Source organism: Hyla sarda, chromosome 5, assembly GCF_029499605.1.
Source record: "Hyla sarda isolate aHylSar1 chromosome 5, aHylSar1.hap1, whole genome shotgun sequence".
NCBI classification, from domain to species: Eukaryota; Metazoa; Chordata; class Amphibia; order Anura; family Hylidae; genus Hyla; species Hyla sarda.
Genome location: NC_079193.1, coordinates 11,179,418 through 11,251,506, shown reverse-complemented (window position 1 = coordinate 11,251,506; position 72,089 = coordinate 11,179,418). Strand labels below are relative to the sequence as shown.

Here is a 72,089-nt window from a genome sequence, read left to right as displayed (position 1 = left end):
CCACTGCAGTTTTTGAGCCAAAGCCGAAGTGCATTCAAAAGGAATAGGACATAAAGGAAGGACTCACACTTCTCCTCCCTTATGGATCCACTTCTGACTTTGGCTCGAATACTGCAGTGGCAGATGTCCAAAAACTGCCAGAAAAAAAAACCAAGTGGAAACTTAGCCTAAAGATCTGTCTGCCTCCTCCACAGGATGCACACTGTCCCCGAAAGGTAAATCAAGGCTTCCCTCTCATCTTATCCCTTAGTGCAGTGCTCTTCAAACTGCGGTCCTCCAGCTGTTGCAAAACTTCAACTCCCAGCATGCCTGAACACTAAAGGTCTGTCTGCCTCCTCCACAGGATGCACACTGTCCCCGAAAGGTAAATCAAGGCTTCCCTCTCATCTTATCCCTTAGTTCAGTGCTCTTCAAACTGCGGACCTCCAGCTGTTGCAAAACTTCAATTCCCAGCATGCCTGAACACAAAAGGTCTGTCTGCCTCCTCCACAGGATGCACACTGTCCCCTAAAGGTAAATCAAGGCTTCCCTCTCATCTTATCCCTTAGTGCAGTGCTCTTCAAACTGCGGACCTCCAGCTGTTGCAAAACTTCAACTCCCAGTATGCCCGAACACTAAAGGTCTGTCTGCCCCCTCCACAGGATGTACACTATCCCCGAAAGGTAAATCAAGGCTTCCCTCTCATTTTATCCCTTAATGCAGTGGTCTTCAAACTGCAGACCTCCAGCTGTTGCAAAACTTCAATTCCCAGCATGCCCGGACAGCCAACGGCTGTCCGGGCATGCTGGGAGTTGAAGTTTTGCAACATCTGGAGGGCCACAGTTTAAGACCACTGCTCTATAGAGATAATATGATCTCAGTGGGTGACAGGTAGGATAGATGCGGTATGATTAGTCAGGTTCAGACGCTCACTATGCGGAGTAATGGGCACTATGTATCACCGCCGGCTGGCGAGGCTGGACCATGGACTGGCACTTGTAACCCGAGCGCCTACTGTAGTGCTCACCACTCCCCAGAGCGGCTCTACCATCTAAGAATAGACGGCAGCTGAACATAGCAGAAGCCTGAGCGAGAGACATATACATAGACGAGACAGTCACCGGAGCAGAGAGATCTCCACCCAGGAAAGAGACGACAACGTTACCCCGAGCGGAGAACAGACGGATTAAAGATGGTGGCGAGGGGGGGGGGGGGGTTATCAAACCTATTGGTGCTCATAGGGGAAACTGCAACATAGCAAACCTTTTGTTAAATCAACTGGTGCCAGAAAGTTAAACAGATTTATAAATTGCTTCTATTAAAAAATCCCAATCCTTCCAGTACTTATTAGCTGCTGTATACTCCAGAGGAAGTTCTTTTCTTTTTGAATTTTTTTTTTCTGTCTGACCACAGTGCTCTCTGCTGACACCTCTGTCCATGTCAGGAACTCCCCGGAGTAGCAGCAAATCCCCATAGCAAACCTCTCCTGCTCTGGACAGTTCCTGACATGGACAGAGGTGTCAGCAGAGAGCACTGTGGTCAGACAGAAAAAGAAATATAAAAAGAAAAAAGAACTTCCTCTGTATGATACAGCAGCTGAGACGTATTGGAAAGATTAAGATTTTTTTTAATAGCAGTAATTTACAAATCTGTTTAACTTTCTGGAGCGAGTTGATAAAAAAAAAAAAAAGAAAAAGTCAAGAAAATGTTTTCCACCGGAGTACCCCTTTAAAAATGACACAGAGAAGCAAACTAAACTAAACTATAGGAGGCAGTATTATAGTAGTTATATTCTTGTATATAGGAGCAGTATTATAGTAGTTATATTCTTGTATATAGGAGGCAGTATTATAGTAGTTATATTCTTGTATATAGGAGCAGTATTATAGTAGTTATATTCTTGTATATAGGAGGCAGTATTATAGTAGTTATATTCCTGTATATAGGAGCAGTATTATAGTAGTTATATTCTTGTATATAGGAGCAGTATTATAGTAGTTATATTATTGTATATAGGAGGCAGTATTATAGTAGTTATATTCTTGTATATAGGAGCAGTATTATAGTAGTTATATTCTTGTATATAGGAGGCAGTATTATAGTAGTTATATTCTTGTATATAGGAGTAGTATTATAGTAGTTATATTCTTGTATACAGGGAGCAGTATTATAGTAGTTATATTCTTGTACATAGGAGCAGTATTATAGTAGTTATATTCTTGTATATAGGAGCAGTATTATAGTAGTTATATTCTTGTATATAGGAGCAGTATTATAGTAGTTATATTCTTGTATATAGGAGCAGTATTATAGTAGTTATATTCTTGTATATAGGAGCAGTATTATAGTAGTTATATTCTTGTATATAGGAGCAGTATTATAGTAGTTATATTCTTGTATATAGGAGCAGTATTATAGTAGTTATTGTTACGCCGAGCGCTCCGGGTCCCCGCTCCTCCCCGGAGCGCTCGCAACATCCTCGCTACGGCAGCGCCCCGGTCAGATCCACTGACCGGGTGCGCTGCGATACCGCCTCCAGCCGGGATGCGATTCGCGATGCGGGTGGCGCCCGCTCGCGATGCGCACCCCGGCTTCCGTACCTGACTCGCTCTCCCTCGGTCCTGTCCCGGCGCGCGCGGCCCCGCTCCCTAGGGCGCGCGCGCGCCGGGTCTCTGCGATTTAAAGGGCCACTGCGCCACTGATTGGCGCAGTGGTTCCAATTAGTGTCTTCACCTGTGCACTCCCTATGTACACCTCACTTCCCCTTCACTCCCTCGCCGGATCTTGTTGCCATTGTGCCAGTGAAAGCGTTTCCCTTGTGTGTTCCTAGCCTGTGTTCCAGACCTCCTGCCGTTGCCCCTGACTACGATCCTTGCCGCCTGCCCCCGACCTTCTGCTACGTCCGACCTTGCTTTTGTCTACTCCCTTGTACCGCGCCTATCTTCAGCAGTCAGAGAGGTTGAGCCGTTGCTAGTGGATACGACCTAGTTACTACCGCCGCAGCAAGACCATCCCGCTTTGCGGCGGGCTCTGGTGAACACCAGTAGTGACTTAGAACCGGTCCACTAGCACGGTCCACGCCAATCCCTCTCTGGCACAGAGGATCCACCTCCTGCCAGCCGGCATCGTGACAGTAGATCCGGCCATGGATCCCGCTGAAGTACCTCTGCCAGTTGTCGCCGACCTCACCACGGTGGTCCCCCAGCAGTCACAACAGATAGCGCAACAAGGCCACCAGCTGTCTCAACTGACCGTGATGCTACAGCAGCTACTACCACAGCTTCAGCAATCATCTCCTCCGCCAGCTCTTGCACCTCCTCCGCAGCGAGTGGCCGCTTCAGGCCTACGATTATCCTTGCCGGATAAATTTGATGGGGACTCGAAATTTTGCCGTGGCTTTCTTTCACAATGTTCCCTGCACTTGGAGATGATGTCAGACCAGTTTCCTACTGAAAGGTCTAAGGTGGCTTTCGTAGTCAGCCTTCTGTCTGGAAAAGCTCTGTCATGGGCCACACCGCTCTGGGACCGCAATGACCCCGTCACTGCCTCTGTACACTCCTTCTTCTCGGAAATTCGAAGTGTCTTTGAGGAACCTGCCCGAGCCTCTTCTGCTGAGACTGCCCTGCTGAACCTGGTCCAGGGTAATTCTTCCGTTGGCGAGTACGCCATACAATTCCGTACTCGTGCTTCTGAACTATCCTGGAATAATGAGGCCCTCTGCGCGACCTTTAAAAAAGGCCTATCCAGCAACATTAAAGATGTTCTGGCCGCACGAGAAATTCCTGCTAATCTACATGAACTCATTCATCTTGCCACTCGCATTGACATGCGTTTTTCCGAAAGGCGTCAGGAGCTCCGCCAGGATATGGACTTTGTTCGCACGAGGCGTTTTTTCTCCCCGGCTCCTCTCTCCTCTGGTCCCCTGCAATCCGTTCCTGTGCCTCCCGCCGTGGAGGCTATGCAAGTTGACCGGTCTCGCCTGACACCTCAAGAGAGGACACGACGCCGCATGGAGAATCTTTGCCTGTACTGTGCCGGTACCGAACACTTCCTGAAGGATTGTCCTATCCGTCCTCCCCGCCTGGAAAGACGTACGCTGACTCCGCACAAAAGTGAGACAGTCCTTGATGTCAACTCTGCTTCTCCACGCCTTACTGTGCCTGTGCGGATATCTGCCTCTACCTTCTCCTTCTCTACTATGGCCTTCTTGGATTCCGGATCTGCAGGAAACTTTATTTTGGCCTCTCTCATCAACAGGTTCAACATCCCGGTAACCAGTCTCGCCAGACCCCTCTACATCAATTGTGTTAACAATGAAAGATTGGACTGTACCATACGTTACCGCACGGAGCCCCTCCTAATGTGCATCGGACCTCATCATGAAAAAATTGAGTTTTTGGTCCTCCCCAATTGCACTTCCGAAATTCTCCTTGGACTACCGTGGCTTCAACGCCATTCCCCAACCCTGGATTGGTCCACAGGGGAGATCAAGAGCTGGGGCACCTCTTGTTTCAAGGACTGCCTTAAACCGGTTCCCAGTACTCCCTGCCGTGACCCTGTGGTTCCCCCTGTAACCGGTCTCCCTAAGGCCTATATGGACTATGCTGACGTATTTTGCAAGAAACAAGCTGAGACTCTACCTCCTCACAGGCCTTATGACTGTCCTATTGACCTCCTCCCGGGCACTACTCCACCCCGGGGCAGAATTTATCCTCTGTCCGCCCCAGAGACTCTTGCTATGTCTGAGTACATCCAGGAAAATTTAAAAAAGGGGTTTATCCGCAAATCCTCCTCTCCTGCCGGAGCTGGATTTTTCTTTGTGTCCAAAAAAGATGGCTCCCTATGTCCTTGCATTGACTACCGCGGACTTAATAAAATCACGGTAAAGAACCGCTACCCTCTACCTCTTATCTCTGAACTCTTTGATCGCCTCCAAGGTGCCCACATCTTTACCAAACTGGACTTAAGAGGTGCTTATAATCTCATCCGCATCAGAGAGGGGGATGAATGGAAAACGGCATTTAACACTAGAGATGGACACTTTGAGTATCTGGTCATGCCCTTTGGCCTGTGCAACGCCCCTGCCGTCTTCCAAGACTTTGTTAATGAAATTTTTCGTGATCTCTTATATTCCTGTGTTGTTGTGTATCTGGACGATATTCTGATTTTTTCTGCCAACCTAGAAGAACACCGCCAGCATGTCCGCATGGTTCTTCAGAGACTTCGAGACAATCAACTTTATGCCAAAATGGAGAAATGTCTGTTTGAATGTCAATCTCTTCCTTTCCTAGGATACTTGGTCTCTGGCCAGGGACTACAAATGGACCCAGACAAACTCTCTGCCGTCTTAGATTGGCCACGCCCCTCTGGACTCCGTGCTATCCAACGTTTTTTGGGGTTCGCCAATTATTACAGACAATTTATTCCACATTTTTCCACCATTGTGGCTCCTATCGTGGCTTTAACCAAGAAGAATGGCAATCCTAAGTCATGGCCTCCTCAAGCGGAAGACGCCTTTAAACAGCTCAAGTCTGCCTTTTCTTCTGCTCCCGTGCTCTCCAGACCTGACCCATCTAAACCCTTCCTATTGGAGGTTGATGCCTCCTCAGTAGGAGCTGGAGCGGTTCTTCTACAAAAAAATTCTTCTGGGCATGCTGTTACTTGTGGTTTTTTTTCTAGGACCTTCTCTCCGGCGGAGAGGAACTATTCCATCGGGGATCAAGAGCTACTGGCCATTAAATTAGCACTTGAGGAATGGAGGCATCTGCTGGAGGGATCAAAATTTCCAGTTATTATTTACACCGATCACAAGAATCTCTCCTATCTCCAGTCTGCCCAACGGCTGAACCCTCGCCAGGCCAGGTGGTCTCTGTTCTTTGCCCGGTTTAATTTTGAAATTCACTTTCGCCCTGCCCATAAGAATATTAGGGCCGATGCTCTCTCTCGTTCCTCGGATGCCTCGGAAGTAGAGCTCTCTCCGCAACACATCATTCCTCCTGACTGCCTGATCTCCACTTCTCCAGCCTCCATCAGGCAAACTCCTCCAGGGAAGACCTTCGTCTCTCCACGCCAACGCCTCGGAATCCTCAAATGGGGTCACTCCTCCCATCTCGCAGGCCATGCGGGCATCAAGAAATCCTTGCAACTCATCTCTCGTTTCTATTGGTGGCCGACTATCGAAACGGATGTTGTGGATTTTGTGCGGGCCTGCACTGTCTGTGCCCGGGATAAGACTCCTCGCCAGAAGCCTGCTGGTCTTCTTCATCCTCTGCCTGTCCCCGAACAGCCTTGGTCTCTGATTGGTATGGACTTTATTACAGACTTACCCCCATCCCGTGGCAACACTGTTGTTTGGGTGGTCGTTGATCGATTTTCCAAGATGGCACATTTTATTCCTCTTCCTGGTCTTCCTTCAGCGCCTCAGTTGGCAAAACAATTTTTTGTACACATTTTTCGTCTTCACGGGTTGCCCACGCAGATCGTCTCGGATAGAGGCGTCCAATTCGTGTCAAAATTCTGGAGGGCTCTCTGTAAACAACTCAAGATTAAATTAAACTTTTCTTCTGCTTATCATCCTCAATCCAATGGGCAAGTAGAAAGAATTAACCAGGTCCTGGGTGATTATTTACGGCATTTTGTTTCCTCCCGCCAGGATGACTGGGCAGATCTTCTTCCATGGGCCGAATTCTCGTACAACTTCAGAGTCTCTGAATCTTCTTCCAAATCCCCATTTTTCGTGGTGTACGGCCGTCACCCTCTTCCCCCCCTCCCTACTCCCTTGCCCTCTGGTCTGCCCGCTGTGGATGAAATAACTCGTGATCTTTCCACCATATGGAAAGAGACCCAAAATTCTCTCTTACAGGCTTCATCACGCATGAAGAAGTTTGCTGATAAGAAAAGAAGAGCTCCTCCCATTTTTTCTCCCGGAGACAAGGTATGGCTCTCCGCTAAATATGTCCGCTTCCGTGTTCCCAGCTACAAATTGGGACCACGCTATCTTGGTCCTTTCAAAATCTTGTGCCAAATTAATCCTGTCTCTAACAAACTTCTTCTTCCTCCTTCTCTTCGTATCCCTAATGCCTTTCATGTCTCTCTTCTTAAACCACTCATCATCAACCGTTTCTCTCCCAAACTTATTTCTCCTACTCCTGTCTCCGGTTCTTCAGATATCTTCTCCGTAAAGGAGATACTGGCCTCCAAAAAGGTCAGAGGAAAAACTTTCTTTTTAGTGGACTGGGAGGGCTGTGGTCCTGAAGAGAGATCCTGGGAACCTGAGGACAATATCCTGGATAAAAGTCTGGTCCTCAGGTTCTCAGGCTCTAAGAAGAGGGGGAGACCCAAGGGGGGGGGGTACTGTTACGCCGAGCGCTCCGGGTCCCCGCTCCTTCCCGGAGCGCTCGCAACATCCTCGCTACGGCAGCGCCCCGGTCAGATCCACTGACCGGGTGCGCTGCGATACCGCCTCCAGCCGGGATGCGATTCGCGATGCGGGTGGCGCCCGCTCGCAATGCGCACCCCGGCTTCCGTACCTGACTCGCTCTCCCTCGGTCCTGTCCCGGCGCGCGCGGCCCCGCTCCCTAGGGCGCGCGCGCGCCGGGTCTCTGCGATTTAAAGGGCCACTGCGCCACTGATTGGCGCAGTGGTTCCAATTAGTGTCTTCACCTGTGCACTCCCTATGTATACCTCACTTCCCCTGCACTCCCTCGCCGGATCTTGTTGCCATTGTGCCAGTGAAAGCGTTTCCTTGTGTGTTCCTAGCCTGTGTTCCAGACCTCCTGCCGTTGCCCCTGACTACGATCCTTGCTGCCTGCCCCGACCTTCTGCTACGTCCGACCTTGCTTCTGTCTACTCCCTTGTACCGCGCCTATCTTCAGCAGTCAGAGAGGTTGAGCCGTTGCTAGTGGATACGACCTGGTTACTACCGCCGCAGCAAGACCATCCCGCTTTGCGGCGGGCTCTGGTGAAAACCAGTAGTGACTTAGAACCGGTCCACTAGCACGGTCCACGCCAATCCCTCTCTGGCACAGAGGATCCACCTCCTGCCAGCCGGCATCGTGACAGTTATATTCTTGTATATAGGAGCAGTATTATAGTAGTTATATTCTTGTTTATAGGAGCAGTAGTATAGTAGTTATATTCTTGTATATAGGAGCAGTATTATAGTAGTTATATACTTGTATATAGGAGCAGTATTATAGTAGTTATATTCTTGTATATAGGAGCAGTATTATAGTAGTTATATTCTTGTATATAGGAGCAGTATTATAGTAGTTATATTCTTGTATATAGGAGCAGTATTATAGTAGTTATATTCTTGTATATAGGAGCAGTATTATAGTAGTTATATTCTTGTATATAGGAGCAGTATTATAGTATAGTAGTTATATTCTTGTATATAGGAGCAGTATTATAGTAGTTATATTCTTGTATATAGGAGGTAGTATTATAGTAGTTAAATTCTTGTATATAGGAGGCAGTATTATAGTAGTCATATTCTTGTATATAGGGACAGTATTATAGTAGTTATATTCATGTATATAGGAGAAGTATTATAGCAGTTATATTCTTGTATATAGGAGCAGTATTATAGTAGTTATATTCTTGTATATAGGAGCAGTATTATAGTAGTTATATTCTTGTATATAGGAGCAGTATTATAGTAGTTATATTCTTATATATAGGAGCTGTCACGATGCCGGCTGGCAGGTAGTGGATCCTCTGTGCCAGAGAGGGATTGGCGTGGACCGTGCTAGTGGATCGGTTCTAAGTCACTACTGGTTTTCACCAGAGCCCGCCGCAAAGCGGGATGGTCTTGCTGCGGCGGTAGTGATCAGGTCGTATCCACTAGCAACGGCTCAACCTCTCTGACTGCTGAAGATAGGCGCGGTACAAGGGAGTAGACAGAAGCAAGGTCGGACGTAGCAGAAGGTCGGGGCAGGCAGCAAGGATCGTAGTCGGGGGCAACGGCAGGAGGTCTGGAACACAGGCTAGGAACACACAAGGAAACGCTTTCACTGGCACAATGGCAACAAGATCCGGCGAGGGAGTGAAGGGGAAGTGAGGTATAAATAGGGAGTGCACAGGTGAACACACTAATTGGAACCACTGCGCCAATCAGCGGCGCAGTGGCCCTTTAAATCGCAGAGACCCGGCGCGCGCGCGCCCTAGGGAGCGGGGCCGCGCGCGCCGGGACAGGACAGACGGAGAGCGAGTCAGGTACGGGAGCCGGGATGCGCATCGCGAGCGGGCGCCACCCGCATCGCGAATCGCATCCCGGCTGGAGACGGTATCGCAGCGCACCGGGTCAGTGGAGCTGCCCGGAGCGCTGCGGTAGCGAGAGAGAAGCGAGCGCTCCGGGGAGGAGCGGGGACCCGGAGCGCTCGGCGTAACAGTACCCCCCCCCTTGGGTCTCCCCCTCTTCTTAGAGCCTGAGAACCTGAGGAGCAGACTTTTGTCTAGGATGTTGTCCTCAGGTTCCCAGGATCTCTCTTCAGGTCCACAGCCCTCCCAATCCACCAAAAAGAACCTTTTTCCTCTGACCGTCTTGGAGGCCAGTATCTCTTTCACTGAGAAGACGTCAGAAGAACCGGAGACAGGAGTGGGAGAAACTAACTTGGGAGAGAAACGGTTGATGATGAGTGGTTTAAGAAGAGAGACATGAAAGGCATTAGGAATACGGAGAGAAGGAGGAAGAAGAAGTTTGTAAGAGACAGGATTAATTTGGCACAAGACTTTGAAAGGACCAAGATAGCGTGGACCCAGTTTGTAACTGGGGACACGAAAGCGGACATATTTAGCGGAGAGCCATACCTTGTCTCCAGGAGCAAAAATGGGGGGAGCTCTTCTTTTCTTATCGGCAAACTTTTTCATGCGAGATGAAGCCTGTAAAAGAGAATTTTGGGTCTCTTTCCATATGGTGGAAAGATCACGAGTCACTTCATCTACAGCGGGCAAACCAGAGGGCAAGGGAGTAGGGAGGGGGGGAAGAGGGTGACGGCCGTACACCACGAAAAATGGGGATTTGGAGGAAGATTCAGAGACTCTAAAGTTATACGAGAATTCGGCCCATGGTAGAAGATCTGCCCAATCATCCTGGCGGGAGGAAACAAAATGTCGTAAATAATCACTCAAGACCTGGTTAATTCTCTCTACTTGTCCATTGGATTGAGGATGATATGCAGAAGAAAAGTTTAATTTAATCTTGAGTTGTTTACAGAGAGCCCTCCAGAATTTTGACACGAATTGGACGCCTCTATCCGAGACTATCTGTGTGGGCAACCCGTGAAGACGAAAAATGTGTACAAAAAATTGTTTAGCCAACTGAGGCGCTGAAGGAAGACCAGGAAGAGGGATGAAATGTGCCATTTTGGAGAATCGATCAACGACCACCCAAACAACAGTGTTGCCACGGGATGGGGGTAGGTCTGTAATAAAATCCATACCAATCAGAGACCAAGGCTGTTCGGGGACAGGCAGAGGATGAAGAAAACCAGCGGGCTTCTGGCGAGGAGTCTTATCCCGGGCACAGACAGTGCAGGCTCGCACAAAGTCCACGACATCCGTCTCCAGAGTCGGCCACCAATAGAAGCGAGAGATGAGTTGTACAGATTTCTTGATGCCTGCATGACCTGCGAGATGGGAGGAGTGACCCCATTTGAGGATTCCGAGGCGTTGGCGTGGAGAGACGAAGGTCTTTCCTGGAGGAGTTTGCCTGATGGAGGCTGGAGAAGTGGAAATCAGGCAGTCAGGAGGAATGATGTGTTGCGGAGAGAGTTCAACTTCCGAGGCATCCGAGGAACGAGAGAGAGCATCGGCCCTAATGTTCTTATCGGCAGGCCGAAAGTGAATTTCAAAATTAAATCGGGCAAAGAACAGAGACCACCTGGCCTGGCGAGGATTCAGCCGTTGGGCAGACTGGAGATAGGAGAGGTTCTTGTGATCGGTGTAAATAATAACTGGAAATTTTGATCCCTCCAGCAGATGCCTCCATTCCTCAAGTGCTAATTTAATGGCTAGAAGCTCTCGATCCCCGATGGAGTAGTTCCTCTCCGCCGGAGAGAAGGTCCTAGAAAAAAAACCACAAGTAACAGCATGCCCGGAAGAATTTTTTTGTAGAAGGACCGCTCCAGCTCCTACAGAGGAGGCATCAACCTCCAATAGGAAGGGTTTAGATGGGTCAGGTCTGGAGAGCACGGGAGCTGAAGAAAAGGCAGACTTGAGCCGTTTAAAGGCGTCTTCCGCTTGAGGAGGCCAAGACTTGGGATTGGCATTTTTTTTTGTTAAAGCCACGATAGGGGCCACAACGGTAGAAAAATGTGGAATAAATTGCCTGTAGTAATTGGCGAACCCCAAAAAACGTTGGATAGCACGGAGTCCGGAGGGGCGTGGCCAATCTAAGACGGCAGAGAGTTTGTCTGGATCCATTTGTAGTCCCTGGCCAGAGACCAAGTATCCTAGGAAAGGAAGAGATTGGCATTCAAACAGACATTTCTCTATCTTGGCATAAAGTTGATTGTCACGAAGTCTTTGAAGAACCATACGGACATGCTGGCGGTGTTCTTCTAGATTGGCAGAAAAAATCAGGATATCGTCCAGATATACAACAACACAGGAGTATAAGAGATCACGAAAAATTTCATTAACAAAGTCTTGGAAGACGGCAGGGGCGTTGCACAGGCCAAAGGGCATGACCAGATACTCAAAGTGTCCATCTCTAGTGTTAAATGCCGTTTTCCATTCATCCCCCTCTCTGATGCGGATGAGATTATAAGCACCTCTTAAGTCCAGTTTGGTAAAGATGTGGGCACCTTGGAGGCGATCAAAGAGTTCAGAGATGAGGGGTAGGGGGTAGCGGTTCTTTACCGTGATTTTATTAAGACCGCGGTAGTCAATGCAAGGACGTAGAGAGCCATCTTTTTTGGACACAAAGAAAAATCCGGCTCCGGCAGGAGAGGAGGATTTACGGATAAAGCCCTTTTTTAAATTTTCCTGGATGTACTCAGACATAGCAAGAGTCTCTGGGGCGGACAGAGGATAAATTCTGCCCCGGGGTGGAGTAGTGCCCGGGAGGAGGTCAATAGGACAATCATAAGGCCTGTGAGGAGGTAGAGTCTCAGCTTGTTTCTTGCAAAAAACATCCGCAAAGTCCATATAGGCCTTAGGAAGACCGGTTACAGGGGGAACCACAGAGTCACGGCAAGGGGTACTGGGAACCGGTTTTAGGCAGTCCTTGAAACAAGAGGGCCCCCAACTCTTGATCTCCCCAGTGGACCAATCCAGGGTTGGGGAATGGAGTTGAAGCCAGGGTAGTCCAAGGAGAATTTCGGAAGTGCAATTGGGGAGGACCAAAAATTCAATCCTCTCGTGATGAGGTCCGATGCACATTAGAAGGGGCTCCGTGCGGAAACGTATGGTACAGTCCAATCTTTCATTGTTTACACAATTGATGTAGAGGGGTCTGGCGAGACTGGTCACCGGGATGTTGAACCTGTTGACGAGAGAGGCCAAAATAAAATTTCCTGCAGATCCGGAATCCAAGAAGGCCATAGTAGAGAAGGAGAAGGCAGAGGCAGATATCCGCACAGGCACAGTAAGACGTGGAGAAGCAGAGTAGACATCAAGGACTGTCTCATCTTTGTGCGGAGTCAGCGTACGTCTTTCCAGGCGGGGAGGACGGATAGGACAATCCTTCAGGAAGTGTTCGATACTGGCACAGTACAGGCAGAGATTCTCCATGCGGCGTCGTGTCCTCTCTTGAGGTGTCAGGCGAGACCGGTCGACCTGCATAGCCTCCACGGCGGGAGGCACAGGAACGGATTGCAGGGGACCAGAGGAGAGAGGAGCCGGGGAGAAAGAACGCCTTGTGCGAACAAAGTCCATATCCTGGCGGAGCTCCTGACGCCTTTCGGAAAAACGCATGTCAATGCGAGTGGCTAGATGAATGAGTTCATGTAGGTTAGCAGGGATTTCTCGTGCGGCCAGAACATCTTTAATGTTGCTGGATAGGCCTTTTTTAAAGGTCGCGCAGAGGGCCTCATTATTCCAGGATAATTCTGAAGCAAGAGTACGGAATTGTACGGCGTACTCGCCAACGGAAGAATTACCCTGGACCAGGTTCAACAGGGCAGTCTCAGCAGAAGAGGCTCGGGCAGGTTCCTCAAAGACACTTCGAATTTCCGAGAAGAAGGAGTGTATAGAGGCAGTGACGGGATCATTGCGGTCCCAGAGCGGTGTGGCCCATGACAGAGCTTTTCCAGACAGAAGGCTGACTACGAAAGCCACCTTAGACCTTTCAGTAGGAAACTGGTCCGACATCATCTCCAAGTGCAGGGAACATTGAGAAAGGAAGCCACGGCAAAATTTAGAGTCTCCATCAAATTTATCCGGCAAGGATAGTCGTAGACCAGAAGCGGCCACTCGCTGCGGAGGAGGTGCAGGAGCTGGCGGAGGAGATGATTGTTGAAGCTGTGGTAGTAGCTGCTGTAGCATCACGGTCAGTTGAGACAGCTGTTGGCCTTGTTGCGCTATCTGTTGTGACTGCTGGGCGACCACCGTGGTGAGGTCGGCGACAACTGGCAGAGGAACTTCAGCGGGATCCATGGCCGGATCTACTGTCACGATGCCGGCTGGCAGGTAGTGGATCCTCTGTGCCAGAGAGGGATTGGCGTGGACCGTGCTAGTGGATCGGTTCTAAGTCACTACTGGTTTTCACCAGAGCCCGCCGCAAAGCGGGATGGTCTTGCTGCGGCGGTAGTGACCAGGTCGTATCCACTAGCAACGGCTCAACCTCTCTGACTGCTGAAGATAGGCGCGGTACAAGGGAGTAGACAGAAGCAAGGTCGGACGTAGCAGAAGGTCGGGGCAGGCAGCAAGGATCGTAGTCGGGGGCAACGGAAGGAGGTCTGGAACACAGGCTAGGAACACACAAGGAAACGCTTTCACTGGCACAATGGCAACAAGATCCGGCGAGGGAGTGAAGGGGAAGTGAGGTATAAATAGGGAGTGCACAGGTGAACACACTAATTGGAACCACTGCGCCAATCAGCGGCGCAGTGGCCCTTTAAATCGCAGAGACCCGGCGCGCGCGCGCCCTAGGGAGCGGGGCCGCGCGCGCCGGGACAGGACAGACGGAGAGCGAGTCAGGTACGGGAGCCGGGATGCGCATCGCGAGCGGGCGCCACCCGCATCGCGAATCGCATCCCGGCTGGAGACGGTATCGCAGCGCACCGGGTCAGTGGAGCTGCCCGGAGCGCTGCGGTAGCGAGAGAGAAGCGAGCGCTCCGGGGAGGAGCGGGGACCCGGAGCGCTCGGCGTAACAGGAGCAGTATTATAGTAGTTATATTCTTGTATATAGGAGCAGTATTATAGTAGTTATATTCTTGTATATATGGGCAGTATTATAGTAGTTATATTCTTGTATATAGGAGGCAGTATTATAGTAGTTATATTCTTGTATATAGGAGCAGTATTATAGTAGTTATATTCTTGTATATACAGTCATGGCCGTAAATGTTGGCACCCCTGAAATTGTTCTATAAAATGAAGTATATCTCACAGGAAAGGATTGCAGTAACACAGGTTTTGCTATACACATGTTTGTTCCCTTTGTGTGTATTGGAACTAAACAAAAAAAAAGGGAGTGAAAAAAGCAAATTGGACATAATGTCACTAAACTCCAAAAGTGGTCTGGACAAAATTATTGGACCCTTTCAAAATTGTGGAAAAATAACATTGTTTCAAGCATGTGATGCTCTTTTAAACTCACCTGGGGCAAGTAACAGGTGTGGGCAATATCACACCTGAAAGCAGATAAAAAGGAGAGAAGTTCACTTAGTCTTTGCATTGTGTCTCTGTGTGTGTGCCACCACTAACAGTCACCGGTGGATATGAGGAGCAGAGATCATCACGCAGGAAAGAGACGACAATGTTACCCCGAGCGGAGAACAGACGGATTAAAGATGGGGGGGGGATTATCAAACCTATTGGTGCTCATAGGGGAAACTGCAACATAAGTCCAGATCTAGATTTGCCTTTGTTCAAGAAGTTTGCAACCCATGGCACTGTAGCTAATCTCCCTGGGCGTGGACGGAAGAGAAAAATTGATGTCAATGCAGGATAGTCCGGATGGTGGATAAGCAGCCCCAAACAAGTTCCAAAGATATTCAAGCTGTCCTGCAGGCTCAGGGAGCATCAGTGTAAGTGTGAACTATCCGTCGACATTTAAATGAAATGAAACGCAAGACTACATTTTGCCAAAATGAACTTGAGTAACCAAAATCCTTCTGGGAAAACATCTTGTGGACAGATGAGACCAAGATAGAGCTTTTTGGTAAAGCCCATCATTCTACTGTTTACCGAAAACGGAATGAGGCCTACAAAGAAAAGAACACAGTACCTACAGTGACATATGGGGGAGGTCAGTGATGTTTTGGGTTGTTTTGCTGCCTCTGGCACTGGGGGCCTTGAATGTGTACAAGACATCATGAAATCTGAGGATTACCAATGGATTTTGGGTCGCACTGTACAGCCCAGTGTCAGAAAGCTGGGTTTGTGTCCGAGATCTTGGGTCTTCCAGCAGGACAATGACCCCAAACATACGTCATAAAACCGCCAGAAATGGATGGCAACAAAGCACTGGAGAGTCCTGAAGTGTCAGCAATGAGTCCAGATCTAAATCCCATTGATCACCTGTGGAGAGATCTTAAAATTACTGTTGGGAAAAGGCGCCTTCCAATAAGAGACCTGGAGCAGTTTGTAAAGGAAGAGTCCAACATTCCGGCTGAGAGGTGTAAGAAGCTTATTGATGGTTATAGGAAGAGTGGTCCAACATTCCGGCTGAGAGGTGTAAGAAGCTTAATGATGGTTATAGGAAGTGACTTATTTCAGTTATTTTTTCCAAAGGGTGTGCAACCAAATATTAAGTTAAGGGGCCAATAATTTTGTCCAGCCCATTTTTGGAGTTTTGTGACATTATGTCCAATTTGCTTTTTTTCCTCCTTTTTTGGTTTAGTTCCAATACACCCAAAGGGAATAAACATGTGTATAGCAAAACATGTGTTACTGCAATCCTTTCCTGTGAGAAATACTTAATTTCGAAAATTTCAGGGGTGCCAACATTTACGGCCATGACTGTATGACCCTATATAATCCTATGTAAGGCTTTAATTGAATAATAAAGATACATTCTGTGGCTCAGTCGTGGTGCGGTTCTGTTTCTATACACACAATATATGAAGTCTCTGGGGCTTCCGGCATGTAATGGAGGCCTCAATAGTTGAGATTTCCCAAAATGTTGTAAAGTTTATCCTTTTTTCCATAATATTATGGTCTCAACAACAATGTTTGTCCTGGAACCAATTCATATTGTATTGTATCTTGGGGACGCCTGTATGTATATATATATACATATATATACATATATATATATATATATATATATATATATAGTCTCTATAGATAGATATACACATACCTTGTGATGTCATTAGTAAACATTACTTCATTTCATGGACATCACTGAGTTTATGGAGTTTTTTTTAGCTTTCGATTCATCAAAGTGGATAAAACCCCATGATTCACGTCACCATGGAAAGAACTAGGAGTGGTCACGATGAGTCACGTTTGGATGGTCTCAGCCCGGACCCTCACAGACAGCTGTCCCTCTACTCATCCAATATGTCACGTCAAGGTGCTGATCAGGTTACATTTGGGATCCCACAGCTTTGTAATGTTGTTACTATATATATATGGAGCAGCTGAGGAGCCAAGTCAGCTGTAATAGCAAGGCTCTCAAATACTGGGTGGTGGTGGTTCAGGTTCTGAGGGACTTCGTCTTCTGAGACTTATTCACAATAGAAAAAAGCCCCATCTGACTGGGTTCTTGTGGTAAAGTAGAAGAACTGATACCAAAAAATGGCGCTTCCCGTACAACAGACTGAAGAGCAGAGACTCTACCAGCAAACGTTGCTTCAAGATGGTCTCAAGGATATGCTGGACAACAACAAGTTCATAGACTGCATCTTGAGGATAAAGGGAAAGGAATTTCCATGCCACCGGCTGGTCCTGGCAGCTTGCAGCCCTTACTTCCGAGCCATGTTCCTTTCAGACTTAGAAGAGAGTAGGAAAAAGGAAATTGACCTTGAAGACGTAGATCCCGATGTGATGGGGAAGATTCTTCATTACATCTACACTTCTGAGATCGAGATTACGGAGAAGAATGTTCAGGATATCTTCTCTGTGGCCAATATGTTCCAGATCCCTTCCATATTCACAGTGTGCGTCTCTTTCCTCCAGAAGAAGCTGTGTCTTAGTAACTGCCTGGCAATCTTCCGGTTGGGTCTCATGTTGGATTGTCCTCGCCTGGCCGTCTCCGCTAGGGATTTCCTATGCGATCGTTTCAATCTGATCACCAGAGACGAGGAGTTCCACCAACTCTCCCCTGATGAACTCATTGCCATTATATCCAGCGACAACTTGAACGTTGAGAAGGAAGAGGACGTCTTTAAAGTTGTCATGGACTGGGCGGCCAAGGAGAAAGAAACCCGCGTCAAGACTCTGCCGGTTGTCTTTGAAAGTATTCGCTTCCGTCTTATACCTGAGGACTACATCAAGGACAAAGTAGAGAAGCACGAGTTGGTTAAATCTAGTCCTGAAATATTGAAGAAGCTACAAATGGTCAAGGAGGCCCATGTGGGCAAACTACCAGTGGTCAAAAGGAAAACCACCAAAAAATCAGAACAAGACAAAGATGGAGAGAAGGTAGTCAATGGAAATGTTGAGGAAGAAGAAGATGAAGATGCCCTGCCCGGAATTCTGAACGATACATTGAGATTTGGAATGTTCTTGAAGGACCTGATCATTATGATAAGTGACACCGGGGCAGTTGCTTACGATCCAAGTGCCAACGAGTGCTTCTTTGCTTCTCTTTCAGCTCAGATCCCCAAAAATCACATCAGTTTGGTTACAAAGGAGAACCAGATCTTTGTGGCCGGTGGACTTTATTACAATGAGGAGAGCAAAGAGGATCCCCTGAGCTCATACTTCTTACAGGTAACCGCACTAATACATCTCACTATGTTCTGGAGAAGAATATGGCTGTAGAGATGGCGTAAGGCCATTAAGTTGTCTTAGATATAAAGATTATTCCCACCAAGAAGTAGAGATTAAAAAGATAATTTCCACAGGTATTAAGAGGAGCTAGAATAATAATGTGGGGAATATTCTCTAGAAACATAGAAGAATATATGGGTATATACTGTATATAATTATATATGTACAGCTGGTATAAGTTATATATCTCCTGTATATAGTGATATGGACCATGCTGGTATAACCTGGTATATACTGTATATTATATATATGTACAGCTGGTATAAGTTATATATCTCCTGTATATAGTGATATGGACCATGCTGGTATAACCTGGTATATACTGTATATAATATATATGCACAGCTGGTATAAGTACTATATCTCCTGTATATAGTGATATGGACCATGCTGGTATAACCTGGGTATATACTGTATATAATATATATGCACAGCTGGTATACGTACTATATCTCCTGTATATAGTGATATGGACCATGCTGGTATAACCTGGGTATATACTGTATATAATATATATATATATATATATATATATATATATATATATATATATATATGTACAGCTGGAATAAGTTATATATCTCTTGTATATAGTGATATGGTCCATGCTGGTATAACCTGGGTATATACTGTATATAATTATATATGTACAGCTGGTATAAGTTATACATCTCCTGTATATAGTGATATGGACCATGCTGGTATAACCTGGTATATACTGTATATAATGTATATGTACAGCTGGTATAAGTTATATATCTCCTGTATATAGTGATATGGACCATGCTGGTATAACCTGGTATATACTGTATATAATTATATATGTACAGCTGGTATAAGTTATATATCTCCTAGTGATATGGACCATGCTGGTATAACCTGGTATATACTGTATATAATATATATGTACAGCTGGTATAAGTTATATATCTCCTGTATATAGTGATATGGACCATGCTGGTATAACCTGGTATATACTGTATATAATATATATGTACAGCTGGTATAAGTTATATATCTCCTGTATATAGTGATATGGACCATGCTGGTATAACCTGGTATATACTGTATATAATTATATATGTACAGCTGGTATAAGTTATACATCTCCTGTATATAGTGATATGGACCATGCTGGTATAACCTGGGTATATACTGTATATAATATATATGTACAGCTGGTATAAGTTATATATCTCCTGTATATAGTGATATGGACCATACTGGTATAACCTGGGTATATACTGTATATAATTATATATGTACAGCTGGTACAAGTTATATATCTCCTGTATATAGTGATATGGACCATTCTGGTATAACCTGGGTATATACTGTATATAATTATATATGTACAGCTGGTATAAGTTATATACTGTGTATAGTGATATGTATCTCCTGTATATAGTGATATGGACCATGCTGGTATATACTGTATATAATTATATATGTACAGCTGGTATAAGTTATATATCTCCTGTATATAGTGATATGGACCATGCTGGTATAACCTGGTATATACTGTATATAATTATATATGTACAGCTGGTATAAGTTATATATCTCCTCTATATAGTGATATGGACCATGTTGGTATAACCTGGGTATATACTGTATATAATTATATATGTACAGCTGGTATAAGTTATATATCTCCTGTATATAGTGATATGGACCCTGCTGGTATAACCTGGTATATACTGTATATAATATATATGTACAGCTGGTATAAGTTATATATCTCCTGTATATAGTGATATGGACCATGCTGGTATAACCTGGGTATATACTGTATATAATTATATATGTACAGCTGGTATAAGTTATATACTGTGTATAGTGATATGTATCTCCTGTATATAGTGATATGGGCCATGCTGGTATATCCTGGGTATATACTGTATATAATATATATGTACAGCTGGTATAAGTTATATATCTCCTGTATATAGTGATATGGACCATGCTGGTATAACCTGGTATATACTGTATATAATTATATATGTACAGCTGGTATAAGTTATATATCTCCTGTATATAGTGATATGGACCATGCTGGTATAACCTGGTATATACTGTATATAATATATATGCACAGCTGGTATAAGTTATATATCTCCTGTATATAGTGATATGGACCATGCTGGTATAACCTGGTATATACTGTATATAATATATATGCACAGCTGGTATAAGTTATATATCTCCTGTATATAGTGATATGGACCATGCTGGTATTTACTGTATATAATTATATATGTACAGCTGGTATAAGTTATATATCTCCTGTATATAGTGATATGGACCATGTTGGTATAACCTGGGTATATACTGTATATAATTATATATGTACAGCTGGTATAAGTTATATATCTCCTGTATATAGTGATATGGACCATGCTGGTATAACCTGGTATATACTGTATATAATATATATGTACAGCTGGTATAAGTTATATATCTCCTGTATATAGTGATATGGACCATGCTGGTATAACCTGGGTATATACTGTATATAATTATATATGTACAGCTGGTATAAGTTATATACTGTGTATAGTGATATGTATCTCCTGTATATAGTGATATGGGCCATGCTGGTATATCCTGGGTATATACTGTATATAATATATATGTACAGCTGGTATAAGTTATATATCTCCTGTATATAGTGATATGGACCATGCTGGTATAACCTGGTATATACTGTATATAATTATATATGTACAGCTGGTATAAGTTATATATCTCCTGTATATAGTGATATGGACCATGCTGGTATAACCTGGTATATACTGTATATAATATATATGCACAGCTGGTATAAGTTATATATCTCCTGTATATAGTGATATGGACCATGCTGGTATATACTGTATATAATTATATATGTACAGCTGGTATAAGTTATATATCTCCTCTATATAGTGATATGGACCATGTTGGTATAACCTGGGTATATACTGTATATAATTATATATGTACAGCTGGTATAAGTTATATATCTCCTGTATATAGTGATATGGACCCTGCTGGTATAACCTGGTATATACTGTATATAATATATATGTACAGCTGGTATAAGTTATATATCTCCTGTATATAGTGATATGGACCATGCTGGTATAACCTGGGTATATACTGTATATAATTATATATGTACAGCTGGTATAAGTTATATACTGTGTATAGTGATATGTATCTCCTGTATATAGTGATATGGGCCATGCTGGTATATCCTGGGTATATACTGTATATAATATATATGTACAGCTGGTATAAGTTATATATCTCCTGTATATAGTGATATGGACCATGCTGGTATAACCTGGTATATACTGTATATAATTATATATGTACAGCTGGTATAAGTTATATATCTCCTGTATATAGTGATATGGACCATGCTGGTATAACCTGGTATATACTGTATATAATATATATGCACAGCTGGTATAAGTTATATATCTCCTGTATATAGTGATATGGACCATGCTGGTATAACCTGGTATATACTGTATATAATATATATGCACAGCTGGTATAAGTTATATATCTCCTGTATATAGTGATATGGACCATGCTGGTATATACTGTATATAATTATATATGTACAGCTGGTATAAGTTATATATCTCCTGTATATAGTGATATGGACCATGTTGGTATAACCTGGGTATATACTGTATATAATTATATATGTACAGCTGGTATAAGTTATATATCTCCTGTATATAGTGATATGGACCATGCTGGTATAACCTGGTATATACTGTATATAATATATATGTACAGCTGGTATAAGTTATATATCTCCTGTATATAGTGATATGGACCATGCTGGTATAACCTGGGTATATACTGTATATAATTATATATGTACAGCTGGTATAAGTTATATACTGTGTATAGTGATATGTATCTCCTGTATATAGTGATATGGGCCATGCTGGTATATCCTGGGTATATACTGTATATAATATATATGTACAGCTGGTATAAGTTATATATCTCCTGTATATAGTGATATGGACCATGCTGGTATAACCTGGTATATACTGTATATAATTATATATGTACAGCTGGTATAAGTTATATATCTCCTGTATATAGTGATATGGACCATGCTGGTATAACCTGGTATATACTGTATATAATATATATGCACAGCTGGTATAAGTTATATATCTCCTGTATATAGTGATATGGACCATGCTGGTATAACCTGGTATATACTGTATATAATATATATGCACAGCTGGTATAAGTTATATATCTCCTGTATATAGTGATATGGACCATGCTGGTATAACCTGGGTATATACTGTATATAATGTATCTGTACAGCTGGTATACATTATATATACTGTATATAGTCATATGTATTTCAGATATTGCATTGTTCCTCCTGGAGATTGGACTGGGGGTTGCGTTTCGGATGTTTAGGGCTTTAATTCCAGCTCTTGTATTATAGGTGACTGGTTGCTATTAGTAAATGCTTAGTCAGCAGATATTTGGGACTGGCAGCAGGATGTTGGCTCACTGCCCTGATCCTGGATGCCGCCCCTCGTTGCTTTTAAAGGACCCATTCATGTTTTCTGCAGGGAGAGTGAAGGCACGGGTGACCAAGACATAGTGCAACCTCATGAGATGTAGGCCAGAGATGGGGACCTCACATAACACAGGAAGCTGCTACATCACTGCTCTACAAGATGAAAGGGTTAACTACGAGGCAGATCTGTGCCAGTGCAATAATCAGGATATCTGCAAATCTACTGGAGATACTAAAGGAGAAACCCCGACTAATACCTGCACCACCCCAGAGTCACCAGGAGAAGGCAGCCTGCTAAAACATGGCAGGAACCAAACCAAATCACTTAAAGGGGTACTCCATCCGGTTCAGGAGGCTTGGAGCAGCGGCCACTGTCGCCATGTCTCGGCTATGCCCCCTCATGACGTCATCACGCGCCCTCCCATAAACATCAATGGAGGGGGGGTGCCCGTGACATTGCGACATTGTGACAAGCGGATGGTCAGAATGCTGGGGCATGGGAGTACCCCTTTAAATCAATGTGACGAACACATGCATAGTCCCATGGTGGACGTCGGTTCAAAAAGTAGTGCTGAATATAGCGGTGGTGCTAGGAAAATGTAGACATAGAAAAGTAACCATAAAAAAGGAGAGAAGTCCTGCAACTCACCGCTGTGAAATGGATCAGTGTAGTAGGACCGCCATGGATCACCGGGATGGTGCGGGAAGTTCAGAGGCTACAAACCTGTAGGTTTCGTGCAGATGCACTTCTTCCGGCCTGGATAGTCCGGAGGGTGGATAAGCAGCCCCAAACAAGTTCAAGCTAGTTCAAGATATTCAAGCTGTCCTGTAGGCTCAGGGAGCATCAGTGTCAGCGCGAACTATCCAAAGACATTTATATGAAATGAAACGCTATGGAGGAGACCCAGGAGGACCCCACTATGGAGGAGACCCAGGAGGACCCCACTATGGAGGAGACCCAGGAGGACCCCACTATGGAGGAGACCCAGGAGGACCCCACTATGGAGGAGACCCAGGAAGACCCCACTATGGAGGAGACCCAGGAGGACCCCGCTATGGAGGAGACCCAGGAGGACCCCACTATGGAGGAGACCCAGGAGGACCCCACTATGGAGGAGACCCAGGAGGACCCCACTATGGAGGAGACCCAGGAGGACCCCACTATGGAGGAGACCCAGGAGGACCCCACTATGGAGGAGACCCAGGAGGACCCCACTATGGAGGAGACCCAGGAGGACCCCACTATGGAGGAGACCCAGGAGGACCCCGCTATGGAGGAGACCCAGGAGGACCCCACTATGGAGGAGACCCAGGAGGACCCCACTATGGAGGAGACCCAGGAGGACCCCACTATGGAGGAGACCCAGGAGGACCCCACTATGGAGGAGACCCAGGAGGACCCCACTATGGAGGAGACCCAGGAGGACCCCACTATGGAGGAGACCCAGGAGGACCCCACTATGGAGGAGACCCAGGAGGACCCCACTATGGAGGAGACCCAGGAGGACCCCACTATGGAGGAGACCCAGGAGGACCCCGCTATGGAGGAGACCCAGGAGGAACCCACTATGGAGGAGACCCAGGAGGACCCCACTGCTGACACAGAGACATAAAAAACCAAGACTACATTTTGTCAAAATGAACTTGAGTAACCAAAACCCTTCTGGGAAAACGTCTTGTGGACAGATGAGACCAAGATAGAGATTTTTGGTAAAGCAAATCATTCTACTGTTTACCGAAAACGGAATGAGGGCTACAAAGAAAAAAGCACAGTACCTACAGTGATATATGGGGGAGGTCAGTGATGTTTTGGGTTGTTTTGCTGCCTCTGGCACTGGGGGCCTTGAATGTGTACAAGACATCATGAAATCTGAGGATTACCAATGGATTTTGGGTCGCACTGTACAGCCCAGTGTCAGAAAGCTGGGTTTGTGTCCGAGATCTTGGGTCTTCCAGCAGGACAATGACCCCAAACATACGTCAAAAAGCCCCCAGAAATGGATGACAACAAAGCGCTGGAGAGTTCTGAAGTGTCAGCAATGAGTCCAGATCTAATCCCATTGATCACCTGTGGAGAGATCTTATAATTACTGTTGGGAAAAGGCGCCGTCCAATAAGAGACCTGGAGCAGTTTGTAAAGGAAGAGTGGTCCAACATTCCGGCTGAGAGGTGTAAGAAGCTTATTGATGGTTATAGGAAGAGACACAATAAAATATACATATGTGGTATCACCACGTGTGTAAATGTCCGAACTATAAAAATATTATGTTAATTAAACCGCATGGTCAATGGCGTACATGTAAAAAAAAAAAAATTCCAAAGTACAAAATTGTGTATTTTTGGTCATTTTGTATACCTTTAAGAAACTAAAAGCAATCAAAAAGTCCCATAAAAAAAGGCACTGATAAAAACTACAGATCACGGCGCAAAAAATGAGCCCTCATACATCTTCCGTATACGGAAAAATAAAAAAGTTATATTCAGAAGTTATTGGTGCATGTAGTTATAACTTTTTTAAGTCATAAAATAAAACCTACATAAATTGGGTATCCTTGTAATCGTATGGATGTAAAGAATAAATATAAAATGTCATTTTTACGGAAAAGTGCACTGCGTAGAAACGGAAGCCCTAAAAATTATTATTTTTTTTTATTTTGTCCCACAAATATTTTTCTTTGGGATTTGCCATAGAGTTTGTGGTTATATTCTTGTATATAGGAGCAGTATTATAGTAGTTATATTCTTGTATATAGGAGCAGTATTATAGTAGTTATATTCTTGTATATAGGAGCAGTATTATAGTAGTTATCTTCTTGTATATAGGAGCAGTATTATAGTAGTTATATTCTTGTATATAGGAGCAGTATTATAGTAGTTATATTCTTGTATATAGGAGCAGTATTATAGTAGTTATCTTCTTGTATATAGGAGCAGTATTATAGTAGTTATATTCTTGTATATAGGAGGCAGTATTATAGTAGATATATTCTTGTATATAGGAGCAGTATTACAGTAGTTATATTCTTGTATATAGGAGGCAGTATTATAGTAGTTATATTCTTGTATATAGGAGGCAGTATTATAGTAGTTATATTCTTGTATATAGGGGCAGTGTTATAGTAGTTATATTCTTGTATATAGGAGCAGTATTATAGTAGTTATATTCTTGTATATAGGAGGCAGTATTATAGTAGTTATATTCTTGTATATAGGGGCAGTGTTATAGTAGTTATATTCTAGTATATAGGAGCAGTATTATAGTAGTTATATTCTTGTATATAGGAGCAGTATTATAGTAGTTATATTCTTGTATATAGGGGGCAGTATTATAGTAGTTATATTCTTGTATATAGGAGGCAGTATTATAGTAGTTATATTCTTGTATATAGGAGCAGTATTATAGTAATTATATTCTTGTATATAGGAGCAGTATTGTAGTAGTTATATTCTTGTATATAGGAGCAGTATTATAGTAGTTATATTCTTGTATATAGGAGCAGTATTATAGTAGTTATATTCTTGTATATATGAGGCAGTATTATAGTAGTTATATTCTTGTATATAGGAGCAGAATTATAGTAATTATATTCTTGTATATAGGAGCAGTATTATAGTAGTTATATTCTTGTATATAGGAGCAGTGTTATAGTAGTTATATTCTTGTATATAGGAGCAGTATTATAGTAGTTATATTCTTGTATATAGGAGCAGTATTATAGTAGTTATATTCTTGCATATAGGAGGCAGTATTATAGTAGTTATATTCTTGTATATAGGAGCAGTAATATAGTAGTTATATTCTTGTATATAGGAGCAGTATTATAGTAGTTATATTCTTGTATATAGGAGGCAGTATTATAGTAGTTATATTCTTGTATATAGGGGCAGTATTATAGTAGTTATATTATTGTATATAGGAGGCAGTATTATAGTAATTATATTCTTGTATATAGGAGCAATATTATAGTAGTTATATTCTTGTATATAGGAGCAGTATTATAGTAGTTATATTCCTATATATAGGAGCAGTATTATATTAGTTACATCCTTGTATATAGGGGGCAGTATTATAGTAGTTATATTCTTGTATATAGGAGCAGTATTATAGTAGTTATATTCTTGTATATAGGGGCAGTATTATAGTAGTTATATTCTTGTATATAGGAGCAGTATTATAGTAGTTATATTCTTGTATATAGGAGACAGTATTATAGTGGTTATATTCTTGTATATAGGAGCAGTATTATAGTAGTTATGTTATTGTATATAGGAGCAGTATTATAGTAGTTATATTCTTGTATATAGGAGCAGTATTATAGTAGTTATATTCTTGTATATAGGAGCAGTATTATAGTAGTTATATTCTTGTATATAGGAGCAGTATTATAGTAGTTATATTCTTGTATATAGGAGCAGTATTATAGTAGTTATATTCTTGTATATAGGAGCAGTATTATAGTAGTTATATTCCTGTATATAGGAGGCAGTATTATAGTAGTTATATTCTTGTATATAGGAGCAGTATTATAGTAGTTATATTCTTGTATATAGGAGCAGTATTATAGTAGTTATATTCCTGTATATAGGAGCAGTATTATAGTAGTTATATTCCTGTATATAGGAGAAGTATTATAGTAGTTATTTTTTATTCTTGAACATAGTAATAAAAGTTTTGCTGTACATGTTATTGGGTTTTATAACTTTATGTTTTGTCTCGGTCCTGTAGTTTGATCACATGGAGTCGGATTGGCTAGGAATGCCGCCAGTCCCATCAGCTCGGTGTCTCTTTGGCCTTGGAGAGTCTGAAAATTCCATCTACCTGATTGGAGGGAAAGAGCTGAAGGAAGGAGAACAGTCACTGGATTCGGTTTTGTGTTATGACCGACCGTAAGTTATCTCACCTTATACCAGGAGAAATATGCAGCACTCAGGCATACACTGTGAGACATAAAGACTACATTGTCCATAGTTGGGGCTGCTCACTGGGGACTTTGACAAAGCGACATCTACTGGTGAAAATTAAGAACTGCATGCCAGTTGAAACTTACAGTATACATTCTCCTGACTGCTCCTTACTGTCTTTTGCTTTTCTTATTGCCAGGTCATTTAAATGGGGGGAGTCTGACCCATTACCCTACCAAGTGTACGGCCACGCTGTGGTTTCACATGAAAACCTGGTTTATGTCATTGGAGGGAAAGGCGCCGACAAGTGAGTATGATATAATAAATAAATATAAATATATACATATATATGTTATGTGGGGCTGTATAAGTTCTATTTTAAAGAGGTACTCTGGTAAAAATAAAATTTCAGATCAACTGGTGCCAGAAAGTATACAGATTTGTAATTTACTTCTATATAAAAATCTTAATCCTTCCAGTACTTATCAGCTGCTGTATGCTCCACAGGAAGTTGTGTAGTTCTTTCCAGTCTGACCACAGTGCTCTTTACTGCCACCTCTGTCCGTGTCAGGAACTGTCCAGAGTTGGAGAGGTTTGCTATGGGGATTTCCTCCTACTCTGGACAGTTCCTGACATGGACAGAGGTGTACATGGACAGAGCATAGACTGGAAAAGACCACAAAACTTCCTGTGGAGCATACAGCAGCTAAGTACTGGAAGGATTAAGATATTTTGTAATAGAAGTAATTTACAAATCTGTTTAACTTTCTGCCACCAGCTGATTGAATACAATTCTTTTTTCTCCCCTTTAAGCATCTTAAAGGGGTATTCCAGGGAAAAAAACTTTATTGTTTTTTAAATCAACTGACTCCAGAAAGTTAAACAGATTTGTAAATTACTTCTATTAAAAAATCTTAATCTTTCCAATAATTATCAGCTGCTGAAGTTGAGTTGTTCTTATCTGTCTGGCAACAGTGCTCTCTGCTGACATCTCTGCTTGTCTCGGGAACTGCACAGAGTAGAAGAGGTTTGCTATGGGGATTTGCTTCTAAACTGGGCAGTTCCAGAGACAGGTGTCATCAGAGAGCACATAGACAGAAAAGAACAACTCAACTTCAGCAGCTCATTAGTACTGAAAGGATTAAGATTTTTTTAATAGAAGTGATTTACAAATCTGTTTAACTTTCTGGAGCCAGTTGGTATATATATATAAAAACATTTTTTCCTGGATATCCCCTTTAAGAGAGCAGTACAGGCCTAGCTGTTAGGCTATGTTCACACACCCGAATGTCGGCATGGAGAATCACCGTGTGGACATCCGGACACTGTGGGACGCCGGAATAATCTGCCTGCTCTAGGACCGCACGGAAATGCACCGTCTCATAGATGGCTATGCATTCTGTGCAGTCTCCGTACAAAAGAATGAACGTGTTCATTCTTTGTGTGGAGACGGAAAATGGAATTTCTGCGCAGGAAACATCTGGCACGGAAATTCCACCATGTGCACAGTGCAGCAGAATCCCATTGAATTCAATGGGACTCTGCTGCAGAGGAATCTCTGTGCCGGATTCCAATACGGAATCAGACATGGAAATTCCGACGTGTGAACATGGCCTCAGGCCATGTTCACATGTCAGAAATTTCCATGCCAGTTCCTCGTCCACATTCATTTGGGTGGTTTCTGGCTTGTGCGGATTCCATGTGAAATCTACACGCGGAAATTCTGAAGTGTGAATGGTAGTGCGGGATCCTATTGAAGTCTATTGGACTTTAATTTGAAGCGGAATCTGCATGCGTATTCCGTGTGTTCATAGCCTTAGGGTCTATACACACTGCAGAATTTCTGCTTGCGGAATTCCGCCTTAAATTAAAGCCCATAGACTTCTATGGGATTCTGCACTCCCATTCACACTTCTGAATTTCCGCTTGCGGAAATTCAGAAGTGTGAATGGGAGTGCGGAATCCCATAGAAGTCTATGGGCTTGAATTTGAGGCGGAATTCCGTATGCGGAAATTCCGCCATGTGAATAGACCCTTACTGTATTGTTCCTAGTGCAGGCAATAATAGTATTCTCTCTTTGGTGTACATGGAATCTGTATGTCATTTTTGTTTTTTGTTTTGGATGCTTAAAGGGGTACTCCAGAGGAAAACTTTTTTTTTTTTTTAAATCAACTGGTGCCAGAAAGTTAAACAGATTTGTAAATTACTTATATTAAAAAATCTTTACCCTTCCAGTACTTATTAGCAGCTGTATGCTACAGAGGAAGTTCTATTCTTTTTTGAGTTTCTTTTTTCTCTTGTCCACAGTGCTCTCTGCTGACACCCCTTGTCCGTGTCAGGAACTGTCCAGAGCAGCATAGGTTTGCTATGGGGATTTTCGCCTGCTCTGGACAGTTCCTGATACGGGCATCAGGTGTCAGCAGAGAGCACTGTGGACAAGACAAAAAAAGAAATTCAAAAAGAAAAGAATTTCCTCTGTAGGAAATATAACTGCTAATAAGTACTGGAAGGATAAAGATTTTTTAATAGAAGTAATTTACAAATCTGTTTAACTTTCTGGCACCAGTTGATTTAAAAAAAAAATAATAATAATGTTTTCCACCGGAGTACCCCTTTAACCTCCACCTTGACCTCCTTAACCGCCCGACTTATTTTTGGGGGATTTTTACACAGTTTTTATTTCTTTCTGTAGAAAATGCCTGAACCGTTTGTGCGTTTACAACCCCAAGAAGTTTGAGTGGAAGGATTTGGCCCCTATGAAGACGGCCCGCTCACTTTTTGGGGCCACACTCCACAATGGGAAAATCTATATTGCAGCCGGAGTGACGGACACCGGCCTGACCAGCACCATGGAGGTCTATGACACCAAGACTAACAAGTGAGTAACATACAGACCCAGCAGTCGGCCATGACACCTTCACCAACAGAACATAGGGGGAGATTTATCAAAACCTGTCCAGAGGAAAAGTTGCTGAGTTGCCCATAGCAACCAATCAGATCACTTCTTTGATTTTTGAAAGGGCCTCTGAAAATGAAAGCAGCGATCTGATTGGTTGCTATGGGCAACTGGGCAACTTTTCCTCTGGACGGGTTTTCATAAATCTCTCTACCGAAAAAATTAAAATCTAGGGGACTAAATGGGTAACAAATATAATACCTAGTGACATAGAGCAGTGATGGGAATAATGCCAACATTAATGGGGGTATAGAGCAAGGAAGACATTAATATTTGTATACTGGTGGTCTAGGGGAGTTAGAAGTCAGTGTCAGACTCCCTAGTGGTCTATGGCCCTATGGTAGTAATGTCAGTTAGGCATCTCTGGTGGTCTAGGGCAGTAAAGGGTCAATAGTAGCATTCTTGGTAGTTTAGGGTTGTAAAGAGTCAATAGTAGCATCCCTGGTGGTCTGGGACAGTAAGAAGTTAACATTAGCATCCCTGGTAGTCTGAGGTAGTAAAGAGTTAAAAGCAGCTTCCATGTGATCTATGGAAGAAAATAGCCAATAACTGCATTCCTGGTGGTATAGGGCAGTAAGGAGTTAATAGAAGAATCACTGAGGTCTAGGGCGGTAAGGAGTCAATAGCAGAATCCCAGGTGGTCCAGGGTAGAAAGGAGTTGTGGTGGCCCAGTACGGGATGGTGTGGCCCAGTACTTCTCCTGCCCTGTCAGGCAGAGTCTCTCCATGTCCCCAGGGCCACCTTTATGTGTTATCCCCTATGTACTGTTTCTTTAATAGCGGTTACCATGTGATTGTTACTCAGGAGGCACTAGTGACCAGGTGACCCCCCAAGTGACCTATGGGCTCCTAGCACAGCCCCCCTATATAACCAGGGGAGGGGCTGCAATCTCTCTCTTCGCTCATTGCAATTCCTGGTGAGGTCCAGTGCAGTCGTCTCAGTATCTGTGTCCGGAGCATTGGAGGCCTCAAGCCTAAAGTCAGCGTAAAGTCATCTTCATGCCAATTGTCAAGTCAGTAAAGTCAAGTCTTCTATATAGTCACCGTGCCCTGCACTAAAGTGTCTCTACATACTGCAAGTCCCAGCAAGCCTGTGAGGTCCCCCTGTGTCACTGGTCATCTCCTTGTCTATCCTCAGTAAAGCTGCCGTTGTCCGTATTTTGGCATCGGTGTCTTCATTGCCCCGTGCCTAGCCCAGGACCAGCGGTATTACCTTTGGGTGGTTAAGGCTAAACCACACCCTGGCGTCACAACAAGAAGGGGTTAATAACATCTGCCCCTAGGGTAATAAACAGCTGCCATGCATTGCACCCTGCTGACACCACAGAGTCAATAGCAAAAACAATAGGTGGTAAAGACCTCCCCAGATGAAACCTGACTTGTTATTGGCCTAGACTGCCAGGGATGCTTCTATTGACCATTGTGATGCTGCTATTGACTCCTTACCAGGGGCTGACTGACCGGCTGGTCCATTCGGACGTTGTCCAAAGGCCCAGCCTGGAAAAGGGCCCGCCGTCCACCACCTCTCATATAAAATCTTTACAAAAATGTTTTTATTTTTTTTTTTAAATAGCCAGGCCCGGCACGGGGAAAGGGCCCACCACGGCTTCTAGGTCTGTGCGGCTCTGACGTCAGAGCCAGAGCTGTTACCGTTATTCTGCTCCCAGACAGCCACTGTAGCGGTGGCCCTTTAAGAGTACTGCAGTGGCTGCCTGGGAGAGGAGCTACGTCTAAGCGCGGCAGCGCCGGAGTTCACTACTGCCGCCGAAGACCTGTGCACCCGGCGCACTTGTCCTCAGTGTACGGAGCCCGGCTTGTCTTCAGTGTACAGAGCCCCGCTTGTCCTCAGTGTACAGAGCCCCGCTTGTCCTCAGTGTACAGAGCCCCGCTTGTCCTCAGTGTACAGAGCCCTGCTTGTCCTCAGTGTACGGAGCCCTGCTTGTCCTCAGTGTACAGAGCCCTGCTTGTCCTCAGTGTACAGAGCCCTGCTTGTCCTCAGTGTACGGAGCCCTGCTTGTCCTCAGTGTACAGAGCCCTGCTTGTCCTCAGTGTACAGAGCCCTGCTTGTCCTCAGTGTACAGAGCCCTACATGTCTTCAGTTTACAGAGCCCCGCTTGTCCTCAGTGTACAGAGCCCCGCTTGTCCTCAGTGTACAGAGCCCTGCTTGTCCTCGGTATACAGAACCCTGCTTGTCCTCAGTGTACAGAGCCCTGCTTGTCCTCGTTATACAGAACCCTGCTTGTGCTCAGTGTACAGAGCCCTACTTGTCCTCGGTATACAGAATCCTGCTGAAGAAGTGCCCTGATCTTTCTGCCGGCTTTCTCAGTCGGCATCTGCATGGCCTGGCCTGGTGGGTGGGTGGGTTTATGAATTGTATAGTTGCATGTATCTTCTACTTCCCTTTCACCGCTCCCTACATGATGGCACAGTCTGACTTATAAGCAGGGCTCAAGTTCTGCAGGAACGCATGGGAACTGAGTTCCTGCACTTTTTCTTGGTTGACCGTGGTTGACCACGTTTTTGCCTGTGGTCGGGAAACCGCATACGGCCGAAAAAGCAGCCGACCGGAGGCTGCGATTCACTCCGGTCGGCTCATAGACATACATTAACTACGGTTCCCGAATACAGCTGAGTGCGGGCGCCGCGATTAAGCCCCGCCCACCCCTCCTCACAGCCGTATAAGGGAACCGTAGTTCAAATCGTAGTGTGAACCCAGCCTTATATGTGAAATATAACTTATATCTCAGACTGTACCATCATGTAGGGGGCGGAGAAAGGCAGGTAGAAGATGGAGAAGGCTTCCCAGCAGCACAGAGTATTTCTGGCAGGAACTGTAATCAGACAGTCTGCCTCACTACAGTTCCCTCCAGACATACTCTGTGCTGCTGTGCTATTTCTGTAATAAATCTAAGAGGCCTCTCCCAAGCAGGGTGCAAAAAAATGGTGCCAAAACAGATTTGTAAATGACTTCTATTAAAAATTCTTAATCCTTCCAGTACTTCTTAGCGGCTGTGTACTACAGAGGAAATACTTTTCTTTTTGGATGTCTTTTCTGTCACGACCACAGTGCTCTCTTCTGACATCTCTGTCCGCTAATAAGTACTGGAAGGATTAATAATTTTTAATAGAAGTAATTTACAAATCTGTTTAAAGGGTTATTCCAGGCAAAAAAAATTTTTTATATATCAACTGGCTCTGGAAAGCTAAACAGATTTGTAAATTACTTCTATTAAAAAATCTTAATCCTTCCAATAGTTATTAGCTTCTGAAGTTTTCTGTCTAACTGCTCAATGATGATGTCACGTCCCGGGAGCTGTGCATGATGGGAAAATATCCCCATAGGAACTGCACAGCTCCCAGGACGTGAGTCATCAGAAAGCAGTTAGACAGAAAACAGCAACTCAACTTCAGAAGCTAATAACTATTGGAAGGATTAAGATTTTTTAATAGAAGTAATTTACAAATCTGCTTAACTTTCCGGAGCCAGTTGATATATGTAAAAAAGTTTTGGCCTGGAATACCCCTTTAACTTTCTGGCACCAGTTGATTTAAAAAAAAAAAAAAAGTTTGCCACCGGAGTACCCCTTTAAAGGTGAGTGGAGGCTGGAGCCAAGTTGGACTGGGTATCACAGACAGAAATCCCAAGTTGGCATAAAAAGGAGGAGGATAGTTCAGTGTTTTTAAGCGTTTTGTGTAGTTGAGGTGATTGGCATTGCCATCCCTCAAAGTACCCCATAGCCTCAAGCACACTGCACCCCCTATTCCTTTCTATGGCAAATATTCATATACATACTGGGTGGGAATAGGGGCGGGGCAGAGGTGTGGCCAGGGGTGGAGTCTTGCCGGGGGGCCTTGCTTTATTTGGTCCAGGGGGGCCCTGAGTGTTGTCAGTCCGCCCCTGCTTCTTACTGCCCTAGACCACCAGGGATTCTGACATGAAGGGTACGTTCAGACGAGCGGATTTTTAACGCGTATTTCGCTGCGGATCCGCCGCTGAAGGACCTCTGTATGCTGCCTTTACATGCGCCTGCTCGGAGCGGAGCCGCTACGAGCAGACACACTGTGATGTGCGAGTCGCCATGCGCAGTATACTTACACATCGCAGCAGCTCTCGGCCTAGCTCATAGAGCAGAGGGGAGCGGCCGTGATGTGTGCGAGTACATCGCGCATGCGCAGCGACTCGCGCATCGCTTCAGTGTGTCTGCACATAGCGGCGTATTACCGCTCCGAGCAGGCACATGTAAAGGCAGCATACAGAGGTCCTTCAGCAGCAGATCCGCAGCGTAAAATACGCTGTAAATCCACTCGTCTATTCACATGGCAGAATTTACGCTTGCGGAATTCCGCCTCAAATTAAAGCCCATAGACTTCTATGTGATTCCGCACTCCCATTCACACTTCTGATTCTCCACCAATGCTGACATATAGAAATAAAGAAATATGAAAAACAAGTCAGGACAGATTACTTCTAGACTGAAATACAGTCACTTCAGGTTACAGGCCCAAATCCTGAGGCTGCACTACTGAGGGCTTCTAATAACATCAGGGGAGATTTATCAGAACCTGTGTAAAGAAATAGCGGTGCAGTCGCCCATAGCAACAAATCAGATTGCTTCTTTATTTTTTTTAAAGAGGCCTGTGAAAAATAAAAGAAGCAATCTGATTGGTTGCTATGGGCAACTGCACCGCTCTTTCTTTACACAGGTTCTGATAAATCTGCCTCATCATGTCTTCTGCTTTCTGTCAGGATCACGGTTGTCATTGAGAACCTGTATGGATCCAAATCACCTTTAACCTTAAAGTGGTACTCCGCCCCCTGACACGGACACAGACACGTGCACCGGATGTCTGAGGTGCCGCAGATGAGATCGTGGGGACCCTCGCGATCAGACCCCCCTTTGGATAGGGGATAAGATGTCTAGGGGCGGAGTACCCCTTTAATGTTCACACATCCCTGACGCTATTCAAGGCAGAGACCATGTAGATATTAATGCAGATGGTGATTAGAATCCCCACCAGGGCTCAGTAGTGCAGCCTCAGGCATTTAGCCTGTACAATTCCTTATTGCTGCGTTCAGGCAGCCTGAACATGACAGCATTTTATTGGCCATAAATCCACAACTTGTTTGCCACTGAAAGAAAATACGTGAATCTCAATAATTTCTTATTTTGCAGATGGGAAGATTTTACAGAGTTCCCACAAGAACGCAGCTCGCTCAGCCTTGTCAGCATGGACGGAACATTGTACGCCATCGGGGGGTTCGCTACAGTGGAGAATGAAAATGAAGAACTGGTGCCGACAGAGCTGAACGATATATGGAGGTGAGAAAATAACCTAAATACAGCGGATATAACCTGTATATACTGTATATATAGTGATATGGACCATGCTGGTATCACATGGGTATATACTGTATATAATATATATGTACAGCTGGTATAAGTTATATATCTCCTGTATATAGTGATATGGACCATGCTGGTATAACCTGGGTATATACTGTATATAATGTATATGTACAGCTGGTATAAGTTATATATCTCCTGTATATAGTGATATTGACCATGCTGGTATAACCTGGTATATACTGTATATAATATATATGCACAGCTGGTATAAGTTATATATCTCCTGTATATAGTGATATTGACCATGCTGGTATAACCTGGGTATATACTGTATATAATATATATGTACAGCTGGTATAAGTTATATATCTCCTGTATATAGTGATATGGACCATGCTGGTATAACCTGGGTATATACTGTATATAATATATATGTACAGCTGGTATAAGTTATATATCTCCTGTATATAGTGATATGGACCATGCTGGTATAACCTGGTATATACTGTATATAATATATATGCACAGCTGGTATAAGTTATATATCTCCTGTATATAGTGATATTGACCATGCTGGTATAACCTGGGTATATACTGTATATAATATATATGTACAGCTGGTATAAGTTATATATCTCCTGTATATAGTGATATGGACCATGCTGGTATAACCTGGGTATATACTGTATATAATATATATGTACAGCTGGTATAAGTTATATATCTCCTGTATATAGTGATATGGACCATGCTGGTATAACCTGGGTATATACTGTATATAATATATATGTACAGCTGGTATAAGTTATATATCTCCTGTACATAGTGATATGGACCATGCTGGTATATCCTGGTATATACTGTATATAATATATATGTACAGCTGGTATAAGTTATATATCTCCTGTATATAGTGATATGAACCATGCTGGTATAACCTGGGTATATAATATATATGTACAGCTGGTATGAGTTATATATCTCCTGTACATAGTGATATGGACCATGCTGGTATAACCTGGTATATACTGTATATAATATATATGCACAGCTGGTATAAGTTATATATCTCCTGTATATAGTGATATGGACCATGCTGGTATAACCTGGGTATATACTGTATATAATATATATGTACAGCTGGTATAAGTTATATATCTCCTGTATATAGTGATATGGACCATGCTGGTATAACCTGGGTATATACTGTATATAATATATATGTACAGCTGGTATAAGTTATATATCTCCTGTATATAGTGATATGGACCATGCTGGTATAACCTGGGTATATACTGTATATAATATATATGTACAGCTGGTATAAGTTATATATCTCCTGTACATAGTGATATGGACCATGCTGGTATATCCTGGTATATACTGTATATAATATATATGTACAGCTGGTATAAGTTATATATCTCCTGTATATAGTGATATGAACCATGCTGGTATAACCTGGGTATATAATATATATGTACAGCTGGTATGAGTTATATATCTCCTGTACATAGTGATATGGACCATGCTGGTATAACCTGGTATATACTGTATATAATATATATGTACAGCTGGTATAAGTTATATATCTCCTGTATATAGTGATATGGACCATGCTGGTATAACCTGGGTATATACTGTATATAATATATATGTACAGCTGGTATAAGTCATATATCTCCTGTATATAGTGATATGGACCATGCTGGTATAACCTGGTATATACTGTATATAATATATATGTACAGCTGGTATAAGTTATATATCTCCTGTATATAGTGATATGGACCATACTGGTATAACCTGGTATATACTGTATATAATTATATATGTACAGCTGGTATAAGTTATATATCTCCTGTATATAGTGATATGGACCATGCTGGTATAACCTGGTATATACTGTATATAATATATATGTACAGCTGGTATAAGTTATATATCTCCTGTATATAGTGATATGGACCATACTGGTATAACCTGGTATATACTGTATATAATTATATATGTACAGCTGGTATAAGTTATATATCTCCTGTATATAGTGATATGGACCATGCTGGTATAACCTGGGTATATACTGTATATAATGTATATGTACAGCTGGTATAAGTTATATATCTCCTGTATATAGTGATATGGACCATGCTGGTATAACCTGGTATATACTGTATATTATATATATGTACAGCTGGTATAAGTTATATATCTCCTGTATATAGTGATATGGACCAAGCTGGTATAACCTGGTATATACTGTATATAATATATATGTACAGCTGGTATAAGTTATATATCTTCTGTATATAGTGATATGGACCATACTGGTATAACCTGGGTATATACTGTATATAATTATATATGTACAGCTGGTATAAGTTATATATCTCCTGTATATAGTGATATGGACCATGCTGGTATAACCTGGTATATACTGTATATAATATATATGCACAGCTGGTATAAGTTATATATCTCCTGTATATAGTGATATGGACCATGCTGGTATAACCTGGTATATACTGTATATAATTATATATGTACAGCTGGTATAAGTTATATATCTCCTGTATATAGTGATATGGACCATGCTGGTATAACCTGGTATATACTGTATATAATATATATGTACAGCTGGTATAAGTTATATATCTCCTGTATATAGTGATATGGACCATGCTGGTAAATACTGTATATAATTATATATGTACAGCTGGTATAAGTTATATATCTCCTGTATATAGTGATATGGACCATGCTGGTATAACCTGGTATATACTGTAGATAATTATATATACACAGCTGGTATAAGTTATATATCTCCTGTATATAGTGATATGGACCATGCTGGTATAACCTGGTATATACTGTATATAATTATATATGTACAGCTGGTATAAGTTATATATCTCCTGTGTATAGTGATATGGACCATGCTGGTATAACCTGGGTATATACTGTATATAATATATATGTACAGCTGGTATAAGTTATATATCTCCTGTATATAGTGATATGGACCATGCTGGTATAACCTGGTATATACTGTGTATAATTATATATGTACAGCTGGTATAAGTTATATATCTCCTCTATATAGTGATATGGACCATGCTGGTAAATACTGTATATAATTATATATGTACAGCTGGTATAAGTTATATATCTCCTGTATATAGTGATATGGACCATGCTGGTATAACCTGGTATATACTGTAGATAATTATATATACACAGCTGGTATAAGTTATATATCTCCTGTATATAGTGATATGGACCATGCTGGTATAACCTGGTATATACTGTAGATAATTATATATACACAGCTGGTATAAGTTATATATCTTCTGTATATAGTGATATGGACCATGCTGGTATAACCTGGTATATACTGTAGATAATTATATATACACAGCTGGTATAAGTTATATATCTCCTGTATATAGTGATATGGACCATGCTGGTATAACCTGGTATATACTGTATATAATTATATATACACAGCTGGTATAAGTTATATATCTCCTGTATATAGTGATATGGACCATGCTGGTATAACCTGGTATATACTGTAGATAATTATATATACACAGCTGGTATAAGTTATATATCTCCTGTATACAGTGATATGGACCATGCTGGTATAACCTGGGTATATACTGTATATAATTATATATGTACAGCTGGTATAAGTTATATATCTCCTGTATATAGTGATATGGGCCATGCTGGTATAACCTGGTATATACTGTATATAATTATATATACAGCTGGTATAAGTTATATATCTCCTGTATATAGTGATATGGGCCATGCTGGTATTACCTGGTATATACTGTGTATAATTATATATGTACAGCTGGTATAAGTTATATATCTCCTGTATATAGTGATATGGACCATGCTGGTATAACCTGGGTATATACTGTATATAATTATATATGTACAGCTGGTATAAGTTATATATCTCCTGTGTATAGTGATATGGACCATGCTGGTATAACCTGGTATATACTGTATATAATATATATGTACAGCTGGTATAAGTTATATATCTCCTGTATATAGTGATATGGACCATGCTGGTATAACCTGGGTATATCCTGTATATAATATATATGTACAGCCGGTATAAGTTATATATCTCCTGTATATAGTGATATGGACCATGCTGGTATAACTTGGGTATATACTGTATATAATATATATGCACAGCTGGTATAAGTTATATATCTCCTGTATGTAGTGATATGGACCATGCTGGTATATCCTGGGTATATACTGTATATAATATATATGTACAGCTGGTATAAGTTATATATCTCCTGTATATAGTGATATGGACCATGCTGGTATAACCTGGGTATATACTGTATATAATTATATATGTACAGCTGGTATAAGTTATATATCTTCTGTATATAGTGATATGGACCATGCTGGTATAACCTGGTATATACTGTATATAATATATATGTACAGCTGGTATAAGTTATATTTCTCCTGTATATAGTGATATGGACCATGCTGGTATAACCTGGTATATACTGTATATAATATATATGTACAGCTGGTATAAGTTATATATCTCCTGTATATAGTGATATGGACCATGCTGGTATAACCTGGTATATACTGTATATAATTATATATGTACAGCTGGTATAAGTTATATATCTCCTGTATATAGTGATATGGACCATGCTGGTATAACCTGGGTATATACTGTATATAATATATATGTACAGCTGGTATAAGTTATATATCTCCTGTATATAGTGATATGGACCATGCTGGTATAACCTGGTATATACTGTATATAATATATATGTACAGCTGGTATAAGTTATATATCTCCTGTATATAGTGATATGGACCATGCTGGTATAACCTGGTATATACTGTATATAATATATATGTACAGCTGGTATAAGTTATATATCTCCTGTATATAGTGATATGGACCATGCTGGTATAACCTGGTATATACTGTATATAATATATATGTACAGCTGGTATAAGTTATATATCTCCTGTATATAGTGATATGGACCATGCTGGTATAACCTGGGTATATTCTGATTTTTAGATACAATGAGGATGAGAAGAAGTGGGAAGGAATTCTCCGGGAGATTCGCTATGCCTCTGGAGCGACGTTCCTGGCCGCCCGCCTTAACATTCTCCGACTAACAAAGATGTGAATCCGCGACTAGGCCGTACGCTGCGATGTAACGTTATACATGAAGGGGCACGAAGAGACAAAGGAAGAAGGTTTAACCAATGGAGGAACGAAAGTGAAGAACAGGGACATTTAAAGTGACAGAAGGACTATATAAGAGCGGATACGGATCGGAATGTTCTAGATCAGTGTTTCCCAACCGGTGCGCCTCCAGCTGTTGCAAAACGTAATTTTGCAACAGCTGGAGGCACATTGGTTCTGAAACACTGTTCTAGCTTACCAAGATGGAACCCCAGGACAATAAGCAATCCCTTTTTTTTTTTTGCCGCTGTTTTTAACGTATATAACATTTCTACTAAATAATAATAATAAATTTGTGCAGTTTTTCTAATACCAGTTGTTTTTTTCAGAAAGGGGGAGGGGGGGGATGTGGAATTTTGATAGAAAAATTTCAGCTAAAAATAAAATTATAATGTGTTAAAAAAAAATAATTGTCCCGAGGAGGCATGTGTGTTTTTTTATTTTTACAGTTCATTTTCTTGGCTACAGGGGGCGATAAGGAGAACAGGAAAAAGGCATTACAGAGGAACAAACTGTTCTGAATGCTGGAGCCGGTGTCAGGAGCTTTTGACGTCATAGCCCCGCCCCCTCATGATGTCACACCCCGCCCCCTCAATGCAAGTCTATGGGAGGGGGCGTGACAGCCGTCACGCCCCCTCCCATAGACTTGCATTGAGGGGGCAGGGCGTGACATCATGAGGGGGCGGGGCTATGACGTCACAAGCTCCAGCGTTCAGAACGCTGAGCAGTGGAGTACCCCTTTAAAGGAAAACTGTCAGCAAGTTTACCCACACTAAACCCAATAATACATTGTCTTTAACGTTCTCACTTACTTAGTAAAGTTTTGTTTTGGCCGAGTTTGCGCCCTCTAAAGTGTCCGCCATCCATCCCGGTTTTGCGTGCGGCAGGTGCGTTGTCCCCCCCCCCCCCCCCCCCCGCCCCCGCCGGCAATCTTACTTTGTGTTTCGGAGGCAGGCACCCAAAGCCCGCCCACCTTGTTGCATATTAATTTTTTGATTAAAGGGGTACTCCGGTGGAAAACTCTTTTTTTTTTTTTTTTTTAAATCAACTGGTGCCAGAAAGTTAAACAGATTTGTAAATTACTTCTATTAAAAAAAATCTTAATCCTTCCAGTACTTATTAGCTGCTGAATACTACAGAGGAAATTCTTTTCTTTTTGGAGCACAGAGCTCTCTGCTGACCTCACAAGCACAGTGCTCTCTGCTGACATCTCTGTCCATTTTAGGAACTGTCCAGAGTAGGAGAAAATCCCCATAGAAAACATATGCTGCTCTGGACAGTTCCAAAAATGGACAGAGATGTCAGCAGAGAGCACTGTGCTCGTGAGGTCAGCAGAGAGCTCTGTGTTCCAAAAAGAAAATAAATTCCTCTGTAGTATTCAGCAGCAGCAGCTAATAAGTACAGGAAGGATTAAGATTTCTTAATAGAAGTAATTTACAAATCTGTTTAACTTTTGGCACCAGTTGATTTAAAAACAAAAAAACTGTTTTCCACCAGAGTACCCCTTTAATGACGTAGAGTTATCCGCCCCCCCCCCCAAGCGCTGCGCTCTGTCTTCTGAGCGCATGCGCTGGTTGTCTTTAAGTGAGAGCTGTGTGCGTCCTCAGAACTGCTCTGCGCCGTGAACCTGCGCATGCGCTCGAAAGACAGAGCACAGCGCTTGGGGGGTGGGGGAAAACTCCACGTCATTAGGACGCGGAGAAGCAAAAAATTAATATGCAACAAGGGGGGGTGGGCTTCAGGAACACAAAGTAAGATTGCTGGCAGGGGACCAGCCTGCTGCGCGCAAAACCGGGATGGGTGGCGGACACTTTAGAGGACGCAATGTATTGGGTTTAGTGTGGGTGAACATGCTGACAGTTTTCCTTTAAAGAAGCACTGGAATTATTTTATTTTTTTTGCTTATAAAGTGCAGTATAGACTATTATAAGACAAGAATGTAGAGGTTCTTGTGCATGCCTTGTGCTTACCTGTTTTAGCTGATGTGGCAGGTACGGGGTTTTCAGCCTTTCTGATTGTAATTTCATCACTGAAATGATTTCCTAATGCTGCTTACGTTTCCCATGAATCCACTGGCTTTGCATAGAGAGGAGGTGGAGTCTGATCACTGCATTTTACCTAATGAGTCCGACCTAATCACTTGGTTAGAATTCAGCCACCAGAAGCGCAAACAAAGTGGTTTGGAATCAAGTTCACATTCTGTGCAGTTTTGATGCATTTTCTAATTGAATGTGTGTCTTTTAGATAACTGTTGCCTATACAGAAAGAGCTGGGGGCTAGGCGTATAATCACTATATAATGACCCCATAGAGATAGCAACAGCAGCAGTATACAGATTGAGCTGGCGGGGAGATGTATAACTACTATACATCCTGATCCCATAGACATAGCAGCAGCAGTATACAGATAGAGCTGGGGGGGGGGGGTCTGTTAGATAGTAGGAGGGATCTGATATGTGATGATGTCATCCTGTAGTTCACAGTAAGTCAGCTGACCCAGGACTGACCATTTCCTCTGACACAGTAGGCACTGTGATTTTGACTAGAGATGAGCGAACTTACAGTAAATTCGATTCGTCACGAACTTCTCGGCTCGGCGGTTGCTGACTTTTCCTGCGTAAATTAGTTCAGCTTTCCGGTGCTCCGGTGGGCTGGAAAAGGTGGATACAGACCTAGGAAAGAGTCTCCTAGGACTGTATCCACCTTTTCCAGCCCACGGGAGCACCGGAAAGCTGAACTAATTTATGCAGGAAAAGTCATCAACTGCCGAGCCGAGAAGTTTGTGACGAATCGAATTTACTGTAAGTTCGCTCATCTCTAATTTTGACCCAGTAATCACATGACCCAGTTACAGAAATGGAACAAACGGATGCGGTGTGCTGAAATGAAATATACTAGAATAGGACTAGTGTTGGTGAACGTCTATAAGGCCAAAAGAAAGAGAGAAAAAACAAAAACCTAAGACGCTTCTTTAAATAGGGGAATATGAGATCTGTTCCGACGTATGATGAGAACATTTAGAAATTTAGAATACACAATAGCAATGGTCTCCAACCTGCGGACCTCCAGATGTTGCAAAACTACAACTCCCAGCATGCCCGGACAGCCGTTGGCTGTCCAGGCATGCTGGGAGTTGTAGTTTTGCAACATCTGGAGGTCCGCAGGTTGGAGACCACTGCACTATAGGACGTGTCTTCTAAAAATCCCTTTGGATGTGATTAACCACTTAGTGACCAGGCACAAATCTTCGGGAAGGCTGACGTTCAATGGAACAGGCCAGATGCGCCTCATTATGGCGCCATCTTGTGGATGATACAGGGGAAGGGGGTTGACGTATTCTATAGGATGATCGCCTACTGTCTGCAAGCTTCAACTATAGAAGGAAATCTAAAATCTACAGTCGAAAGGTACTGTGCGTTCTTCATGACCCAACATGTGGATCTCCACCGGATAAAAAAAAACAACTACAACTCCTATCATGGCGTGATGGAGGTTGTAGTATTACACAGGCAGAGAGCTATATGTCAGGGAACACTGCTCTAGCCCATTGTATTGGTCCATCCGCCTGTTTATAGATCCAACACAATGGCAAGACCGTTGTCTTTGCTGCCAAGTCGCAGGAGCCCATCCATGACTATATAACCATTGTGGATTCTGCCATAGGGGAAACAGCGCTATGGGGGGGGATCAACTTAATGGCGAAAATGCCTATGGGGGAGATTTATCAAAACCCGTGCAGAGAAATAGCCGACAACTTGCCAATAGCAACCAATCGGATCGCTTCTTAAATTTTTGAAAAGGCCTCTGAAAAATGATAGAAGGGATCTGATTGGTTGCTATGGGCAACTGGTCAGCTTTTCCTCTACACTGGTTTTGATCAATCTCCCCCATTAGAGTTTAATTCCTTATGGCAATTAATTGTTTAGTCATAATGATCCGGCCTCGCCCCAATCACTGGATTTTCCCATCTAATATTGATTGAATAAAAACTGATCACTGGATTTTATTATGGTACACCCCGGGGTCAAGGGTCTACTCTCCATATGGGAAATATGTCATTCTTAAAGGGCCACATAATACAGGGGTGATTCAGTGTATATAGTACATAATGGTATGGGTAATAGCTAAAATGGCCCAGTATGCCATATAAAACTGCATGAAGAGCAGCAGGGATGACTCCATGGGTATGCAGAACCCTATTCAGACACCTAAGCGGATATTTATTGGGATTATTTAAAGGGAAAACTTTTTTAAAAAATTTTTTATCAACTGGTGCCAGAAAGTTAAACAGATTTGTAAATTACTTCTATTAAAAAAATCTTAATCCTTCCAGTACGTATTAGCTGCTGAATACTACAGAGGAAATTATTTTCTTTTCGGAACAAAGAGCTCTCTGCTGACATCATGACCACAGTGCTCTCTGCTGACACCTCTGTCCATTTTAAGAACTGTCCATAGTAGGAGAAAATCCCCATAGAAAACATATGCTGCTCTGGACAGTTCCTAAAATGGACAGAGATGTCAGCAGAGAGCACTGTGGTCATGATGTCAGCAGAGAGCTCTGTGTTCCAAAAAGAGAAGAATTTCCTCCGTAGTATTCAGCAGCTATTAAGTACTGGAAGGATTAAGATTTTTTTTATAGAAGTAATTTACAAAACCGTTTAACTTTCTGGCACCAGTTGATTTTAAAAAAAATAAAATAATAATAATTGCAACTTCCAGCATGCCCGGACAGCCTTTGGCTGTCCGGGCATGCTGGGAGTTGTAGTTTTGCAACAGCTGGAGGCACCCTGGTTGGTTAACACTGGTTTATGGAATAAATAGTTGGAAAATCTAGTAAAATCAATGAGAAGAGAGCGATGTATGAATGATGTATGAGCGCAAAATGATGTAAATACAAAAAAGAAACACATAAAAAGAAACAATGAAAAAAGTCACATACACCAAGTCTTCAAATGTATTTTTTTTTATTTTGTCAAAGAACTTTTAGAGCTACGGTACTTAAAAAGGAGAGAACATTTTGCTTTTCAGTTTTTTCTTTTTTTTTTTAGATTGGCAATAAGTAAGTGGTTTTCGATTCCAAAATCCCCACGTACATCTGTCTAAATTTGTGCTCTGGACATAAGAGTTCGATATCACTAAACACTGGTTCTACAACTACGTTGCCGGTTCTCCTATCTCTTCTAAGTTAATGTCTTTTCCGCTGGATAGAACTTGAAGACATGAAAACCGTAAATGTCCAATAATACAGTGAGACAGCAAAAAGCTGTAAATAGAAGCTTACGATATAGTGGGAAAAAAAAACTGCTCCGTACAGTAGGGAACGAATCCACAAAATTGTCTCTTTTTCAACCATATCTAGTGTTGCCGAAAGTCTTTATCTACAGGAGAGAAAGCTGAAAAGCTTAAAACTTTTGACGCCGTAGCGTGTTCCTTCCAAACTTACTCCCAGAATGCTTTGCATTCGGTTATGCCGAGTGTCCTAGGACCAGCTTCTAAAGCTTCTGAAGGTGCGGAGTGTCGGTGCTCAGAGTTTTTTTTTTTTTCTTTCTTTTCGCTCTACGATACTATGAAGAAAAAAAAAACATTTCGCCCACCCAGATTGGCCTGCATCGGGCAAGGCACAGTAAAGCTGGATAGGGCAGAACCACCGGAGACGTGTACGCTATCACAACTGTCCTTTAGTCCGATACAAAATGGGACGGACCGCCGACACGCTCAGCCTCATGAATGTCCTTCCCGAGAAGATGGTGGCAGCTCTTCCAATTGCTTATTTGCCGAGAGAAAACTCCAAGGTCTGACCGAAGAAATTTTTTTTTAGTGATTCGGAATAAAAAAAAAATATATAAAAACAACAACAATAACAACAAACCATATTTTTAGGCAGGACCTGGAGGAAGGCGGGAGACCTTTGCTTTTTAGACACATGATGCTTACAGATGATCCTGCCCCTATGGCACCCATAGTCAAAAGGTGTAAAAAAAAACAAAAAACTAAAACAAAACAACATAAAATTTACAATGATTTACCCATAACCCAATGGGTTCCCTCCAAACACAATAGTGCAACAGAGATGAATGCTCTCCTACAGTTACCAACCCTCACCCATAGAACTCTTCTCTCTATCGAGATAACACTTTCGGGATTTCATTTTTGAGACCATGTCCACTCAAGAATGTTGCGTTAGGTCAAGTTCACACCGGCGTCGAGCTCCGGTCACATGACGGTATGGAGCGGGGGAAAATAAAAATACAAAAACTTTTTTTTTATTATTATTATTATTTCTCCACTCAACTCCTACAAAACGACAGACACCAGTCGGACTCCATTCAAGATCAATGGGACCAGTTGGTGTCGATTGTTTGTTACTGTGACGGAGCTCCGACGCAGATGTGAACTAGGTCCTATAAAATTTTTTTCCCCCGCCATAGAGTAATGGCATACGGCAGTCGGAACCCCCACCCACCAATCCTTAGAGGGTCACAGCTGTTCATCAAACTGCAACACCATCTCATTTACTTGTGGTCGAAGTAACCAGGAGACAAAGGACTGGCCAGAGGTCGGGGGTCAGACCCTCCCACCAACCAATAAGGATATACCATAGTATTAAAGGGTTATTCCCATTTGGACATTTATGGCAAAGCCATGGGATAATGCCACAAATGTGTAATAGAAATGTGTCCCGATTAGAGTTGAGCGAACTTACAGTAAATTGGCTCGTAGGGAACCATCGCAGCTCGGCCCTTGATTACTTTAGTCTGCGTAAATTAGTTCAGCTTTCCAAGGGCTCCAGTTGCCTGGAAAAGGTGGATACAAACTTAGGAGACCTAAGACTGTCATCCCGGACTTTTCAAGACAACCAGAGCCCTTGGAAAGCTGAACTAATTCACGCAGACTAAAGTAATCAAGAGCCGAGCCACGAGGTTCACTACGAGCCAATTTACTGTAAGTTCGTTCAACTCTAGCGCCAATCAAGGACCCTCTTCTTGTGGCAATTATAAGTTGTGGGAAGGCAAAGACGCAGTTTTACGACGTTTATGTTACTCCCATAAAGTATTATAGACGTTACGAAAACAGCACCGCTTGTGGTGTAACGCCATTTACGCAACTCCCCTTAATGTCAATAGGAGTTTCGCAAACTGAGTAAAACAGCTGGTTCAGCTGTTTTCGTCTTCCACACTAGTGTGTCTCCGGCTGTTGCAAAACTGCAACTCCCAGCATGCCCGGACAGCCAACGGCTGTCCGGGCATGCTGGGAGTTGTAGTTTTGCAACAGCTGGAGGCACCCTGGTTGGGAAACACTCTCTTAAAGGGGTACTCCGGTGAAAACCTTTTTTCTTTTAAATCAACTAGTGGCCGAAAGTTAAAACATATTTGTAAATTACTTCGATTAAAAAATCTTAATCCTTCCTGTACTTATTAGCTGCTGAATACTACAGAGGAAATTATTTTCTTTTAGGAATGCTCTCTGATGACATCACGAGCACAGTTCTCTCTGCTGACGTTATTATAATAATAATAACGCTTTGTTTATTGTTGTCCTTAGTGGGATTTGAACCCAAGTCCCCAGCACTGCAAGGCAGCAGTGCTAACCACTGAGCCACCATGCTGCCCTTAGCATACATCTGCTATGCATGGCTGCTAAAATGGACAGAGATGTCAGCAGAGAGCACTGTGCTCGTGATGTCATCAGTGTTCCAAAAAGAAAGGAGTTTACTCTGTAGCATTCAGTAGCTAATAAGTACTGGGAGGATTAAGATTTTTTTAATAGAAGTCATTTACAAATATGTTTAACTTTCTGCCACCAGTTGATTTTAAAGAAAAAAGGTTTTCACCGGAGTACCCCTTTAAATTGACCCCATTAATAAAATCAGAATATCCAACCAAGAGAGTACATCAGGAGGGAGAATTAGCTTTGCACAATAAAGCAGCCGATTTCGTTAAAACATGGTTACCGAGAAGGATTGCTTATATAACACAATATCTGCGGGTCAGTCTCATCGGTACAAAATTATACGCACAACTTATTAAGAAAAAAAAAAAATTTTTTTACTTGCAGTACCTCTAAATACCTGTAGGTGGTGTAGTGTGCTTTTCCTACGGGCAGCAGTTTGGACCAAAAATTTCAACGCAGATGTGACAAACTGATTTTAAAGTGAACACAACACAATAAACCAGAAGTAATCGAAACAAAGGTGTTTTTAGAAACAATAGTTTTGGCGCAGGTCCGCATTACAGCAACAACATACACCCCCCCCCGATCCGAGCGCGGATCGCTATAGTGTTCTACAATGATCTACGCTGGGCAGATGAGCAGGGGTGGAGGGATTGTGGGACCATAATCTATGTCGGAAATGTAGTAGAAACTTGTGAAAACGGCCTTTTTAAAGTGGCGCGTTGCAAATGCACTATGGTGAAAGGGCCCCTTAAAAAAATAAAAAAAATAAAAAATAAAGTTTAGAAACAGACTCGTCATCTCTCCTACTTGATTCCTAAAAGATTTAAAGGAGTACTCCGGTGAAAAACTTTTTTTCTTTAAATCAACTGGTGCCAGAAAGTTAAACAGATTTGTAAATTACTTCTATTAAAAAATCTTAATCCTTCCAGTACTTATTAGCTGCTGAATACTACTGCGGAAATTCTTTTCTTTTTGAAACACAGAGCTCTCTGCTGACATCATGAGCACAGTGCTCTCTGCTGACATCTCTGTCCATTTTAGGAACTGGCCAGAGCAGCATATATTTGCTATGGGGATTTCCTTTTACGCCGGACAGTTCCTAAAATGGACAGAGATGTCAGCAGAGAGCACTGTGCTCATGATGTCAGCAGAGAGCTCTGTGTTTCAAACTGAAAAGAATTTCCACAGTAGCATTCAGCAGCTAATAAGTACAGGAAGGATTAAGATTTTTTTATAGACGTAATTTACAAATCTGTTTAACTTTCTGGCACCAGTTGATTAAAAAACAAAAAAAGTTTTCACCGGAGTACCCCTTTAAACTAGACACAAAGTAAGGATAGGGCCCATAGGGGTCCTGATACTATTACAGTATTTCTTTTAAGTGGGTTGTCCAGTATTGGAGAAACAAAAGCAGATTTTTTCCCCCAAAAAAAAACAGCGCCACACCTGTCCTCAGGTTGTGCTCGGTATTGCAGCTCAGGTCCATTGAAGTGAATAGAGCCTAGTTGTAATACCACACCCAACCAAAGGGTGGTGCAGTTTTTTCCTGGATAACAGATTTTCAACAACTAAGGCTATGTTCACATGTGCATTGGACCTGAGCAGACAAAAAAAAAGCTTATTTATGGTAATTTATTTATCCAGTCACAGTAAACTGATGGGAGGAAAGCCACTCCCCTGAGGAACTTACTATACACTGAATTCAATAATAATACAGTATATAGGAAGCTCCTTAGCTCCCCCTAATGGTGGGTGCAGATTGTAACTGGTAAGGAAGAGGATTTGATGCACAGAGGTCCGACCATGTAATACTAAGATATACTGAAAAATTTACATATATAAAGTTATAGGTGAACTTTACAAATTAAGGTGACCAATAGGCACAATGGAGAAAGACACTGGAGAAAGAGCCCCTGTTCACCTACAGCAGTGTTTCCCAACCAGGGTGCCTCCAGCTGTTGCAAAACTACAATTCCCAGCATGCCGGGACAGCTGAAGGCTTAAAGGGGTATTCCGGGCAAATATATTTTATCTCCTATCCAAAGGATAAGATGTCTGATCCCGGGGGGCCTGCTGCTGAGACCCCCCGCGATCTCCCTGCAGCACCTGCATTTTATGCGGGTGCTGAATCTCCAGTTTCGGAAACCTCCAGGTTTCCGGGACTGGGGACGTGACATCACGCCACACCCCCTCCATTCATGTCTATGGGAGGGGGCGTGACGACCGTCACGCCCCCTCCCATAGACATGAATGGAGGGGGCGTGGCGTGACGTCACGTCCCCAGTCCCGGAAACCCGGAGGTTTCCGAAACTAGAGACACAGTCCCCGCATAGAATATAGGTGCTGCAGGGAGATCGGGGGGGTTCTTGGCAGCAGGCCCCCCGGGATCAGACATCTTATCCCTTATCCTTTGGATAGGGGATAAAATGTTTTTGCCTGGAATACCCCTTTAAGTATTATAATAAAATCACTTAGGTGCTCTTTTGGGTCTGGGAGGTGCCCTCCGCCCCTTCACTCCCATCATTATTGCAAAAAATTTCCCTGAAAAATATTACAAAAGGTGACCATGGAAACTTTCGTACATCCGTAATTGTTGACTGGGAAGGAAGATAAAACAATGCTTTGCACATAAGAAGAAAACACAAAAGGTCCCAAAAATACAGTTTTCGCTCCCAGTGGAAACCTACCACTGATCTGGTCAACTTTACTTCTGGTAATGTGACCTCACAGTCATGTGATACTCCATTCTATCTGGACAAAAAAAAAAAAAAGAAAGAACAGTAACAGATCACAGCAGGACCAGACTACACATGGTTTTGTTTGTAGTCTGTAACCATGGAGATGGCGGCATGACTACAAACAAACCTTGTGTAGTCTGGTCCCGTATGATCCTTATCTGCGTAGGATCTGTATACACAAAAACGATTGTTTTTAAAATTAGGACAATTAGGAAAGGGGAATAAAAAAAAAAAAAATTAGAAAGTGCCAGTACAGAAGTAGCTGTACACATTCACTGGGCAGGGAGAAAAGCACCCGATCCAGCAAATGTTCTAGCCATGCAGAGTTGCCCAGTGTACGGAAGCAGGGACTCCAACCTTTGACAAGAGTCCATGTTCCTGTACACAAAGCAGCCCAGAGGTAAGCAGTAGAGTTGAGCGAACTTACAGTAGGTTTGTCCGAACCCGAACCTGGCGGCTCGGCCATTGACTACTTTCGTCTGCATAAACTATCCAGAATTTTCCAGGCACCTAGAGCACTTTGAAAGTGGAAAAAATTTATATCGGCTGAACTAATCAACAGCCCAGCCACTAGGTTCAGGTTCGGACAAACTTACTGTAAGTTCACTCAACTCTACTGCTTACCTCTGGGCTGCTTTGTGTACAGGAACATGGACTCTTGTCAAAGGTTGGAGTCCCTGCTTCCGTACACTGGGCAACGAAGCATACACAACATTCACTCATTCACATTTAATCAATGTTGTGATTGATCAGATGGCACCAACACTTGGATCAGCAAATAAAATGCAGGAATTGTTGCTCAGTGTACAGGAGCGGGGACGCCAGTCTTTGACAAGAGTCCCTGCTCCTGTATATACTTTCCATACTGAATTTGAATATTTTGTAAATTTGTTTAGTTCTAAGTAGATTATCTAAACTCTAGTCAGGGAATTTAAAAAAATAAAAGAATAATACAACCCACAAACAGACGGACTGAATAATGGATGAGCCCCCATATTACAAAACATGTCCTCATATGGAAATGTCAAATACACAACATTTTCTGCAGGGCTAGGTTCACATTACAAAAGTGCTGTACCTGTGTGACATACTGGCCGGGCCCATTCACTTTAACCCCTTCTTCCACCCATCAGAGATTTTTGCTGTGTTTGTAACTCCTTTTCTTCTAAAAGTCATAATTCTTACACAGAAACGGGGGGCTTGTTTTATTTGCGGGACCAATTGAACTTTTTAAAAAACACACCTTATTTTCAGATAAAATTAAGCAGGGATTTCGTTTTTTGCGCTATTCACTTTACAGTAAAACTGATGTTATTTCTTTTAGTTGCTGATCATTACGATTACAGAGGTATTGATTTTATATACTGCCAATTTTGTACTACTTTAAAAAAAATAAAAAATAAAAATTTAAAAATAAAGTCACCATATTCTGACCTCTGACCTCTAAATACTTTTTATTGGTACCACTTTGGTGTCAATGGGACTTGATAGACTCTTATTGTAAAAAGGAGAAAAAGATGGCGATTTTACACTTTTAGAATTGTTTTTTTTTCTTTAATATTTTTTAAAGCACTTTTTTACAAATATATATATATATATTTTGTTGTCCCCCAAGAGGGCTTTCATAAGCAGATAGATTGCTTTTACAGTTCACTGCCATACTACTGTATACTATATACCAGTGGTCTTCAACCTGCGGACCTCCAGATGTTGCAAAACTACAACTCCCAGCATGCCCGGACAGCCAACGGCTGTCCGGGCATGCTGGGAGTTGTAGTTTTGCAACATCTGGAGGACCGCCGGCTGAAGATCACTGGTATATACCATACTATGTACTAGAGATGAGCGAACTTACAGTAAATTCGATTTGTCACGAACTTCTCGGCTCGGCAGTTGATGACTTTTCCTGCATAAATTAGTTCAGCTTTCAGGTGCTCCCGTGGGCTGGAAAAGATGGATACAGTACTAGGAGACTCTTTCCTAGGAATATATCCACCTTTTCCAGCCCACCGGAGCACCTGAAAGCTGAACTAATATACGCAGGATAAGTCATCAACTGCCGAGCCGAGAAGTTCGTGACGAATCGAATGTACTGTAAGTTCGCTCATCTCTACTATGTACAAAGGATAGGGGATAAGATGTCAGATCGCCGCGGTCCCGCTGATGGGGAGCCCTGGGATCCCCGCTGCAGCACCGCGCTCTCATTACAGCACAGAGCGAGTTCGCTCTGCACATAACGATGGGCAGTACAGGGGCCGGAGCATCGTTACGTCACGGCTCCGCCCCTCGTGACGTCACGGCCCGCCCCTTTCAATACAAATCTATGGAAGGGGGCGCGGCGGTCGTCACGCCCCCTCCCTTAGACTTGCATTAAGGGGACGGGCCGTGATGTCACGAGGGGCGGAGCCATGACGTCACGCTGCTCCGGCCCCCGTATCGCCCGTCATTGAGCACAGAGCGAACTCGCTCTGTGCTGTAATGAGAGCGCGGTGCCGCAGCGGGGATCCCGGGGCTCCCCAGCAGCGGGACCGCGGCGATCTGACATATTATCCCCTATCCTTTGGATAGGGAATAAGATGTCTAGGGGCGGAGTACCCCTTTAAGAATTTCTTCAGCTGCCATGGTGACTGATCAGCGCCCTGCGATTGTGTCATGAAAATTCTGATCGGACCCCTGACAGACACGGCACCTGTCAGATCACTCTCTGCCTGTTGCCATTGATTGTGGCATACAGAGGGTTAAAGGGGTACTCCGGTGGAAATATATATATATATTTTTTTTAATCAACTGGTGCCAGAAAGTTAAACAGATTTGTAAATTACTTCTATTAAAAAATCTTAATCCTTCTTGTACTTATTAGCTGCTGAATACTACAGAGGAAAATATTTTCTTTTCGGAACAAAGAGCTCTCTGCTGACATCATGACCACAGTGCTCTCTGCTGACACCTCTGTCCATTTTAAGAACTGTCCAGAGTAGGAGAAAATCCCCATAGAAAACATATGCTGCTCTGGACGGTTCCTAAAACGGCCAGAGATGTCAGCAGAGAGCACTGTGGTCGTGATGTCAGCAGAGAAGCTCTGTGTTCCAAAAAGAAAACCATTTCCTCTGTAGTATTCAGCAGCTAATAAGTACTGGAAGGATTAAGATTTTTTTATAGAAGTAATTTACAAATCTGTTTAACTTTCTGGCACCAGTTGATAAAAAAAAAAAAAAAAAAAAAGGTTTTCCACCGGAGTACCCCTTTAAACTGGCAGGATCAGACAGTTTCCAGCTGTAACATACAGTTAGCACCCGTCGCATATAGAGCGGATAAATTCAATGACTATCGGCAGTCGTTGCGAGGAATGGACACGGTAGACTTCGGACTACACGTGTCCTGTTTCTGAACATATGCTGGAACAGTCTGTATACTCTCGGGAAATATGACAAATATAGTCACGTTTAGTCTAACAGAGTAAATGGGCCCAATATACGCCATGTAACGCACAAGTACAGCATTCTTGTAGTGTGAACACACACTTAGTACACAAAACAGGTGTCACATGATGTCTAATGCACAGTACAAATTACTTGGCTGCTCTCGCTCTCGGATTTTCTACCAATTGTGCCGGATGGAAAGGAAATATCTATTAATAGTCCCATAGGGACCACATTTTGTTAAGAAACTGATAAGTACAGAAGGCTGGGCCTGAAAAAACAACAACCCTCCAGCCTTGTTGCCCATAGCAACCAATCTGGGGTCAGCTTTCCTGCTGTGCTGTGAGTGGTTGCTATGGGCAACATGGCTGTTTTTACTTTCACACAATGTGGGAGATTTATCAAAAAAGGAGCAATTCCCCATAGCAACCAGAGTCAAACTTGGCTGGAATCTGGTTGCTATGGGCAACTGCTCCACTGTTTCTTTCCACAGACAGGTTGCTATGCAAGTGCCGTCTGACAATCCAATCAAACAATTACATAGTGTAACCATGGCAACCCTTTGTAATTAAAAATTCTAATGAGACCCCAAAGGAAAAAAAAAAAAAAAAGCTACAACATGTCGTCCGCCATCTCCGTCTGCACTATTTTTTAATCAACTGAAATTATTTAGACATTAAACATTGCCTATAGCAACCATACAGGTGGGACTGCTATATGTTAACACTGGACGTATACACCAAGATATGAGGGTCTCACAGTACCAGCTATGACACCCCCCATACAAGACATAGGTGGATGGAACCATTCTGTACGCTGGGCCAATATCTAAGACCCCAATAATGAGGAGATGATAATGGGGGTGGGCACTCTTTTTTTGTCAATCTCGCTTTGATAGAACAGATTTCCCTCGGGTGTCGGAGGGGACATTTTGGTCACTTGGTGATTTCAAGGAAGTCTCCAAATCTAAAGATATTGACCCAGTCCACAAAATGGCCACCTCCAAAAATCACAGATCCCTATTGCATGTGTATTTGTAGTACAATTTGCAAAACAACGCAATTCCTGATTCCTATTCTGGGCCAAACCAGGAAGTGGGAGGCACCCTTTCCTTACCGATTCCGAAGCAGGAACTGGGAGGCACCCCTTCCCAATTCCTGTACTGGACCAAACCAGGAAATAAGAATGTTTAAAGCGGTACTCCACTGCTTAGCGTTTGGAACAAACTGTCCGAACGCTGGAGCCGGGAGCTCGTGACGTCATAGCCCCGCCCCCTCAATGCAAGTCTATGGGAGGGGGCGTGACGGCTGTCACGCCCCCTCCCATAGACTTGCATTGAGGGGGCGGGGAGTGACGTCATGAGGGGCGGGGCTATGATGTCACGAGCTCCCGACGCCGGCTCCAGCGTTCGGAACAGTTTGTTCCAAACGCTGAGCTGCGGAGTACCCCTTTAAAGAGTGACATAAAAAGTACACAAAATTGCGACTCCGGTCCCAGGACCACTAAGTAATGGGAGGCTCCCCTTCATTATTCCAGTCCTGGGACATTGGACATCCCCTTTAACAAGATCTTACATTCACTTCTTCTGTCATCTATCAATTCAACTTTCTCATTAGGGAAACATTTCGATAAATGTTGGTTTAAAAAACAAAAACAAAAAAACAACAACATCAAAACTGGTAAAAAAAAACAAAAGATCCCATTTATGTAACAGGAATAGACTCCGTCCCATTAATCACACACTGTATGAAAAACAGGATGTAACAAACTTCAACCATGACGAAATGTCGCGGACACAGTCAATATGGTGGCCACCTTCACTTTTTTTTTTTTTACTCTGGGTGCTCTGGTTTATTAAACCATCATACAGACTGGAAGGTGAAACAGCTTCTATATTACTACTCAATATATATCTCTGCTTCCCCCATGGGAGATCCACCATGATGCTCCAGATTAGGCGGGGTTGCCTAGAATTGATGAATAGAGGACATGAGCGTACGTTCTCCATCCGCCATGAACGTCGGCGACCACCTGATGACCCTCTATATTCCGCCACAGCTGTGTGGCCCGGGGCAGCTGTGCGTCTATATGACCTCTGAGCTGCGGTGCAATTGGCGTTGTTGGACAGTTTCACATAAGAACAGAACATAATACAAAGATAAAAGAAAAAAATAAAATAGGAATTTACCGTATTAACATTAATATGTACTAAAAACACAAAGAGCACAGTAGCGAGAAGTCGGCTTGTAGCACTTTTGTCCTCACCCTTGTATCTTAATGCTGCAAGCATGTGCAAGAAGAGCGCAACGATGGCGGGGAAATGAGCCAGGACATCTACCTCCTCCGCCCTCCATCACATATGGACTGAGACGGACCAACGTAAAAAAAAACAAAAAGGAAATGTAAATCGGCCATGATGCCACAGCGTTGTCTTGGAGGGCAGGGAGGGAGCACTTCAGATTGGTCAGGCCAGTTCTTAGCTTGGTTCTAGTTGGTGTTAGAGTTTATGCGGCCGGCAGGGAAGAGCGGAGGCGGAGGAGGCAGATGGAGAGATGGCGGAGGCATGCTGTGGGGGAGGGAATGGAGGAGGGGCAGAGAAAGGGGATGATGAGGCAGGGTGGGGGAGAGGCCGGGGCTGGACTGGTTCGGTGAGTTGCCGCTTTGTGATGAGGCGGAGAGACTCGCTGCTGTTCCAGGACTCCCGGGAGTTGGGGGGATCCCGCCTTGGAAGCACTTTTCCCTGTGAGCTTTGAGCATGTTGGAAAACCGGAAGCGCTGGCCACACACGCTGCAAGGGTACGGCTTCTCTCCGGTATGTGTCCGGCGGTGGCGCTTCATGTTCGGCCGACTGGTGAAGCTTTTGCCGCAGATCTCACAGATGAAAGGCTTTTCTCCTGGAGAGAAGAAAATAAGGAGAGAACTCAACCCTGGAAATAGGCAAAATCTTTAAAGTGTACCTGTCATTTAAAAAAACCAAAAAACTTTTAACAAGTCAAAAACTTTGATCAGTTGGGGGCTTCTGTGCCAAGACCCCAACCGATCAGAATGAGCTGGGAGAAGCATACAGTAGAGCGCTTCACTCCCCGGGTTTCAGCAATCTCCCTAGACTTATAATGGGGGCTGCAGGATAGAGATCCATAGGAGTCCAGGAGTGAAGGGCCCTACCGCCAATTCTCTCCACTCGTTCACCTGATCTGTGAGGGTTTTAGCACTGAGACATAGACAGATCAAAAGTTTTGACATGGCAGATTACCAAATCTACATGATTGGGAGTAGAAGGGGCTAACAAGATGGTGGGGGAAACACTTTGTGGAGAGGATGGTACAAATGTTGTAATATATAAGGGGCAGGAGTGGTGGGTCTTTTATATGGGGGGGGGGGTGGTAGTATAGGAGAGGGCCTTCTATATGGGGGGAGGTGGTGTAGGAGAGGGCCTTCTATATGGGGGAGGTGGTGTAGGAGAGGGCCTTCTATATGGGGGGTGGTGGAGTAGGAGAGGGCCTTCTATATGGGGGTGGGGGTGTAGGAGAGGGCCTTCTATATAGGGGGTGGTGATGTAGGAGAGGGCCTTCTATATAGGGGGGGGGGTGGTGTAGGAGAGGGCCTTCTATATGGGTGGTGGTGGAGTAGGAGAGGGCCTTCTATATGGAGGATGGTGGTGTAGGAGAGGGCCTTCTATATGTGGGTGGTGTAGGAGAGGGTCTTCTATATGGGGGGTGGTGGTGGTGTAGGAGAGGGCCTTCTATATGTGGGTGGTGGTGTAGGAGAGGGCCTTCTATATGGGGGGGTGGTGGTGTAGGAGAGGGCCTTCTATATCGGGGTGGTGTAGGAGAGGGTCTTCTATATGGGGGGTGGTGGTGGTGTAGGAGAGGGCCTTCTATATGTGGGTGGTGTAGGAGAGGGTCTTCTATATGGGGGGTGGTGGTGTAGGAGAGTGTCTTCTATATGTGGGTGGTGGTGTAGGAGAGGGCCTTCTATATGTGGGTGGTGGTGTAGGAGAGGGCCTTCTATATGGGGGGGGGTGTAGGAGAGGGCCTTCTATATGTGGGTGGTGGTGTAGGAGAGGGCCTTCTATATGGAGGGTGGTGTAGGAGAGGGCCTTCTATATGGGGGGTGGTGGTGTAGGAGAGGGCCTTCTATATCGGGGTGGTGTAGGAGAGGGCCTTCTATATGTTGGTGGTGGTGTAGGAGAGAGCCTTCTATATGGGCGGGGGGGTGTAGGAGAGGGCCTTATATATGGGGGGAGGTGGTGGTGTACGAGAGGGCCTTCTATATGGGGGGTGGTGTAGGAGAGGGCCTTATATATGGCGGGTGGTGGTGTAGGAGAGGGCCTTCTATATGGGGGGGGGGGGTGTAGGAGAGGGCCTTATATATGGGGGGCGGTGGTGGTGTACGAGAGGGCCTTCTATATGGGGGGGGGGGTGTAGGAGAGGGCCTTCTATATGGGGGTGGTGGTGTAGGAGGTCTTCTATATGGGGGGGTGGTGGTGTAGGAGAGGGCCTTATATATGGGGGGCGGTGGTGGTGTACGAGAGGGCCTTATATATGGGGGGCGGTGGTGGTGTACGAGAGGGCCTTCTATATGGGCGGGGGGGGTGTAGGAGAGGGCCTTATATATGGGGGGAGGTGGTGGTGTACGAGAGGGCCTTCTATATGGGGGGTGGTGTAGGAGAGGGCCTTATATATGGCGGGTGGTGGTGTAGGAGAGGGCCTTCTATATGGGGGGGGGGGGTGTAGGAGAGGGCCTTATATATGGGGGGCGGTGGTGGTGTACGAGAGGGCCTTCTATATGGGGGGGGGGGGTGTAGGAGAGGGCCTTCTATATGGGGGTGGTGGTGTAGGAGGTCTTCTATATGGGGGGGTGGTGGTGTAGGAGAGGGCCTTATATATGGGGGGCGGTGGTGGTGTACGAGAGGGCCTTATATATGGGGGGCGGTGGTGGTGTACGAGAGGGCCTTCTACATGGGGGGGTGTAGGAGAGGGCCTTCTATATGGGGGGTGGTGTAGGAGAGGGCCTTCTATATGGGGGTGGTGTAGGAGAAGGTCTTCTATATGGGGGGGTGGTGGTGTAGGAGACGGCCTTATATATGGGGGGCGGTGGTGTAGGAGAGGGCCTTCTATATGGGGGGTTGTGGTGGTGTAGGAGAGGGCCTTCTATATAGGGGGATGGAGTAGGAGAGGGCCTTCTATATGGGGGGTGGTGTAGGAGAGGGCCTTCTATATGGGGGGTGGTGTAGGAGAGGGCCTTCTATATGGGGGGGGGGGTGTAGGAGAGGGTCTTCTATATGGGGGGTGGTGGTGGATTAGGTGAGGGCCCTCTATATGGGGGGTGGTGGTGTAGGAGAGGGCCTTATATATGGGGGATGGTGGTGTAGGAGAGGGCCTTATATATGGGGGGTGGTAGTGTAGGAGAGGGCCTTCTATATGGGGGGTGGTGGAGTAGGGGAGGATCTTCTATATGGGGGTGGTGGTGTAGGAGAGGGCCTTCTATATGGGTGGTGGTGGAGTAGGAGAGGGCCTTCTATATGGGGGGAGGTGTAGGGTAGGGCCTTCTATATGGGGGTGGTGGTGTAGGAGAGGGTCTTCTATATGGGGGTGGTTGTGTAGGAGAGGGCCTTCTATATGGGGGGAGGTGTAGGGTAGGGCCTTCTATATGGGGGTGGTGGTGTAGGAGAGGGTCTTCTATATGGGGGTGGTTGTGTAGGAGAGGGCATTCTATATGGGTGGGTGTAGGAGAGGGCCTTCTATATGGGGGTGGTGTAGGAGAGGGCCTTCTATATGGGGGGTGGTAGTGTAGGAGAGGGCCTTATATATGGCGGGTGGTGGTGTAGGAGAGGGCCTTCTATATGAGAGGTGGTAGTGTAGGAGAGGGCCTTATATATGGCGGGTGGTGGTGTAGGAGAGTGCCTTCTATATGGGGGGTGGTAGTGTACGAGAGGGCCTTATATATGGCGGGTGGTGGTGTAGGAGAGGGACTTCTATATGGGGGGTGGTGGAGTAGGGGAGGGCCTTCTATATGGGGGGTGTAGGAGAGGGCCTTCTATATGGCGGGTGGTGCAGGAGAGGGCCTTCTATATGGTGGGTGGTGGAGTAGTAGAGGGCCTTTTATATGGGGGGGGGGATGGATTAGCAGAGGGCCTTCTATATGGGTGGTGGTGGAGTAGGAGAGGGCCTTCTATATGGGTGGGTGTAGGAGAGGGCCTTCTATATGGGGGGGTTGATTAGGGGAGGGCCTTCTATATGGCGGGTGGTGGTGTAGGAGAGGGCCTTCTATATGGCGGGTGGTGGTGTAGGAGAGGGCCTTCTATATGGCGGGTGGTGGTGTAAGAGAGGGTCTTCTATATAGGGGGTGGTGGTGTAGGAGAGGGCCTTCTATATGGGGGGTGGTGGAGTAGGAGAGGGTCTTCTATATGGGGGTGGGGTGGATTAGGGGAGGGCCTTCTATATAGGGGGTGGTGGTGTAGGAGAGGGCCTTCTATATAGGGGGTGGTGGTGTAGGAGAGGGCCTTCTATATGGAGGGTGGTGTAGGAGAGGGTCTTCTATATGGGGGTGGTGGTGTAGGAGAGGGCCTTCTATATGGGGGGTGGTGTAGGAGAGGGCCTTCTATATGGGGGTGGTGGAGTAGGAGAGGGCCTTCTATATGGGGGGGTTGATTAGGAGAGGGCCTTCTATATGGCGAGTGGTGGTGTAGGAGAGGGTCTTCTATATGGGGGGAGGTGGTGTAGGAGAGGGCCTTCTATATGGGGGGGTGGTGGTGTAGGAGAGGGCCTTCTATATGGGGGGTGGTGTAGGAGAGGGCCTTTTATATGTGGGTGGTGGTGTAGGAGAGGGCCTTCTATATGAGGGTGGTGGTGTAGGAGAGGGCCTTCTATATAGGGGGGGTGGAGTAGGAGAAGGCCTTCTATATGGGGGGTGGTGTAGGAGAGGGCCTTCTATATGGGGGGTGGTGTAGGAGAGGGCCTTCTATATGGCGGGTGGTGGAGTAGGAGAGGGTCTTCTATATGGGCGGGTGGTGGTGTAGGAGACGGCCTTATGTATGGGGGGTGGTGGTGTAGAAGAGGGCCTTCTATATGGGGGGGGGGTGGTGGTGTAGGAGAGGGCCTTCTATATGGGGGGGGGGTGTAGGAGAGGGCCTTCTATATGGGGGGGTGGTGTAGGAGAGGGCCTTCTATATGGCGGGTGGTGGAGTAGGAGAGGGTCTTCTATATGGGTGGTGGTGGAGCAGGGGAGGGCCTCCTATTTGGTGGGTGGTGGTGTAGGAGAGGGCCTTCTATATGGGGGGTGGTGTAGGAGAGGGCCTTCTATATGGGGATGGTGGTGTAGGAGAGGGCCTTCTATATAGGGGGGGGGTGGAGTAGGAGAGGGCCTTCTATATGGGGGGTGGTGTAGGAGAGGGCCTTCTATATGGGGGGTTGTGTAGGAGAGGGCCTTCTATATGGCAGGTGGTGGAGTAAGAGAGGGTCTTCTATATGGGGGGGTGGTGGTGTAGGAGACGGCCTTATGTATGGGGGGGGGTGGTGGTGTAGGAGAGGGCCTTCTATATGGGGGGGGGGTGTAGGAGAGGGCCTTCTATATGGGGGGGGGGGGGTGTAGGAGAGGGCCTTCTATATGGGGGGGGGTGTAGGAGAGGGCCTTCTATATGGCGGGTGGTGGAGTAGGAGAGGGTTTTCTATATGGGGGGGTGGTGGAGTAGGGGAGGGCCTTCTATATGGGTGGTGGTGGAGCAGGGGAGGGCCTCCTATTTGGTGGGTGGTGGTGTAGGAGAGGGCCTCTATATGGGGGGGGTGTAGGAGAGGGCCTTCTATACGGGGGGTGGTGGAGTAGGGGAGGGCCTTCTATATGGGGGGGTGTAGGAGGGGGCCTTCTATATGGGGGGGTGTAGGAGGGGGCCTTCTATATGGCGTGCGGTGGTGTAGGAGAGGGTCTTCTATATGGGGGGGTGTAGGAGGGGGCCTTCTATATGGCGTGCGGTGGTGTAGGAGAGGGCCTTCTATATGGCATGTGCTGGTGTAGGAGAGGGTCATGGAGACACGAGAATTAGGGGAGGGTTACTATATGTCAGCTACATCTTGGTCCGTAAAATATGCAAATGCTGCATAAAAACAAGCAAAACACACAAGGCCCAAGGACGGCGCAGAGCTATATATATATATATATATATATATATATATATATATATATATATATATATATATAGTTACAGCGCAGGATCTCCACCTCTGCCCTAGAAAACTCCTCGGGATCGCAGCAAATGAGCAGAAAGCAGCGTACGAGCCGCCATCTAACAAAAGGCGAGGAGATGAATGGGGGTTATTAAGATCATATCTCTATATAAAGGTCACTCTAATCCCTCCGACGGCTCCCTGTCCTCATTAGACAGATGCTCGCTCATCGCCGAGCCCCAGAGCGAGCGACTGTGCCGGAGCGGGGGGGCTACCCTGCAAGACTGGAAGAGGAGGGGGGGGGTGTATATATTTATAGAAACACAGCATTTATTATATATCACAGCATTACTGCAAGATGTAGGAGAAGTTATTTCTAAATACAAAGCAAATGCAATAAGTCATTGTAGACGGATAGAGCAGTGTTCCCACACCAGGGTGCCTCCGGCTGTTGCAAAACTACAACTCCCAGCATGCCCGGACAGCCAAAGGCTGGATCAGGCAGCAGATACAGCTACGGGGAGAGGTGGGGCGCAAGATTTGTCCAAAGAGACGGGGGGTCCGGCAGGGGATATGGCCAAGGAGAGGGGAGCAGGCAGGGGATACAGCCAAGGAGAGGGGAGCAGGCAGCGTCAACAGCCAAGGAGAGGGGAGCAGGCAGTGCATACGGCCAAGGAGAGGGGAGCAGGCAGCGCATACGGCCAAGGAGAGGGGAGCAGGCAGTGCATACGGCCAAGGAGAGGGGAGCAGGCAGTGCATACGGCCAAGGAGAGGGGAGCAGGCAGCGCATACGGCCAAGGAGAGGGGAGCAGGCAGCGCATACGGCCAAGGAGAGGGGAGCAGGCAGTGCATACGGCCAAGGAGAGGGGAGCAGGCAGCGCATACGGCCAAGGAGAGGGGAGCAGGCAGCGCATACGGCCAAGGAGAGGGGAGCAGGCAGTGCATACGGCCAAGGAGAGGGGAGCAGGCAGTGCATACGGCCAAGGAGAGGGGAGCAGGCAGCGCATACGGCCAAGGAGAGGGGAGCAGGCAGCGCATACGGCCAAGGAGAGGGGAGCAGGCAGCGCATACGGCCAAGGATAGGGGAGCAGGCAGCGCATACGGCCAAGGAGAGGGGAGCAGGCAGCGCATACGGCCAAAGATAGGGGAGCAGGCAGTGCATACGGCCAAGGAGAGGGGAGCAGGCAGCGCATACGGCCAAGGAGAGGGGAGCAGGCAGTGCATACAGCCAAGGAGAGGGGAGCAGGCAGCGCATACGGCCAAGGAGAGGGGAGCAGGCAGCGCATACGGCCAAGGATAGGGGAGCAGGCAGTGCATACGGCCAAGATTAGGGGAGCAGGCAGTGCATACGGCCAAGATTAGGGGAGCAGGCAGTGCATACGGCCAAAGATAGGGGAGCAGGCAGTGCATACGGCCAAGGAGAGAGGAGCAGGCAGCGCATACGGCCAAGGAGAGGGGAGCAGGCAGCGCATACAGCCAAGGAGAGGGGAGCAGGCAGCGCATACAGCCAAGGAGAGGGGAGCAGGCAGCGCATACAGCCAAGGAGAGGGGAGCAGGCAGCGCATACGGCCAAGGAGAGGGGAGCAGGCAGCGGCTACGGCCAAAGAGAGGGGAGCAGGCAGCGGCTACGGCCAAAGAGAGGGGAGCAGGCAGTGCATACATAATTTACATCAAAATATATTAAAATACTGATAGCGGGTAAAGGTCCCAGAGCGGTGGGTTTTGTGGACGAGCTCGGGATGTGTGTCACTCCTCAGATGGCGGTACGCGGAGGGCTGCTCGGATAGGCAACCGTACATAATGCTCTTACTGTCCTTACCTGTATGTGTCTTCATATGTTCATCGAAATACTGTTTCATGTTAAAATCTTTGCCGCACCACTGGCACATAAATTGCTTGTGCCCGATGTGTATGCTCATGTGCGACCGCAGCTGGTACTTGTACTGGAATCGCTCATGGCAGTTCTGCCGGGAGAAAAAAAATAAATAAAAGACATAATAAAAAACTATAGTAAAGTAAAGTAAAAAAAACATGGCTTTCTTCCAGAAACAGCGCCACATTTGTGCATGGGTTGTGTCTGGTACTGCAGGTCTGGAAAATTCACTTGAATGGAACGGAGCTGCACTCACACACACAGCCCATTAACCCCTTAAGGACGCAGGACGTAAATGTACGTCCTGGTGAGGTGGTACTTAACGCACCAGGACGTACATTTACGTCCTAAGCATAACCGCGGGCATCGGAGCGATGCCCGTGTCATGCGCGGCTGATCCCGGCTGCTGATCGCAGCCAGGGACCCGCCGGCAATGGCCGACGCCCGCGATCTCGCGGGCGTCCGCCATTAACCCCTCAGGTGCCGGGATCAATACAGATCCCGGCATCTGCGGCGGTTCGCGATTTAAATGAACGATCGGATCGCCCGCAGCGCTGCTGCGGGGATCCGATCATTCAGAACGCCGCACGGAGGTCCCCTCACCTTCCTCCGTGCGGCTCCCGGCATCTCCTGCTCTGGTCTGTGATCGAGCAGACCAGAGCAGGAGATGACCGATAATACTGATCTGTTCTATGTCCTATACATAGAACAGATCAGTATTAGCAATCATGGTATTGCTATGAATAGTCCCCTATGGGGACTATTCAAGTGTAAAAAAAAATGTAAAAAAATGTAAAAGTAAAAGTAAAAAAAAAGTGAAAAATCCCCTCCCCCAATAAAAAAGTAAAACGTCCGTTTTTTCCTATTTTACCCCCAAAAAGCGTAAAAAACATTTTTTATAGACATATTTGGTATCGCCGCGTGCGTAAATGTCCGAACTATTAAAATAAAATGTTAATGATCCCGTACGGTGAACGGCGTGAACGGAAAAAATAAAAAAAGTCCAAAATTCCTACTTTTTTAATACATTTTATTTAAAAAAAAAAATTATAAAAAATGTATTAAAAGTTTTTTATATGCAAATGTGGTATCAAAAAAAAGTACAGATCATGGCGCAAAAAATGAGCCCCCATACCGCCACTTATACGGAAAAATAAAAAAGTTAGAGGTCATCAAAATAAAGGGATTATAAACGTACTAATTTGGTTAAAAAGTTTGTGATTTTTTTTAAGCGCAACAATAATATAAAGGTATATAATAATGGGTATCATTTTAATCGTATTGACCCTCAGAATAAAGAACACATGTCATTTTTACCATAAATTGTACGGCGTGAAAACAAAACCTTCCAAAATTAGCAAAATTGCGTTTTTCGTTTTAATTTCCCCACAAAAATAGTGTTTTTTGGTTGCGCCATACATTTTATGATATAATGAGTGATGTCATTACAAAGGACAACTGGTCGCGCAAAAAATAATCCCTCATACTAGTCTGTGGATGAAAATATAAAAGAGTTATGATTTTTAGAAGGCGAGGAGGAAAAAATGAAAACGTAAAAATTAAATTGTCTGAGTCCTTAAGGCCAAAATGGGCTGAGTCCTTAAGGGGTTAATGGAATAAAGCATTCAGATGTTGCAAAACTACAACTCCCAGCATGCCCGGACAGCCAACGGCTGTCCGGGCATGCTGGGAGTTGTAGTTTTGCAACATCCGGAGGGCCACAGTTTCAAACTGATGTATCCAAGAGTTGAAAAAAAATTATCCTATTGTTTCGTCTTCTGTACAAAGTAACAAAGTTCCTGTAGGACCTATGCGTCTTCATGGTAACAGACTACAAACTGTGCAGTCTGTAGTCACCAGTAGTTTTTTTTTTTTTTTTTTTGCACAGGAGCTGGAGACGCAAAACAATAGGACAATTTTTATTTCAGACCATTTGTAAAGTTGGGTAATTTTAGATGCATGTAACGAAGAATATAAGAAATGGTCGTGAAGGTGAATAGATACAACTATTTTTACTGGCATTGCTCTCTCTTTAGTACAATAGCATAAAAAAAGTTTTAAAAAAATAAAAAATAAAGTGTTCCATCGCTTTTATGGAAAGAATATGACCGCACGCTGCACTTTTTAGACAAAGCCTTACACGGCATTATTGATCTTATGGTAGTGCTGTACAAAGCCAATTTTCCTTTTTTTTTTCTCCACAAAAATAGGCGGAAAAAAATTTCTTTTATTAAAAAATAAATAAATAAATAAATAAATAAAAGTTCCTATAGGAAGGACTACTCTACTCCACAGCTCGGCCATGCTGCACTTACTGTAATCAATTGGAAGGTGTTTTTTTTACAGTAAGGGCATTAACACTGTGGAATAACCTATTGGAAGGCGTTCTTTACAGAAAGGGCATTAACACTGTGGAATAACCTATTGGAAGGCGTTCTTTACAGTAAGGGCACCAACACTGTGGAATAACCTATTGGAAGGCGTTCTTTACAGTACAGGCACTAACACTGGGGAATAACCTATTGGAAAGCGTTAGTTACAGTAAGGGCACTAACACTGTGGAATAACCTATTGGAAGGCATTCTTTACAGTAAGGGCACTAACACTGTGGAATAACCTATTGGAAGGCGTTCTTTACAGTAAGGGCACTAACACTGGGGAATAAACTATTGGAAGGCGTTCTTTACAGTAAGGGCACTAACACTGGGGAATAAACTATTGGAAGGCGTTCTTTACAGTAAGGGCACTAACACTGGAATAACCTATTGGAAGTTTATTTTTTTATTACAGTAAGTGTATAAACACTGTGGAGTAACCTATTGGAAGGTTTTTTTTACAGTAAGGGCACTAACACTGTGGAATAACCTATTGGAAGGCGTTCTTTACAGTAAAAGCACTAACACTGGGGAATAACCTATTGGAAGGCGTTCTTTAGAGTAAGGGTACTAACACTGTGGAATAACCAATTGGAAGGGTTTCTTACAGTGAGGGCACTTACAATGTGGAATAACCTATTGGAAGGGTTTTTTACAGTAAGGGTGGAATAACCTATTGGAAGGCGTTCTTTACAGTAAGGGCACTAACTCTGTGGAATAACCTATTGGAAGGGGTTTTGTTTACAGAAAGGGCACCAACGTTGTGGAATAACCTATTGGAAGGGTTTTTTACAGTAAGGGGAGTAATGCTATTGAATAACCTATTGGAAGGGTCTACAGTAAGGGAATTAACGCTGTGGAATACTCATTTGGACGTGTTTTTTTTTTACAGTAAAAGCAGTATTGCTGTGAAATTTACCATATTGGAAGGGGTTCTTTAACCCCTTAACGACCACAGATGTATATTTATGCCTAGGGCCTGCTCCCGATCTGTGAAGCGCGCTCAGAAGCTGAGCGAGCTTTGTATCTGCGGGGTCCCGGTTGCTATCAGCAACCGGGACTCGCGGGTAATACCGGTTATCGCCAATCGGGCTGATGTCTGGTATTAACCCTTTAGACGCCGTGATCAAAGTTGATTGCGGCGTCTAAAACGGGAGAATATGCTGCCGGTTAGCACAGCGGAGCTGTTCGGGACCGCGGCGGTGTCCCAAACAGCTGAGAGCAATCAAGTGCAGAAAACAGTGATCAATGCTATGCTATGGCTTTGCATTGATCAGTGCAAATTTCCTGCAATCAGTGTAATGCATGTTATAGTCCCCTATGGGGGCTGTAACATTGCAAAAGAAAAGTGTAAAAAAAAGTGTTAATAAATGTGATTTAACCCCTTCCCTAATAAAAGTGTGAATCACCCCCCTTTTCCCATTTAAAAAAATAAACTGTAAAAAAAAAACCTAAAAATAAACATTTGGGGTATCGCCGCATGCGTAAATGTCAGAACTGTAAAAATATAACATTAATTAAACCGCATGGTCAATGGCGTATGCGCAAAAAAAATCCAAAGTCCAAAATAGCGTATTTTTGGTCACTTTTTATACCATAAAAAATTTTATAAAAAGCGATCCAAAGCGAAACAGTCCAATCAAAACAAAAGTGATACTTAAAAGAAACTTCAGATCACGGTGCAAAATATGAGCCCTCATACCGCCCCAACAGTAACACTGAAGTAGTCATTTGGAAGGGGTTATTTACAGTAAAGGTATTAATGCTGTGAAATATTCATTAGGAAGGTTTATGATTCTACAGGAATAGGTTCCATACAGTAAGAAACATATAATGGGGTACACACAGGAGGGGGCCCCATACAGGAGGTAACAAAAGTAGGTAGAACATGCTGTATTCTCTTGGACCCAGTGCCCCATAGGCTGAAATGGGGCACAGTGCTGGAACTACCATTCGGCATAGTATCCCTCTGTCGTGGTTGTGCCAGATCAAAACCAAACACTGCGCGCAACATTTCTTTAATCCGTTCACGACACCCCAGACGGTGACTATGTTGGATAGGTCAGCCGTAACTGACCCCTTGGGTGTCATTCTGCAAGATGGGGTTCTTTTAGGGCCGGGCGGTATACCGGTTCATACCGAACACCGACATTTTTGTGCTGCACGATATGAATTTTAACCCATACAGTAATACCGGTTTGAATGAATTATCAGCCCAGCACTGCGCTGTCCCCACATCGGGGAACTAATCATATGTGACCCGCGAGCGTTGTTCCCCCAATTAATTATCAGCCCAGCGCTACTACTCACATATGTCACCCGCAAGTGCTGCCCTCCTGGTCCTCCCGTTTGTTGCGGCCTCCGGCGCTGACACTGTATACCAGTGGCCGTCATCCTCCAGATGTTGCAAAACTACAACTCCCAGCATGCCCGGACAGCCAACGGCTGTCCGGGCATGCTGGGAGTTGTAGTTTTGCAGCATCTGGAGGTCCGCAGATTGCAAACCACTGCTCTATACTGTATCCCTATGCCCGGGCTGCAAAAGGTAAACAAAATAAACTTTAACTCACCTTCCCCGACGGTCCGGACTAGGGATCGACCGATTATCGGTATGGCCGATATTATCGGCCGATAATCACAATTTTGGGAATTATCGGTATCGGCAATTACCTTGCCGATAAGCCGATAATGCCCCGCCCCCCCGCACCGCCCGACCCACCGCACCGCGTCGCACCCCCCCCCCATTGTAGTGCTAGGCAGTATACCGGTATGACCTGGATACAGTTTTTTTTCCTCCCACGGTATGGATTTTTGCCCATACCGCTATACCGGTCGGGCCCCTCCCCCACCCTCCGGGCCATCCATCCTTCCTGTAGTGTCCGGCGGCATTCCGGGTGAAGGGTGAACCGGTCCGGGCTGTTCTCCGGGGGTCCTCTTCTCCACTCCGGGCTGGCTCTGGCTTAGTACGCTGCATAGACGCCGCTACGTCGTGACGTCAGGTGCGTCGCTGCGCACGGGCGTCACTGCACAGCGGCGTCTATGCTGCGTTACTAGGCCGGAGCCTGCCCGGAGTGGAGAAGAGGACCCCCGGAGAAGAAGGACAGCCCGGACCGGTTCACCCTTCACCCGGAATGCCGCCGGACACTACAGGAAGGATGGATGGCCCGGACCACCCTGACAGGCAGGGGGAGAGAAGCGGGTGGCGGCGGCGGTCTATGGCCCCGCAAAAGCCACTGCAGTGCATTGATTTAAAGCGCCCGCTTTAAATCAATGATCTGCAGCGGTGTAGTAGGGGGATAAATAGCCGATAACGTATACCGGAATATCGGTATAAGTTATCGGCTATCGGCCCTAACCTCCACCGATTATCGGCATCGGCCCTAAAAAAACGATATCGGTCGATCCCTAGTCCGGACCAGCTTCCCAGGGAATGGAACGTCGGACAGCCGTCAGCCTATCACCGGCCGCAGCGATGTTCCGCCTCGGCCGGTGATAGGTTGAGCCCACTGTCATGTAAGGAGCTCTGGGCGGCTTCTTACATGACAGTGCGCTCAGCCTATCACCGGCCGAGGCGGAACATCGCTGCGGCCGGTGATAGGCTGACGGCTGCCGACGTTTCCGTCCCCAGTGTAAAGCCGATGTCGGAACATGCGTTAGTTTATTTTGTTTACCTTTTGCAGCCCGGGCATAGGGATACCGCACAGTACAGAGAGTGTCAGCGCCGGCAGCCGCAACAAATAGGAGGACGAGGAGGGCAGCAAGCGGGTGACGTGGGTATTTACCCTGATGGGGACAGCAGAGCGCTAATAATTAATTTTGGGGGAGGGGGAATACCGTTATATACCGTGGAACCGCCATAAGTAGGGATGTAAGAAAAAAATCGAATTGCGCGATTATTGCGATTTTTCATTTGGCGATACTGAATCAATTCAAAATATTTTTGAATCGATCCTTTTAGGCATGTGGAATTTGCATCTCCTTATGCCGGGACATGCAGTTCCGGGCACCGGGCAGGTGAATTTTTCTGGCTCGTGCAAGCAGGGCCGGATCTGACGCGGCGTCGCTCTGGGTGTTGGAGCGGGCTCCGGACTCCTGCCCGCTCCATACTCTGCTGCCCCCAGCTGATTTCAGGATCCGGGGCCGCCGCTAATAGCCAGCATGCAGCGATCGCCGCGGCTGGCTATGAACCCTTTAGATCGCCGCTGTCAAAGCTGACAGCGGCATCTAAAGGGATCTGTGAATGCTCCCTGGTGGGCTAATGGGGTGGATCGCCCCCCCGCAGCGCAATCACGGACAGGCGATCTACTCTGGAGGTAGCCGGTGGGCTTACCTCTGCTTCCTGCTCTCCGTGGCTCTGTCATTGATAGATCCTGGCTTGACTAGGCTCTATCAATGGATCACAGATCAATGGAGTTCAATAGAACTCTATTGATCTGTCTGAGGAATCTAATGATTCCTCCTAAAAGTCTAATAAAGTGTATAAAAAAATAAATAAAGTTTTAATAAAAGTGTAAAAGACATTGTTTTTGAGACAGAATCGGGATATATCGCCCCGTAAACAGAATCGGGATATATTGCGATATATCGTATCGTCATACATGTATCACGATACGTATGGTATCGCCAAATTCTTGACGATTCACACCCCTAGCCATAAGTTACAAAAATACCGCGATACACATATTTGGCCATACTGCCCAGCCCTAGGTTCTTTACAGTAACAATTATGCATAGGGAG

General features: G+C 44.5%; 2 protein-coding genes across 2 annotated transcripts in view; one reads left to right on the top strand and one right to left on the bottom strand.

Moving 5' to 3' along the window:
- Nucleotides 1-16,890: 16,890 nt before the first annotated feature.
- Nucleotides 16,891-41,429, top strand: KLHL40 (kelch like family member 40). Its single transcript, XM_056518852.1, has 6 exons — nt 16,891-18,027; nt 27,366-27,526; nt 27,741-27,848; nt 30,235-30,420; nt 35,672-35,818; nt 40,938-41,429. Exons 1-6 carry the CDS (start codon nt 16,891-16,893, stop codon nt 41,047-41,049), a joined length of 1,851 nt encoding a protein of 616 aa, XP_056374827.1. The 3' UTR covers nt 41,050-41,429.
- A 14,799-nt stretch (nt 41,430-56,228) lies between these two features.
- Nucleotides 56,229-72,089, bottom strand: part of ZBTB47 (zinc finger and BTB domain containing 47) — a 78,652-nt gene continuing 62,791 nt past the window's right edge. Inside the window, exons 5-6 of the mRNA XM_056518851.1 lie at nt 64,923-65,067; nt 56,229-57,835 (exon numbers count right to left, since the gene is read on the bottom strand). Of these exons, the coding sequence (XP_056374826.1) occupies nt 57,429-57,835; nt 64,923-65,067 (552 nt within the window). The 3' untranslated portion in view covers nt 56,229-57,428. The remainder of the gene's footprint in view (nt 57,836-64,922; nt 65,068-72,089) is intronic.

What these genes read in the sequence shown, in the direction of transcription:
- KLHL40 (XM_056518852.1), top strand. Translation starts at nt 16,891, where the DNA reads ATGGCGCTTCCCGTACAACAGACTGAAGAGCAGAGACTCTACCAGCAA. An exon ending in TGAGCTCATACTTCTTACAG is followed by an intron (nt 18,028 to 27,365) that starts GTAACCGCACTA and finishes TCGGTCCTGTAG; the next exon opens with TTTGATCACATGGAGTCGGA. An exon ending in GTTTTGTGTTATGACCGACC is followed by an intron (nt 27,527 to 27,740) that starts GTAAGTTATCTC and finishes TCTTATTGCCAG; the next exon opens with GTCATTTAAATGGGGGGAGT.